The sequence below is a fragment of the Schistocerca nitens genome, chromosome 4, assembly GCF_023898315.1.
Source record: "Schistocerca nitens isolate TAMUIC-IGC-003100 chromosome 4, iqSchNite1.1, whole genome shotgun sequence".
NCBI classification, from domain to species: Eukaryota; Metazoa; Arthropoda; class Insecta; order Orthoptera; family Acrididae; genus Schistocerca; species Schistocerca nitens.
In genome coordinates, this window is record NC_064617.1 from 247760058 (window position 1) to 247832146 (window position 72089).

Genomic DNA, 72089 nt, shown 5'->3' on the forward strand with positions numbered 1-72089 from the left:
GCCTCCCGTCTCCGTCCGCTGCACTATCACCCAACGTGCAGATATTCTGTTACAAATTAAGATCCCTAGATGTCAGTATCGTTAATGGCTTCCTGTCTCGATGTTTATACTATTAAAGGGTCTTCCCGGAGTGGTAGTTGTAATGTGGCTCAAAATGATGCCACCTACAATATATCAGCTGGACTACCTCCTCAGTTGGAATGATCGGTGACTCCTTCAAACACATTTTTTACTTCTGAATATGCCCAGGGTATTATTGGCTGTAAACAGCACTTTATGGTAGTGGATGTATGGTCCACCAGATGTGTTAGAGTCTGTCTCAGCTACATGCGCCCCCTGAGGTGACGCCGCCACTTACGTGGCTGCCTCCGCGATTCGTCAGCGAGACGAGCGGCCGGGGCCCTAGCCGCCTCCACCTGCGGCTCCACCTCCGCCTCCGCCTCCGCAGCCTCCTCGACCGCCCCGGAGGTGTACAGTAGATGTAGGTGGGCGGCGCAGCGGCCGTATTTTTAGCGCCACTCGCGGCGGAGTGCAGGCGGCGCTGCAGGCGGCTTACGTAACGTGACCCAGTTGCGGCCCACCTGCCTCTGCGTCCGCCGCCTCCCTCCACCTCCTACCTCTGCCGGCCGGCCGTCGCGACAGCCGCGCCGGGGTTGTTGACACGGATCGCGACGCCGCGCCGCGCCGCGCCTCGCCTCGCCTCGCCGTCACCACACCGTCCCGTCCCGTCTCGTCCGTCTGGTCCCGTTTCCGCCGATCAATGCCGCGCCGCCCACGGGAAGCCGTACCCTGATTTATGCATTACGTCGCCGGCCCCCAGGGACGGCCGTGTACTATGCATCGCACTCATCTCACCCCATCTGCCGCGCATATCGCACCCAAATACTGGCGGCGACCGGCCCCAAACGCTCGACGTGCAACCCAATTCCTGTTGCCACCGGTCTTCAAAGCGACAACGCTCTTTGTCGTCTCGATACTGAGTTACAAGTAGGGACAAGCGAAATTCACTCACTTCTTGATGAAGACATACTTGTAAGGGCCTAACATCTATGGCCAAGCACACGCAAACACAACGGTACAGGTGAGCCCCTGATAATCAGACGCCATTACTGGATATCCAGCTAAAACACACTGCCGAATAACTGGCACCACGCAGGGAAGCCGTACCGTACACTACGTGCAGACAAGCTCCATCCCCCCCCCCCACCCCCGCCGGCCGCGGTGGTCTAGCGGTTCTAGGCGCTCAGTCCGGAACCGCGCGACTGCTACGGTCGCAGGTTCGAATCCTGCCTAGGGCATGGATGTGTGTGATATCCTTGGGTTAGTTCGGTTTAAGTAGTTGTAAGTTCTAGGGGACTGATGACCACAGCAGTTAAGTCCCATAGTGCTCAGAGCCATTTTTGAACCCCCCCCCCCCCCCCCCCGCACACACACACACACACAAAGTGAGATGATCTATGGCCGATCTCCCACTACTATATAACGATCTTGATTGTTCCAGGAATGTAGCGACTGCAGCAACTGGGATACATCTACATCTACATCTACATGATTACTCTGCAATTCACATTTAAGTGCTTGGCAGAGGGTTCATCGAACCACAATCATACTATCTCTCTACCATTCCACTCCCGAACAGCGCGCTGGAAAAACGAACACCTAAACCTTTCTGTTCGAGCTCTGATTTGTCTTATTTTATATTGATGATCATTCCTACCTATGTAGGTTGAGCTCAACAAAATATTTTCGCATTTGAAAGAGAAAGTTGGTGACTGAAATTTCGTAAATCGAACTCGCCGCGACGAAAAACGTCTTTGCTTTAATGACTTCCATCCCAACTCGCATATCGTATCTGCCACACTCTCTCCCCTTTTACATGATAATTCAAAACATCGCCATCGCTTGCCACGGTAATGATGCATGATATCCATACTAACAAATCCTACCTTGGATGAACTATCGCAGCTAGTAAGCTACTGCTCTTACTACCCATCCCACTTTTGCAGGTTCGAATCCTGCCTCGGGCATGGAAGTGTGTGATGTCCTTACGTTAGTTAGGTTTAAGTAGTTCTAAGTTCTAGAGGACTGACGACCACAGATGTTAAGTCCCATAGTGCTCAGAGCCATTTGAACCATTTTTGCACCACTGTCGCAGAGGTTTTTTTTTCCACGGCACGACCCTTGGCACTTTTCCCCTGTGCTCTTCAAATTGCTACCCTCACTCGCGTTACGTCCACTATCTATCACCTGATGGACCGTGTTAATGCATAGTCCTACCCAGACGTACGGATAACATCATAGCCCAGCATCCTGTGATCCAGTTACTAGATAACTAACATGTTGACGCAGGTGACAATAGAACTTTTGGTGTGGTCACCACGTTGGTGCGGGCGTGGAGGGGCCCCATCTCTAAAAAAACTTCTTGATGAATATCGTCTTCTTTCTTACAGGTTTCCATTATCGTCTCGTAAAAAAACTACGCAGCACGAAAGAACTGTCAAAATGGAACGAAAATCTTTAGATGTCATGTACATATACAGACGAAGAAATGATTACAGTTTCAAAAAAATTGAATAATTTATTCAAGCGAAAGAGCTTCAAAACCTGAGAAAGTCAGGAATGCATTGGTCAAAAAAAAAAAAAAAAAAAAATCAAATGGCTCTGAGCACTATGGGACTTAACAGCTGAGGTCATCAGTCCCCTAGAACTTAGAACTACTTAAACGTAAGTAAGCTAAGGACATCACACACATCCATGCCCGAGGCAGAATTCGAACCTGCGACCGTAGCGGTCGCGCGGTTCCAGACTGAAGCGCCTAGAACCGCTCGGCCACAGTGGCCGGCGCATTGGTCCACCTCGAGCCTTTACGCAAGCAGTTATTCGGCTTGGCATGATTGATAGATTTGCTGGATGTCCTCCTGAGCGATACGGTGCCAAATTCTGTGTGACTGGTATGTGCGTTAGATCTTCAAAATACCGAGATGTCGGAGTGCCTTGCCTGTAATGCTCTCAAAATTCTCAATTTAGAAGAGATCCGGCGACCTTGCTGACCACGGCAGGGTTTTGCAAACATGAACACCAGTAGACTCTATCGCCGTGTGCGGGCGGTCGTTATCTTGCTGAAATGTAAACCCAAGATGGCTTGTCATCTATGGCAACAAAACGGGGCATAGAATATCGTCGATATACTGCTGTGTTGTAAGGCTGCCGCAGATGACAACCAAAGGGGTCCTGATATGGAAAGGAACGGCACCCCACACTGTCACTCGTCCTCCACGGTTACAAAACCGAGGGAACATTCTCGTTTGCGTATCTGGACGCTATCAGCAGAAAGCTAACACTTGTTCAGTTCTTAATCATTTTCTTGGCGTAACAAGATGCTATGTAAGCCTGTTTTGAGTTGCTGCTGGATTACAAAAGTTTGTGTGTGTGTGTGTGTGTGTGTGTGTGTGTGTGTGTGTATGTGTATGTGTGTAGGTGGGTGTGCCTGAACGTTTGGCGTCATTGGTCGGGAGGCTCCTTATGAGGCAGGTCCAGCCACCTTGGTGCATGTCTTATTACATTCGACGCCACATTGGGCGACCTGCACGCTGGATAGCTACACGCAGCAGCAGATGGGGCGCCAGCATTCCAGTACACAGTGGGTCGCTGGTTCGACCCTCTGAGGCCGACGCGGGGTCCATAGCCAGTCAGCAGTGAGCCACGCCACAGCTCGCTACTGCAGGCAGTCGTCCTGGCTTCCAACACACGCTGGAGGCATCCTGAGGTGAGGGCCACTGCTTTGGACTCCAGACCATGGGCACTTGTTCTCACCGCGATCTCAGCTATGCCGGCGAGAACCACGCAGGTGGCCCCCTGACAAGGATGCCGACACACAGTGTGTGCACAGGTCGCTGATGCAGTCGTTCTGCGCCAAGCCATTTTGCAGACTGTGAAGTGGTGTCCTAAGCATTGCGGGACCTGGTGACGCAGCCCGAGGGGAACACAGCACTGTAGTTGGAAACAATAAATGACTTAGAAAGCTGGAACGAGTCTTATTATGGTGCTTTCTACCTCTTCCACTACATTTGGCCATCCTGATACATTTTGTGGCAGAAGTTGCCACTACAATACTTCTTTCACCTGCAATCTCATAGGTTGAAGTACATTTGTCTTCACTGATAAAGCCCCCCTTCGAACTGAACCGTGATGACCAGCAGAGACGTGTCTGGAGACGCCCTGGACATGATACCAACCTGACTGCCGGCTCACATAGGGCCCAAGAACCAGGAGTGATGGTCTGCGGTGCCATTTCTGTTCATAGCAGGACCTGTTTGTTTGTCATTCGAAATACCCTTACAGTACAGCGGTACGTCGATGACGTTCGAGGCCCCGTTTTGTTGCCCTTAATGACGAGCTGTCATGGACTTACTTTTCACCAATATAATGCCCACCTGCACCCAAGGAGAGTTCTGCTGTTTGTCTTCATGCTTGGAAAACCCTTCTTGTCCAGCAAGGTCTTCAGGCCTCTCCCCAATTTGGAGCATCCAAACATATCGAGATTTCTACGGTCTAGCGCTCCAATTGGGCAGAATTTTGTAAGACATCTCTCAGGAGGGCGTCCAACAACTGTCAATCAATGCCAAGCCGAGTAACTGCTTGAATAAGAGCCAGAGGTGGACGAATGTGTTATTGCCTTTCCAGTTTGTGAAGCCCTTTCTCTTGAATAAATCATTCAATTTTTCCGAGATTGTAATTATTTGTTTGTCTGTACACATACATTGGATCTACCGATTTACGTCCCATTCAAATAATTGCCCCGATTCCCTCCTAAGGTCGTCAACCCCCATCTGGAGCGTCCCCAGGTGGCGGATATGGCAATACCTGGCAGATATGCATGGTAGGTGGGAATAAAATACCACGCGCGGATGAAAATGACAACCAAAAATCCATGCTGCGTCTGACCTGGGGCAAGCGGCAGTATGGTTAGCGTCTGTTCACCAAGACGTGCGGCTGCAACATGTGCTCCACGAACTGACAATCCCTGGTTCTAACAAGCCTAGTGGGCTGGACACCATTGCTTACAAGCAACCATGAGTCGTGCAGGTGATAACAGCAATATCCCATGTGGTAACCAATCCATCCGCCAAAAGACGGCAACCAGGCATTCGGATTCTGGGGGACCCGGGGATCCACGAATATAGAGAAAATCGGAGTTCTCTGGCAAATTCCCACTCAAGACAACAACATACTTAGAGACTCTCAACATTAACACTTTCATATAGCCTGGTAAGCTGCACAACCTAGTGACAGAACTCGATAGACAGAAGATTCTAATCCTTGCGCTCCAGGAAACGCGTATCACAGATGAAGACACCACGAACTACGGCAAATTACGCATCTTCGAAAGCAAAACTTACAGGCGCATTTGCCAAAGGCGGTCCCCTACTGGGGATGGCCTTTATGGTTTACAAGATCATAGTCGAATCCTTAAAAGAAGTTACACCAGTATACAACCGATGGATCACTATGCGGGTTCGCCGCGCGGGATTAGCCGAGCGGTCTAAGGCGCTGCAGTCCTGGACTATGTGGCTGGTCCCGGCGGAGGTTCGAGTCCTCCCTCGGGCATGGGTGTAATTAGTGTGTAAGCTTCGGGACTGATGACCTTAGCAGTTAAGTCCCATAAGATTTCACACACATTTTTATGCGGGTTCAGTGCGCCACTGATCAACGCACACGCCCCCATTTAGCAGAGTAACAAGAAAGAGCCACAGGCCGTAGAAAAATTCTGGTCGACCCTCGAGAAAGTGATGTCCGAATTCCCCAGAGATGAAGTCAAACTCCTCTTGGGCGACTTTAATACACAGATCGACAGAGAAAAACACCGGAAAACAGTCTAAAATTATCCATCGCATAAATTTACCAACATAACTTGCACACGGCTCACAGATCTCTAACAGAACAACCTCAAGCTCATGACGACATCCATCAGAAAAGACCTCAGAAAAAAGAAATCCTGGAGCTCACCAGTCCAGCAGTTAGGCGAGTCCAAAACGACCATGTGGCAATCACGTACCCAGTACAGAAAGAGATCCACAATGCGCAGGCACGCAGGGGAGCCAATATCGACTCGGATCGTTACCTCACACGTGTAAAAATCAAACTCACCACAAGAAGAACTTTCTGTAGGAAAACTCCCTTACCAAAATTTGACACGATAAGATCACAGAATCTATAGCGAAAGAAGCCTGGGAAAAATAACATATAAATTACTGGCAAAATTTCCACCGAAGATTCACAGAAAAAGCACAAGCCCTCAGTCCTCTGAAGAAAAACACCAAACACCCTTCGTGGGACACTGACTGCGGGAACGCACTCGTCACCAGGAAAGTGGCATACCAGACATACAAAGACAAAAAATCCCCAGATAATTTACAGGCTTTCAACGAAACACGGAAAACATCCGCAAAAATTATAAGACAAGCCACTAGAAAATTCATGAAAGAACAACTGGACTCCATTGAGGACAACTTCCGTAACTAGAACACAAGAGATTTCTACAGGACGTTTGCAGGGCAAATCCGAGAATACACACCACCGAACCTCTGCTTCAGGAAAAGTGATGGAAAATTGGCATTGACAAATAACTTAAAGGTGCTGGCACAGTATTTCTCATAACTTCTGAATCGCCCAGAACCCACAGAGAGATTCGTAGAGCAAGAACCGACAGTCAAGCACAGAGAATCACTACCTCCGACACAAGAGGAAGTCCACAAACACATCCTCAAACTCAAAAACAACACAACATCTGGTGAAGACGGTATAGTGGCCGAACTACTGAAAAACCTCGGACCAAACACAGATTATCACAGACATCTGGTCATCAGAAAACCTGCCATGTGACTGGAAATGTGCATTGGTTCATCCATTACATAAGAAAGGCGACTGGACAGACGTAAACAATTACAGGGACATTTCCCTACTACAAGATCCTTTCAGCATGCCTACTCAAAAAGACATAGCACCAGCTGGAACACAAGATAGGAGATTATCAGGCAGGCTTCCGACCTGGTAGCTCCTGTGCAGAACAAGTCTTCAATCTGAAGCCTACGTTGAAAATCAAAGCATTCAGAAATACGTCAGTCATAAGCACTGACTTTAAGAATGTCTATGACTCCGTTGACCACCAGTCATTGTTCAACATCCTATATGAATAAGGTTTGGACAACAAGACATTGCGACTGATCAGACACTGACAAACACGACATCAAAAGTGAAATTTAGAGATCTCTGAACCCTTTGAGATTAGGACAGGCGTGCGTCAAGATGATGGTCTCCCACCACTCCTCTTCAACCTAGTGTTGGACAAAGTCATTAAGGAATGGGAGAAAAAGCTGAAATTACAAGGATACTGGAAGCCAGTGCGACTATGACGACCCAAGGATGAACTGGAAGTTGGCTTTTAGCCTTCGCGGACGACCTGGCACTACTTGCAGACAACGAAACCACAGCAATCAGGCAGGTATAAGTACTCGAAGAGTGCGCAGAAAGAGTACGGCTTCAAATCTCCTTCCTAAAAACACAGTTCTTTTGCACGAAATTCAACACACTGAGTTTAAACACAAAATATGGCAAGATCAACAGAGTAACAAATTTTAAATATCTAAGAGAAGTGCTCGAACCGACAGGTTAGGAGAAAATCACGCAGAACACCAGGGTTCCTGAAGATGAAGTGAGCCTTATGCAAAACATAGGATCTCTACAACAAAAAATGTCTGTCCACCTCCATCAAAATTCGTCACTACAATACTGTAATCAATCGTGAGGTGCTACACGCCGGCAAGACACTGACGTTACACGCAAACGGCGACCTAGAGAAGATTCTCACAGAGGAAAGAAAAATTATCAGGAAAATTATTGGACCAAAACTCGCAGACGAAGTATACGGCCCTCACCCCAGAGACACCACAAAGAAGTTGACCAACCTCGCAGCGGACATCAGAAAAAGGCGACTAAAATTTTACCGCCACATCAGCAGACTCCCACAGACCAGACCCACCAACGGAATATTCAGGTACATACAGAGGCTCAGAACCACTACACCTAGGATGGCACAAGTAAAAATTGATCTGGAAAAAGCACAGGTAGATTCAGCGGACATCACAGACAGCGTCGACAGACACAAAATACACAAGTGGGAAGTAATGTCAGAGAAGACAGATCCAAAAGCCCAAAGGTCAAAGTGGACCGAAGAAAGGAAGTGGGCCTTTAGCAAATGAATAAAAGAGTACTGGAAGAACAAGTACCCATAAATGCTTCGCGTGGTTTGATAAGGGCCTGTAACGTGTGTAATATTATACATATAAGTTATTTGTCATACGTTGTGGATATGTGTGCGGCTTCAAACACTAGTTCAAGATGTAGAGCAAAACCTTACTTGCGCTGAACATGAAATAGTTCGAGCACTATCGTAATGGGTAATTATGCACTCTTTAAGACAAAAAACAGACACACTACGAAAGAATTATCCGAATGGTACGGAAATCCGTAGATGAGATGTACATGCACATAAAAGCAAATAATTATAAGTTCGGAAAAATTGGATAATTTATTCAACAGAAAGAGCGTCACAAACTGAATTAGTCAGTAATGCCTCTGACCTGATGCAAGCAGTTATGCAGCTTGGCTTTGAATAATATCGTGCCAAATTCTGTCCAACAGACGCGTTAGATCTTCAAAATCCCGAGATGTTTGAGGGCAATGACCGTAATGCTCCAAACTTTCATAAATGGGGTGAGGTCTGGGTAGTTGCTGGCCAAGTCAGGGTTTTCCAAGCACAAAGACAAGCAATAGAAGCTCTCATCGTGTTCTGGAGGGCGTTATCTTGTTGAAATGTAAGCTGAGGATAGCATTCCCTGAAGGTAAACAATACGGAATGTATCCAGCACGAGATTTTCACTCTGCAGCGTAGTGTACGCTGTTACGAAACTTCCTGGCAGATTAAAATTGTGTGCCGGACCGAGACTCGAACTCGGGACCTTTGCCTTTCACGGGCAGGTGCTCTACCATCTGAGCTACCCAAGCACGACTCACGACCCGTCCTCACAGCTTCAATTCTGCCAGTACCTCGTCTCCTACCTTCCAAACTACACAGAAGCTCTTCTGCGAACCTGGGGAACTAGCACTCCTGGAAGAAGGACATTGCGAAGACATGGCTTACCTACAGCCTAAGGGATGTTCATGAAGTTGACCGAAAATGTCCATTTTCAGTTTATTTTTTATTTATTAGTAGAACCCATGAGTTCCGAAGTTTCAACTATGAAATCGCATCCGAAGTCCCCGAAAAACACTTAAGTGTGCGATGGGACCTTCCTGTGACTCCCACTTTTTGAAGCAACACTTCAATACTAGCTTGGTTAAGAAATATTCTCTGTATTACTTTCAAGAAAACTTGCAGAGGATATGTTTAGAATTCTGTGATTTATACTCTTTGCTTTTATAGATCATCTGCGATTATTTTACGTATCTTAGAAACAATAACAAGCGAGTTGTAAAAAGATGAAAAATTGAAAGGGCACTGGGAAACATAACAGAGTCGCAAAGTAGATGATAGAGACCCTTCAAGTGTATTATGGCAAGGCTATCAGACAGAACCCATCCAGCGTAAGCGATATTGAAAGTACAGTATCGGTTACATATTTCCACACAATTTCAACATATGAACATCCCATTCATCATCTGTGCCACATTAACTGGTGTAAATATCTATAGGCGCAGAGTGATAGCAACCCTGGCATTCACAAGGAGAGGCTTCCAAATTGTATTCTGGATATTGTCAAGCCCTCAATTGAGACCAGTATCTAATCCACTTATATGAAAACAATGCCATAATACCACACTTTCATCTGCTGCAGCTGTTAGAATTGCAACTTATGATCCAGTTCTTGTATATAATGATGGGAAAGTAGGAATGATGAAGGTATTAGAGTGAATGGACTTTGAGATAGGAAATTTGACTCAAAACGTCTTGAGAAAAATAGATGTACAGCGCCTCTCTGCAAATGAAAAGTTAGTGGAATATCTGGTAAAGGAAAGAAGGCAGAAAAAATAAACCAGGGGAGGAGCCTTGAAAGGAAAGAGGACCCTGAGTACAAATCTGGGGCCCTCTGAAGAGATGACGTAAGAAAAAACGTTCGGTTGAGCTTTAAATTGCATTTCCTGAAAATTATGTTTGTTATATCTTGTATACCTTTTTCTTTTTAAATTTAATTTAAGGAGATGGGACCTGGATAAACTGACTAAACCAGAGATTGTAGAGAGTTTCAGGGAGAGCATAAGGGAACAATTGACAGGAATGGGGGAAAGAAATACAGTAGAAGAAGAATGGGTAGCTCTGAGGGATGAAGTAGTGAAGGCAGCAGACAATCAAGTAGGTAAAAAGACGAGGGCTAATAGAAATCCTTGGGTAGCAGAAGAAATATTGAATTTAATTGATGAAAGGAGAAAATATAAAAATGCAGTAAATGAAGCAGGCAAAAAGGAATACAAACGTCTCAAAAATGAGATCGACAGGAAGTGCAAAATGGCTAAGCAGGGATGGCTAGAGGACAAAATTAAGGATGTAGAGGCTTATCTCAGTACGGGTAAGATAGATACTGCCTACGGGAAAATTAAAGAGACCTTTGGAGAAAAGAGAACCACTTGTATGAATATCAAGAGCTCAGACGGAAACCCAGTTCTAAGCAAAGAAGGAAAGGCGGAAAGGTGGAAGGAGTATATAGAGGGTTTATACAAGGGCGATGTACTTGAGGACAATATTATGGAAGTGGAAGAGGATGTAGATGAAGGCGAAATGGGAGATAAGATACTGCGTGAAGAGTTTGACAGAGCACTGAAAGACCTGAGTCGAAACAAGGCCCCGGGAGTAGACAACATTCCATTAGAACTACTGACGGCCTTGGGAGAGCCAGTCATGACAAAACTCTACTATCTGGTGAGCAAGATGTATGAGATAGGCGAAATACCCTCAGACTTCAAGAAGAATATAATAATTCCAATCCCAAATAAAGCAGGTGTTGACAGATGTGAAGATTACCGAACTATCAGTTTAATAAGTCACAGCTGCAAAATACTAACGCGAATTCTTTACAGACGAATGGAAAAACTGGTAGAAGCGGACCTCGGGGAAGATCAGTTTGGATTCCGTAGAAATGTTGGAACACGTGAGGCAATACTAACCTTACGACTTTCCTTAGATGAAAGATTAAGAAAAGGCAAACCTACGTTTCTCGCATTTGTACACTTAGAGAAAGCTTTTGACAATGTTAACTGGAATACTCTCTTTCAAATTCTGAAGGTGGCAGGGGTAAAATACAGGGAGCCTAATGCTATTTACAATTTGTACAGAAAGCAGATGGCAGTTATAAGAGTCGAGGGGCATGAAAGGGAAGCAGTGATTGGGAAGGGAGTGAGACAGGGTTGAAGCCTCTCCCCGATGTTATTCCATCTGTATATTGAGCAAGCAGTAAAGGAAACAAAAGAAAAATTCGGAGTATGTATTAAAATCCATGGAGAAGAAATAAAAACTTTGAGGTTCGCCGATGACATTGTAATTCTGTCAGAGACAGCAAAGGACTCGGAAGAGCAGTTGAACGGAATGGACAGTATCTTGAAAGGAGGATATAAGATGAACATCAACAAAAGCAAAACGAGGATAATGGAATGTAGTCAAATTAAATCGGGTGATGCTGAGGGAATTAGATTAGGAAATGAGACACTTAAAGTAGTAAAGGAGTTTTGCTATTTAGGAAGTAAAATAACTGATGATGGTCGAAGTAAAGAGGATATAAAATGTAGACTGGCAATGGCAAGGAAATCGTTTCTGAAGAAGAGAAATTTGTTAACATCGAGTATAGATTTAAGTGTCAGGAAGTCGTTTCTGAAAGTATTTGTATGGAGTGTAGCCATGTATGGAAGTGAAACAAGGACGATAAATAGTTTGGACAAGAAGAGAATAGAAGCTTTCGAAATGTGGTGCTACAGAAGAATGCTGAAGATTAGATGGGTAGATCACATAACTAATGAGGAGGTGTTGAATAGGATTGGGGAGAAGAGAAGTTTGTGGCACAACTTGACTAGAAGAAGGGATCGGTTGGTAGGACATGTTTTGAGGCATCAAGGGATCCCAAATTTAACATTGAAGGGCAGCGTGGAGGGTAAAAATCGTAGAGGGAGACCAAGAGATGAATACACTAAGCAGATTCAGAAGGGTGTAGGTTGCAGTAAGTACTGGGAGATGAAGAAGCTTGCACAGGATAGAGTGGCATAGAGAGCTGCATCAAACCAGTCTCAGGACTGAAGACCACAACAACAACAACCTTTTTCTTAGAATCTATGACGGCTACAATCATGAAGCTTTATACAGTATCTTATAAATGTTGTCTTAAAAGTAAATTCTGAAATTCTGTGTGTAAGGTGAGACAAGGGGCAAAATTCTTGAAGTTTTGCCCGAATTTTATACTATACTTACAGAATTATAAGTAAAAAATATTTAAATTCACCTATTCAAAATATTCAAAACAACTCATGAGTAAAGCTTACCATATGCAAAGAGATTAATCAGAGAAAATTTTGTAGAAATCTCTCTAATAATTTCTGAGAAAAAGTACCTCTCTAATAATTTCTGAGAAAAAGTACGTATTTATTTTGTTAAAATAAAATTTCCTATATTCCATATAAAAGGTGTGTTAATTTCATAGAAAGCACGTTACAAAATGTCATTGCCTTATATTCAAAATTGTGAATTTGGTACATCTTTTAAATAGTGTTTGTTTTTCATGAATGTCCCCCTTAAGTTCAAAGGAATAACATACAATTTATAGACACAGTTGCTACTTAATATCACAGTAATATGCGAGATAACCTCGCAGCACATTTAGCATTCAGCGACCGACCTATCAGCTTTGGTCGACCTATCTTGTCTGCATGTGTAATCTGAGCGTATGCAAAGAGGCGCTCTTATGACTAATGTTGTGACTGCAACTCAGTATGTGGTTTCCGATACATTAGAATATTCATGGACTGTAAGTCTAATCCACGATGGATAACGAGATACATACGTAACAGAGTCTGTCCCGGTTTGGCTCGAGATAATTCATAAAGGAGTTGATTAATACGTGTGTATATACACTGTTTGACAACTGCTAAGGAACAGAGACATTGTTGGACAGGAATTATCACAGGCAATGAAACACAGTACATACATAATAGAGGTGGGGTGGTATACTCATAACGAAAAATGGTACAGATTTCACCACATTGGAGAGTAGGCTAACAGACATAAATAACGTAACATAAATGTTTGACACAGGCCATGTTCTCAATATTAAGATGGATATCAGATTCGCAGTAATGAATATGTTCACCTAGGGCGCTAATGTGCAAGAAAAATGGCTGAAATGGCTCTGAGCACCATGGGACTTAACATCTGAGGTCAACAGTCCAGTATAACTACTTAAACCGAGCTAATCTAAGGACATCACATACATCCATGCCCTAGACAGGATTCAAACCTGCGACCATAGCGGTCGCGCGGTTCCAGACTGAAGCGCCTAGAACTGCTCGGCCACAATGGCCGGCCATTAATGTACATTTTGCATCTATTATTCGTGCTGGCTACCAAACTGTTGCGGAGTCCTTGGGGAGTACTGTCCCATTCCTCTCTCAAGGCGTTCTTCAGTTTTTGCGTGGGGCCAGACCATCCTAGGCATGCTCTTCAGGTTTTGGCCATTCCACACGTTCAGTATCTTCACTTTCCAGTGTTTCTGACACTTCAGCGCTCCTGCATGGGCGGTTACTGTCATCCGTAAACAGGAAGTCGGGACCTGCCTCACCCCTGAACAGACGGACATCTCCTCGCAATATCGCTGTGCTGTAACGATACCTCGCGAGAAGACTTGCAGCGGTGTTCGGCCACTGTGCATGATGCCTGCCTGCTCACACCATGAAGCCTAGGCCACAGCGATGGCATTCATGAACATTCCGCGTCGTGTAAAGTGTTCTCCCTCTCTTTCCACACTAACTGGAGAGTAGAACCACTTGACAGCGCGAAATGAGATTCGTGGGAGGACATCATTCTAGACCACCATTGCTGACTCCATACAACATGTTCCCTACACCAATGAAACCTTCCTCCCTAGTTGAAGTGGGATGCATTTAACAGGCTTCCAAGCATACAAACCAGCCTAATTTAATCACGGCGAAATGGTTCTGTCAGAGACTCGCATAGTGGTAGGTGTTGCAAGGGCTGCAGCAGCCTGCGTAGTAGTGAGATGTCTTTTCCTTTTCGCAATTAGGGATACGTATCTATCCTCTTACGGTGCGGTCGTCCGTCTGTGACCACCGTCATTCTTTCGCATAGCATTTCCACCTTCTATGGCCCTTTTTAATTGAGAGATGACACTTTCGGTGACTCCCATTACTATGGCCACAGTTGCGACACTCTGACCGGCTTCGATCTTAAGGCCTCGTACACGATCTTAAGCACTCAAATGATGCCTCGCAGACATATTGCCGTACCATACGTAATGTCACACAAGTCTGTTCCATAAGAACATTCGTCAAACACGGTACTGGATGAACTGTCGAACGCATACATAGCGTTCGTGCACAGGCTTCGCTGCAATTAACACGTCCCGTCCTCTTCATTTTCTTTTACTGTCATTGGACGGTTGTTCGTAGCCCTAGTCAGTTGCTCCGTAGGAACAGACAATTATTCTTGAGCAGGTGTCAATTGTAGCTCAGCATCTGTCAAGCAGTGTAGGTACCAAACTAAAAGAATTGGTTTACAACCTCACATTGGTTCTCGAAGTAGCAGATATAAAATTCAGTTTCACAATGAGTAATCGGTATACTGCGTTCCCAACACACGACGTTAAACAAAGCAGTAATTCTTACGTAATTTCGGTGAGGATGATAACTTTGAATCTACAGCACGTCTACATAATCAGCTTCGATTCAGCCAAATTAGAGTGACCTATGAGTTTCCACTTTATCGGGCGGATGGATACTGTCGCGGGCCTAAACGCGTAGTAATCGTGAGCAGGTGAAGCGGAAATTCTGCCAGCAATTTGGTAAACAACCTAACCAATTCCTCTTACCTTCGCCACAGTAAAACATTGCAATGATCCCCTAAGCATTGTAGAGCTCCACACCAGGTCGTCTCCAGGCGAAACTCATCTTCCTCCCAAGACGCAAACACAGAACATAACACCTTCAAACGCAGCTCCAGAAAAAACGGTGGCGAATACTGTTTGAAACAAAGACGAACCTGTGCCACTTAAACCGCGGAGGATTCTCATTGTTTGGTCCCAAAGATACGAAATGGCCTGAGATGATGCAACGAGGTTGCTCAAAGAATTTGTATCGAACAATCGAAGCTGGATACAGCAGCTGCGCGTAAAGCATTTCAAAGGGCCTTTACATAAAATTTATACATTTACCCCCTTTCATCATCCCTGAAAGTTTGCGACATCATCACGGAATCACCCTGTACTGTGAGAAGAAATGACATTGCCGGGTGAACAGGCAACGTTCATGCTACCCATCTTCAATGCCCGGAACGACATGGTAACTGATCAGTATCTGACCTGCCTAGTGTGGTCTGACGAGTCACGATTTTGCCTCTTTTAATGTTATGCAGCGTGCCGAGTGCACTGACAGTCCAACCCCCCTTCCCCCCACCACCTCATCCTGGATGTATTCGGTTGGTGCGCAAGTTCGTAGCTACATTGTAAAGTGTGTAGTACACGATACATACTGATTTTCAATAAATATGACGTGAATTAGGAAGAGTATTTACTCTTGGCAAAAGTTAATAACTGTTTGACTTTTGAATATTACAATATTTGTGAAAATCGTCCTTTATTGGTTGATAATTCTACATAATACGATTCAACGCAAAGAATAAAATGATTATGCAATACTCAACACGTTTACTCCATTCTTCCATACCGAAATATATTTGCAATACAATACAATAAATGCGAAGTTTACTCCGTCTTTTTCTTCACGTCTAAACCACTGAACCGAATTTGATGAAATTTGGTATGGCGATAGCTTGAACAACGAGGAAAAGCACGAGCTATTTTAGAAGGTTAAAAAAAAGCGCCCTCTAAGAAGATGAATTACTCAGTGGAACATATTTTTTTACGTCAGTGAAGATAAACCACGATAAAAAAAGATGCATAGTTACTTCAGTAGCACGAAGCATAGATGTGAGTTTCTGCCCACACCCTTTCGCACGCACAACTCGGCAGTTCCGCTGCGTGTGCCACGTCGTTGCCGGCCGCGGTGGCCGAGCGGTTCTAGGCGCTTCAGTCTGGAACCGCGCTACTGCTACGGTCGCAGGTTCGAATCCTGCCTCGGGCATGGGTGATGTCCTCAGGTTAGTTAGGTTTGAAGTAGTTCTAAGTTCTAGGGGACTGATGACCTCAGATGTCGATTCCCACAGTGCTCAGAGCCATTTCAACCATTTTTTGCCACGTAGTTGTTGCGTTTGAGCAGTTGGTTGGGCGTTGGGGGGACGCATTATCATGAGTTATCCTTACCTGAACAGGGACACGTCTAAGGTCAGCTTACTGTATTACATGTACCATTACTCACCAGTTTTCAACATGACTAAAGTACAGAAATGTGAGCGCAGACACAGACAACAGCTATTGTTAAACAATTTCGTAGATCCAACTTGAGCTCGCGAAGTCTGTGAGTTGGCCGGACAGTAAGGGTCAAGTAGTAAGTCGTGTGTCCTCTGGGCTATGATCGTTTTACTGTTGTTCTTATTTCAGACGTCGGGAGTTACTGAACATTTTGTGATCACCAACGCCACATTCGCTATACAGAAAACCTACACTGCATTCTAAAGTTTTTTCTCGTGCGCGGCCGTGGAAATCTGCTTCGGGACTTTCCTGTTTTACTTGGTGAGTGTTGCGGTATAAGCAGTTTGGAGTTGTTCGGTAGGATAAGAACTAATGTTAGAGAGTAGTCTACTAGAGTTAATCAATGTCAATGAATTTACTTCCATTACTGCCGTCGAACTGTACTCCTGTTTTATTAGGAGGAGATTATTGGCGGACACTGTTAAGAGTCAGCTGGAGGGGGTATAGGAACTGTAAGCGGTATACGTATTGAAACTTCCTGGCAGATTAAAACTGTGTGCCGGACCGAGATCGAACTCGGGACCTTTGCCTTTCGGGGGCAAGTGCTCTACCAACTGAGCTACCCAAGCACGACTCACGCCCCGTCCTCACAGCTTTACTTCTCCCAGTACCTCTTCTCCTACCTTCCAAACTTTACAGAAGCTCTCCTGCGAAACTTGCAGAAATAGCACTCCTGAAAGAAAGGACATTGCGGAGACATGGCTGCAGAGTGAAAATCTCATTCGGGTATACGTATTGCAGTCCAGGGGTCGGACCTCGGAATCTTTCTGAAAATACTTGGATTGCTGTAGAGTTTTAGTAATTGAGATACGTGTGGCAAGAAGCTTAAAAGCATGTCAAAGATCAAAGCAAAGCCCGCACCCTTATGTACACTGAATTTACAATTGCAACAACGCAGATAATTGATCCGAGCCCGTCAATAAACGTTTCCGAGTAAATCAGCCGAACAATACACTACTGGCCATTAAAATTGCTACACCACGAAGATGACGTGCTACAAACGCGAAATTTAACCGACAGGAAGAAGATGTTGTGATATGCAAATGATTAGCTTTTCAGAGCATTCACATAAGGTTAGCGCCTGTGGCGACACCTAAAACGTGTTGACATGAGGAAAGTTTCCAACCGATTTCTCATACACAAACAGCAGTTGACCGGCGTTGCCTGGTGAAACGTGGTTATGATGCCTCGTGTAAGGAGGAGAAATGCGTACCATCACGTTTCCGACTTTGATAAAGGTCGGATTGTAGCCTATCGCGATTGCGGTTTATCGTATCGCAACATTGCTGCTCGCGTTGGTCGAGATCCAATGACTGTTAGCAGAATATGGAATCAGTGGGTTAAGGAGGGTAATCCGGAACGCCGTGCTGGATCTCAACGGCCTCGTATCACTAGCAGTCGAGACGACAGGATTCTTATCCGCATGGCTGTGTAAGTAGGCTGTTTATGTTTTCTGTATGAAAATCACTGGCTGTGCTGTGTGCAGTCTGTGTCTAGTTTGCATTGTTGTCTGCCATTGTAATGTTGGGCAGCGGCAGCTGGCTGTGAACAGCGCGTAGTAGCGTTGCGCAGTTGGAGGTGAGCCGCCAGCAGTGGTGGATGTGGGGAGAGAAATGGCGGAGTTTTGATATTTGTAAGAATTGATGTCATGAACTGCTATGTATATTATGATTTTTCAACACTATTAAGGTAAATACATTGTTTGTTCTCCATCAAAATCTTTCATTTGCTAACTATGCCTATCAGTAGTTAGTGCCTTCCGTAGTTTGAATCTTTTATTTAGCTGGTAGTAGTGGCGCTTGCTGTATTGCAGTAGTTCGAGTAACCAAGATTTTTGTGAGGTAAGTGATTTGTGAAACGTATAGGTTAATGTTAGTCAGGGCCATTCTTTTGTAGGGATTTTTGAAAGTCAGATTGCGTTGCGCTAAAAGTATTGTGTGTCAGTTTAAGCACAGTCTTGTATTATTGTTCAAAGGGGACGTTTCAGCTGTAACGGATCGTGCAGCCACGTCTCGATCCCTGAGTCAACAGATGGGGACGTTTGCAAGACAACAACCATCTGCACGAACAGATGGACGACGTTTGCAGCAGCGTGGACTATCAGCTCGGAGACCATGGCTGCGGTTACCCTTGACGCTGCATCACAGACAGGAGCGCCTGCGATGGTGTACTCAACGACGAACCTGGTTGCACGAACGGCAAAACGTCATTTTTTCGGATGAATCCAGGTTCTGTTTACAGCATCGTGATGGTCACATCCGTGTTTGGCGACATCGTTGTGAACGCACATTGGAAGCATGTATTCGTCTTCGCCATACTGGCGTATCACCCGGCGTGATTGTATGGCGTGCCATTGGTTACGCGTCTCGGTCACCTCTTGTTCGCGTTGACGGCACTTTGAACAGTGGAAGTTACATTTAAGATGTGTTACGACCCGTGGCCCTACCCTTCATTGGATCCCTGCGAAACCCTACATTTCAGCATGATAAAGCAGGACCGCATGTTGCAGGTCCTGTACGGGCCTTTCTGGATACAGAAAATGTTCGACTGCTGCCCTGGCCAGCACATTCTCCAGATCTCTCACAAATTGAAAACGTCTGGTCAATGGTGGCCGAGCAACTGACTCGTCACAATACGCCAGTCACTACTCTTGATGAACTGTGGTATCGTGTTGAAGCTGCATGGGCAGCTGTACCTGTCCACGCTATCCAAACTCTGACTCAATGCCCAGGCGTATCGCGGCCGTTATTACTGCCAGAGGTGGTTGTTCTGGGTACTGATTTCTCAGGATCTATGCACCCAAATTGTGTGAAAATGTAATCACATGTCGGTTCTAGTATAATATATTTGTCCAACGAATGCCCGTTTATCATCTGCATTTCTTTTTGGAGTAGCAGTTTTAATGGCCAGTAGTCGCGTTAATTTGTCACACATGCCGCTCACAGCTGTGTGATTTCTGTCAGCGGCCGAGAATTTGCTTCCTCGCGACACCGCAGAAGCTGCGAAGCGCGTAGGAAAGCTACGTTTGAATCTCTGTAACGCTCTCCAAAGAGTCGAACAAGCCTGTAGCCAACCATGCTGCGCTTCTCTGCGTACGTTCAGTATCCACTGACAGTTCTACGTATTTGGTACGGCTCCCACTCAAATGATCAATATTGAAAAGTACCTCTCATTACATTTACCTAGCATTTTAACAATGAAGAAGTCTGCCACAAGCTTTAACTAAGAGTGAAACTATCTGGTCGTTCCATTTCCTATTCGTATAAATAGACTCAAGTATTTGTGTGAGTTACCTCACTAATATTGTAGAATGCTACGTTTTTTCGTTCTGTAAAGTGACCCCTTTTACATTTTTGAACATTTAAAGCTTGTTGCTCATTTTTGCACAACTTTGAAATCTTATCAAGATGTAACCGAATATTAGTGCGGCTTTTTCCGTCAGTACGTCATTATAAGTAACTGCATCATCTACGAAAAATTTGTGGTTGTAATGTCTCGAACATTTCGGTGGACTACGTTCCTGGAGAGCCAAGTGAGATCCAGTATCAGTAATTTTATGTTACGCCTTCAGTAGTAAGCAACTACACAGCTGTGTTTATTTTACCAGTTGCACGTCACCGAGCAAGAGCGTCGTATACCCCATTTGTAACGAGTCTACTGCTGGTTGTGAAATATTTACCAACCGGCGGCCAGCCCGCAAAATAAAATGCTGCCGGACCGGTCAGCATCGATGCTCATCAATTATTATACACTGAAGCGCCAAAGAAACTGGTATAGACATGACTAGTCAAATACAGATATCTGTAAACAGGCTTAAAACGGCGCTGCTGTCGGCAACGCCTATATGAGGCAAGAAGCGTCTGGCGCTATTGTTAGACCGGGTACTGCTGCTACAATGGCAGGTTACCAAGATTTAAATGAGTTTCAACGTGATGTTATAGTTGCCGCACGAGCAATGGGATACAGCATCTTCGAGGCATCGATGAAGTGGGGATTTCCCTGCAAGACCATTTCTCGAGTGTACCGTGAATATCAGGAATCCAGGAAAACATCAAATCTACGACATCGTTGCAGTCGGAAAAGGTCCTGCAAGAACTGGACCAACGACGACTGAAGAGAATAGTTCGACGTGGCAGAAGTGCAATCCTTTCCCAAATTGCTCCAGGTTTCAATTCTTGGCCATCAACAAGTGCCAGCGTGTATACTATTCATCGAAACATCATCGGTATGGGCTTTCGGAGCCGAAGGCCCACTTGGATGTACCGTTGATGAGTGCACGACAAAGCGTTACGACTCGCCTGGGCCCATCGACATCGACATTGGACTGTTGTTGACTGGAAACATGTTGCGTGGTCGGACGAGTCTCGCTTCAAATTGTATCGAGCGGATGGACGTGTACGGGTATGCAGACAACGCCATGAATCCATGGACCCTGCATGTCAACAGGAGACTGTTCAAGCTAGTGGAGGCTCTGTAATGGTGTGGGGATAGTGCATTTGGAGTGATATGGGACACCTGATAAGTCTAGATACGACTCTGAGAGGTGACACGTACATAAGCATCCTGTCTGTTCAGCTGCATCCACTCATGCCCATTATGAATTCCGACGGACTTGGGAAATTGCAGCAGAACAATACGACAGCCCACACGTCCAGAATTGCTGCAGAGTGGCTCCAGGAACAATCTTCTAAGCTTAAAAACTTTCGATGGCCAATAAACTCCCCACAAATAAACATTATTGAGGGTATCTGTGATGTCTTGCAACATAATGTTCAGAGAAGATCTCCATCCCTCGTACTCTTACGGTTTTAAGGACAGCCCTGCAGGATTCATGGTGTCAGTTCCCTCCAGAACTACTTCAGACATCAGTTGAGTCCATGTCACGTCGTGTTGTGGCACTTCTGCGTGCTTGTGGGGGGGCCCTACACTGATTTCTTTGGCTCTTCAGTCCGTATTGTTAAATTAAAAAAGGAATGTATTTTCTGTCTTTTTCTGTGGAACTGTTAACTTTGTTGAAAGCACACATTTTATTACAGGAGAAAGTTTTTGTACATTGTGCAAAATTTCTTGTGAAAAGTGTAATAAATGTGACTTTTAAGGACTTTATCATGCACAATGAATGAAAGAACTGTTTGGCCAATTAAATATTGCAAGCAAGTTCTCTTTTTTGTTTAACATCTGAAAACATGCAAATACTTCTTCAGAAACATTCCCTTAATAAAATTACATAAAGTTTAGACCCATGAAATGATTTATGACGCAATCTGGTAACATATTTAAGATTAGTTATGTTTGATTTATGCAACGGAGAGAACAGCGGGCATGAATGAGTATTTAAGGGAATTTCAAGACCACCCTCACTTCTAACAAACCCTAATCTGATTTCAGGAATTTCTAAGTGACCCACCTCACAGGATATTTCTGTATAATGAATATACGTGGCTCTATCTGTTAAACTAACACACCTAGAAGCCTGTAGCATAAAGATGCATAGCAGTCACGTTGAACGTGATATGCAGATTACAATCTGCGCACAAGAACACGAAAGTAATAAGATTCTCAAACAGGAATTTAAGAGCGACGCAGGATTGTGATTAAATATTAGAAGCTTCAATCCAAATGATAATTACGAGTGCTATTCGGAAAGTAAGCTCCAGTCGGTCGAGAAATGAATATCAGTGTTGAAATCAAAAATGTTTTATGTGCAACAGTTAGCTACTCGTTCCAGCCACTTGTCTTAGTAAAGCTCCAACTTCGACATTTGTCGTAGCGTTGTACCAACTTTCCAGTAGCCTCGTGATAGAAGGCAACCACATTTGCTTCCTTGCAATTCTCTACTCTGATCTGCAGCTAGTTGTTTGTGTCAAAATGTTGTCTTCATAGCCAGCGGTTCTTGTGAGTAGAGATGAAATTCAGTAAGAGTCGGTTATGGGCGGTGTTGCTAGTAATCAATGACTTACCATCGAAAACGCTGCAAGAGCATCTTCATTACCCCTGGAGACTGCGGCCGAGAAATGTCACGAAGAAGGAACCGTATGACAGTTACACTACTGGCCATTAAAATTGCTACACCAAGAAGAAATACAGATGATAAACTGGTATTCTCTGGACAACTAGAACTGACATATTACATTTTCACGCAATTTGGGTGCATAGATCCTGAGAAATCAGTACCCAGAACAACCACCTCTGGCCGTAATAACGGCCTTGACACGCCTGGGCATTGAGTCAAACAGACCTTGGATGGCGTGTACAGGTACAGCTGCCCATGCAGCTTCAACACGAAACCTCAGTTCATCTAGAGCAGTGACTGGCGTATTGTGACGAGCCAGTTGCTCGGCCACTATTGACCAGACGTTTTCAACAGGTGAGAGATCTGGAGAATGTGCTGGCCAAGGCAGCAGTCGAACATTTTCTGTATCCGGAAAGGCACGTACAGTACCTTCAACATGCGGTCGAGCATTATCCTGCTGAAATGTAGGGTTTCCCAGGGATCGAATGAAGGGTAGAGCCACGGGACGCAACACATCTGAAATATAACGTCTACTGTTCAAAGTGCCGTCTATGCGAACAAGAGGTGACGTGTAATCAATGGCATCCCATACCATCACGCCGGGTGATACGCCAGTATGGCGATGACGAGTACACGCTTCCAATGTGCGTTCACCGCGATGTCGCCAAACACGAATGCGACCATCATGATGCTGTAAACAGAACCTGCATTCATCCGAAAAAATGCCGTTTTGCCATTCGTGCACCAAGGTTCGTCGTTGAGTACACAATCGCAGGCGCTCCTGTCTGTGATGCAGCGTCAAGGGTAACCGCAGCCATGGTCTCCGAGCTGATAGTCCATGCTGCTGCAAACGTCGTCGAACTGTTCGTGCAGATGGTTGTTGTCTTGCAAACGTCCCCATCTGTTGACTCAGGTATCGAGACATGGCTGCACGATCCGATACAGCCATGCGTATAAGATGCCTGTCATCTCGATTGCTAGTGATACGAGGCCGTTGGGATCCAGCACGGCGTTCCGCAATTCCCTCCTGAACTCACCGACTCCATATTCTGCTAACAGTCATTGGATCTCGACCAACGCGAGCAGCAATGTCGCGATACGATAAACCGCAATCGCGATATGTTACAATCCGACCTTTATCAAAGTCGGAAACGTGATTGTGCGCATTTCTCCTCCTTACAGGAGGCATCACAACAACGTTTCACCGAGCGAGGTGGCGCAGTGGTTAGCACACTGGACTCGCATTCGGGAGGACGACGGTTCAATCCCGTCTCCAGCCATCCTGATTTAGGTTTTCCGTGATTTCCCTAAATCGTTTCAGGCAAATGCCGGGATGGTTCCTTTGAAAGGGCACGGCCGATTTCCTTCCCAATCCTTCCCTAACCCGAGCTTGCGCTCCATCTCTAATGACCTCGTTGACGACGGGACGTTAAACACTAACAACCACCACCACAACGTTTCACCAGGCAACACCTGTCAACTGCTCTTTGTGTATGAGAAATCGGTTGGAAACTTTCCTCATGTCAGTACGTTGTAGGTGTCGCCACAGGCGCCAACCTTGTGTGAATGCTCTGAAAAGCTAATCATTTGCATATCACAGCATCTTCTTCCTCTCGGTTGAATTTCGTGTCTGTAGCACGTCATCTTCGTGATGTAGCAATTTTAATGGCCAGTGGTGTATATAATGTGGGCTCCATGACATCAGGCGAAATCTCTCAATAGGCCCACATACTCGGCGGGAGACGGTGTTTTCTAGGCATCTTTACGTTCTCAACTTTCGCTCAGAACTGAAATGAGTGACGTGGAGGGATCGAAGGGCATACTAGAGATGCTGTCCAACACATATGTGCAAAGCTTCATCGTATTCTCACAGCGGTTTCCATTTCGTGGTCAATCAGAACTTACTTTCCGAACAGCCCTCGTATTTCGTGTAAGACGTAATCATTGCTACGACAAGTATGCGTGCAATTGTCGCACATGAAACACGTTGCACACTGGACCACCACAAAAGAACAGAACCGAACAACTCAAATTTTATTTGTATTCGAAAATGATGGTAACATCTAACTAAAGGAGTGTGTGGTACTTCAACAAGTCGATTATGCGAATGGACCAAAGAAAATCCTGTTCTATACCATGTGTCTCGAAACTAATCGCCCCAAGGAACGACAAACGTTGAACCTAAGGAAGTGCAAGTTAAAAAGTTCAAAATGCTGCAAAATAATAGTATTCCAAGCTGCGCAATGGTTCAAAAACGGTTCAAATGGCTCTGAGCACTATGGGACTTACCATCTGAGTTCATCAGTCCACCAAAACGTATCGCCCGCTTCCGGACTGAAGTGCGTAGAACCGCTCGGCCACCGCGGCCGGCGCTGCGCAATGCTAGCTTGCGTCTCATCATACATTTTTAACTCGTGACTTGAGAAAAAAGCACCATGAAAGCAAGATAGTAAATCACTCGTCCATAGCAGAGTTGCAGTACCCAGTAGCTGCCGACAAGAAAGGCCAGACCAGAGTAGACGTATTGTGTGGTTCAAACGACCAGCCGCGCGGTGTAGCCGTGCGGTCTCAGGCGTCTTGTCACGGTTCGCGCGGATCCTTCTCTCCCCCTCCCTCCCCCCCCCTTCCCCCCTGTCAGGCGTGGGTGTATGTGTTGTGTTTAGGATAAGTTAGTTTAAGTTAGATTAAGTAGTGCGTAAGCCTAGGGACCGATGACTTAAGCAGTTTGGTCCCATAGTCCTTACCACAAACTTCCAAATTTTCAAACGGCCAGATTACAGATGGACACGCGGCCACGCTAGCTCCCGTCTGCTTACCGCTACCACTCGCCAAAGTGCCTCACATTAGCTATCTCTACTCTGTTTGGCATATACTGTGATACTTTCTGTAATCGATCGCTTGCCACAGAACATCTTTGCAGTATGCTTGCAATTTATAATACACGAAAAAATAGTATTGGAAGTTTTCTTTGTACAAGGAACTTTCAATTTTTATCAGAACAAAGTTTGGAAGACTATTAACGAACATATCTCCATGATTTTACACAAACCCAAATTACTAGTGCAATAATCTTGGAACGATAAACCAATGATAAGAAATGAATAATCCAGGATGTACATTCTCACTTATTTATTATTATGAAAATAGAGGGAAAGTGTGTAATCAGTAATAAAAGGTGTATGGGCCAAAATATAATAATGCCTCATCGGCTGCAACGTCATACGATCAGTGAAATGTATACCTTCTGGATGTAGATGTCTGATCTCAGAACGTGGAACATCGACGTTTCTGCTGATTCTTGTCATCTGCATGGTCCGCTATTTCGTAATAAGGCGAAGATATTTTCACCGGCCTGTAAGGGATCAATAATTCCTTAGTTACTTCCTGCTTTGAACTTTGTATCACTATGCGATAAATAGGCTGATGTGCGTCCTTGTGACATTCCGTAGCAGCCATGTTGTAATTAGGTAAGAAACAAAATTAAGCATCTTTGACCGGCTCGTTCAGACAGCTACAGTTCGACATACAGGTAGTATAGAAATCACTCGATATAATCTATAGAATATCTTTTGAGATGAGAATTTAGATAATTGCTGTACCTCTTCATAGCTACAAAAAATTCAATACGACGACTCGAAAATTTTTAACGAAAGAGAATTACTTCATTAATTCTACGAGAGCCTAAGAGGAACCTTTCGTATCCCGCCTGGAAGGCGGCGCGTGGGTTTGCTCCCGTAAACTGAAAGGTACGCCGAATGTAGGAAGTGAGTAGGAGCAGGAAAAGGTGAAATGCTTGGTACTGCAATTAGGTTATAACTCTTTTGTACTTAACTTTTTGTACAGATGAGCACGTAGGTGCGAAGCCGCTCACCCATCAAATCTAACAGCTACTAGTAGTTGGACAAACTATAATTGAGGTAACTGAAGTTACACAGTCCTGTATTTGATAGCCCCCTATGAAGTAGAAACAACGTTGCTTGGTCATCTCCTCGGAATCAAATGGGCTGAATCTGGAGCGGCGCTCGTAGAGCAGCACAGCGCCGGATAGAGGGCGCTGTCGTCGGTGTCGATGTAGTACCAACCTACGAACTTGCACCTACGCCGTGGCATCATAGCTATCCGTACCACAGAACCTGTGATGATGGAAGAATAGAATAAGTCACACATATAGCTATACAGAAATGCCAGGGACAATATATCTAAATAGCGACCAATTAAATCAAAGTACTGAATATGATAATGAGAGTTTACACCCACCCTCACTGCACACTCCTGTTTACTGCTGCTGCACTGCGGTCGTACCTCGTAACACAGTTCCTACTGACACTGTCTGGCAGGTAATTAATTTACAACATGGACAACAACGGTCTCTCAATACACTTTCTTGGGGCACATCAGAGGTTAATTCTACATTTGTCAATGACCCTCCATCCAAGATAATGTGATGTGTTCTTCCTGCTAAGAAATGATATAAGCTGTGGCGATGAAATCATTGATGCTGAGGAATTCGAATCTGCGGCATACAGTTGTTCAAATACACTGCTGGCCACCCAGACTGCAACGTACTGAAGGAAACATCCAAATCAGGTGAAATTTGCAACACCCGTTTACAGCGACTAGAGGTGCACGTGGTCAGCATTTCGTTGCAGGCGCACATCACCGGTGCCATACAAAGAGGTAACAAAGGGCCCTTTGGACGTACTGGACGTTCTTTCGTACCGTTGTTTAGCGTAAGCGTCTTCAGTATGCCTGCTAGGAGACAGCGAGCATCTTTCGAGCACGCTTCGTAGTTCGACCGTGGAAGAATAGCCTACAGGGATTGCGGATTAGCCTTCAGAGAAATCGGACAGAACCAAGCAACTGTGATGCATATCAGTAATCATTGGATACAGAAGGGAACGATGCAACGACGGGACTAATATTGCAGCTATCTCGTTGCAACTCTACACGTGATGACAGGCATATTGCGCCCATGACAGTGATGGATCGCCCTGCCACATCACGAACCATATCACAACAAATTCGGTCTGTTGCGCAACAAGCAGTGTCCGCGCGCACCATTCGACGTCGTTCGCAACCGAGTGCACTATGGGCAATGGGTGCATTGCTGCGTTTACCACTGAGTCACTGTCACGCACGTTTGCGCCGCCGAATGGAACGATATTGTTTTTACCGACAAATCCCGAATCTGCCAGCACTGCCACGATGGTCCGATTAGTCTGAAGACACAGTGGAGAGAGACTGTCGAACTGTTTCCAGAATGAGATTTTCACTCTGCAGCGGAGTGTGCGCTGATATGAAACTTTCTGGCTGATTAAAACTGTGTGCCGCACCGAGACTCGAACTCGGGACCTTTGCCTTTTGCGGGCAAGTGCTCTACCAACTGAGCTACCCAAGCACGACTCACGCCCCGTCCTCACAGCTTTGAACTGTTGCCTTACACTTCGCCATGCTGGTCCTGCACCCGGTAATATGGTTTGCAGTGCTAATGGGCTCTAGTACCCCAGCCCCCCTTCCCCTCCTCCTCCCCCTCCCCCTCCCCCGCCCCCTCCCTGTCCTCAGTACGCATTGCCGGTACACCAGCTGGCCAGCGCTACATCTCTGAAATGGTGGAGTCTGTTGTCCTCCCATACCTTCGCAGTTTGCCGATGGCAACATTCCAACAGGATAACGCACGACCACACTTGGCAAGCTGTGTTCAAGACTTCGTTGCCCACCGGACTGTACTGATGCCTTGGCAACCCTGTTCTCTTGATCTCTCACCTACTGAAAACGTCTAGTCGATGACTGCGTAATAACTGGCCCGGCTTACACCACCCACTGCTGCACCTGATCAACTTTCGCAATATGTGGAAGCAGTATGGCCTGCTCCACTACAACAACGCATTCAAAGCCTTGTAACCTCCCCCTCACTTATCGACCTTAATGACAGTGAAAAATTAAACCGCGTGTGCCTAATAGAAATTTGGGAAAAAGCAATCGTCACCGAAGATAATCTGTCTTTAAAGAGGGAGGAAGGGTTGCATCTAAATGAAAGGAAAAATGCAAATGGAATTGGTGGAAATTAATTTTGAAAAAGATAAAGTTAATAAAGAAAGTAAATGTGCGGTCGTTACGTTAACAATTAACTGGCGTTAATTAGATATTTGAGATTTGGGGAAAATTATGGTCGCCAGTCCTATGGACAACTACTATGATAACTGAAAAAGAAAGGTTAATACACATATAATTAGCACTAAAAGCGTGGCAACTGAGGGTTGACACGTGTTGTGTGAAAACTGAATGTTTGTCAGAACTAATAAATTTCACTACAATCTGACTTAATTTAGAAAAAGAATTAATAAAACTGGAAAATTGAAAGTTAATTTAGTGACCGAAATTAGTAATGAACTTTGTTTCTGATGCACTACAAAATTAAATAAAATAAGGTTAGTCTTGGGCTACCTCGACAATCATCTCAAAAGCAACTTGAATCTACGCAATTTAGAAATAAGAGATTTAACTTTAAACTTGAATTAAATCATTTTGAACAATTAACAATAGTAAAATTTAGTGCATACCAAGCTGAGCTGTAGTCACAGGTAAGCTAAAATATGGTAACAAAACTCGCACTCTTAATTTGTGCTTGTGTAATCTAAATTAGCTCTGTTTGCTTATTGTAGCCAGCTATGAATACTTTAACTGAACTTTGAAATTAAAGCAGTGAGATGGAATGATAGTACTCTAATGCTGGCGTTTAAATTTCAACGACACTCGGGTTCAATTTGGAAAAGGCAGGGACCCTGCTTGGTAATGCAATTGGGACAATGAGCAACAAAGGTTCATGTTAAGTTGCTGCATTTTAGTGATGCAAATGGAACAGTTTGAAAAGTTGAGGTCTGCCATACAGTTCTAAACCTTTACGTGCTTTCAGTCTTCCCTGTTGGTTGATTGAAGGTTTGAAGTCGTCAATCGAGGAAGTGGCGACAGTCACTTATTGTCGGTCGTCGCTGTTGCAGGATCTGGATGTTGGCGCGCCTTCTTCTCGACACGGTCGCCAGGCGAAACGGGCTCTTGATGTGCGCTAGCTAATGTTTCTCGTCCGCGACACCGTGCCAGAAACTATCATAGCAAGTCGAGCGCAATTACATGCTGCCAAACCCCGAAAGCGCGGCAACTCGCGGGAGCGTCACTCAACACACCTGCTCCACCGCCCTACTCCAGCCAGACTCTGCTCTGCTCGCGCTTCACGCGGCAGAGTTAACATTACCCGAGATCCTAAACACTTTGGTTCTCCACACGACATATCGATGTAATCGTTCGATAGCATAGTTTTCCCTAGGCAAGACCCAGCGTAAAAATACAAATAATATTTACAAAAAAAAAAAAAAAAAACAATTGTAAATCGACATAAATGCATAAATATATATATATACAAATTGTAAAACAATTACAATATATAAAGACACAGATATATCATATCTTCGGGTAACAAAATACGGAAAAAAATTATAGTACAATAGATGGAAATAGGAGGATATGCATTTCCGGCGTTACAGCCTCTTTGATTGGATGCCGAGGCGCGCAGTAGCTGTTACAGCTAGCATTGACGGCAACCGGCAACATTTAATACTGATTTCATCATCTTCCGCATTTCACATGGGGTCGTATTTTCATTTGTGTTATGTTTTGACAACTTATTATCTCCCAAATCAATTTGGCCGTGATATCTCCGGTCCTTGTTGGTGATGGATTTTGTATGGCCAGCAGTGTACGACTGCAGAACGGACAGCATTTTCCGTGCCAGTTCTGGCGCCTGCAGCCGGTTGTGATACTAGGTTGAGAGGTTTATGTCTCATATCCGCGAGCTGGAACTAGTGCAGCGTTTTACGCCCGCCAGACAGCGCACTTCCGGTGGCGTGAATGCAGCCCGCATTGCTTCCGCGTGAGGGCTTCGCTGCTCTTCCGGGACTGCCGAAGCGCGAGTTTCCTGCCGCTGGGAGTCCGGCGCAGCTGCTCAGAGTAGTCTCTGCCGCTCCGTTCCGTTATGCAGCCATACACGACTGCGTAATCAGTTTCGTCGGTGATCAGGCGTCGTTTTATACTTGGCAAAAACAATTGAGATGCAACTGAACATCGAAAGATACAGTTATGTACATTTTGTCGGATGCTCTCCGAAGAGAGGAGACAGAACAAACGGAGACACACGTTCAAGTATGCGTACACGAAGCAAAAAAAGAGCGTGTAGAAGAAGCTGTCAGAAAAAATTGTGGATGTAATTGCTCCTGTCCATTCTGTGGTTGAAAATAATCAGAACAAACACGAAAGTACTGCACAATAATGTTTCACAATTCATGTAACACAACTCTGGAGATTGTATACGGGACTTACTAGATCATGTTTTACACAGGAACTCATGTCCGGAAATGGTTCGTTTCCATGTTACATGGAAAACAATATGTACAGATGTCACTCCTACTTATTATGATATAACAACTGTTCGACATGACGATCGCTAAGTTCGGTGCACACGTTGTGTCTGCGCGGTATGTTGGCAGAAACTCTGTCCAACATGGGTGGTGCAAATGCAACGTTGTGACAAAATTAGAAAGCAATCGGTGAAGAACTTATGGAGATTTGAGATTTTAAACAAACGAAGATCTACATCTGTCAAAATAAAAATGTAAATATTCGTTTGCTCAAAATCTCAAATATCCGGAAGTTCTTCACCGACTGCTTCGAAATTTTGAAACAACGTTGCATTAGAATTCGCACATATTTTAAATACCTATTTTAATAGATATAATATATAAATAATTATCTCATACATATCATTGAAAAGTTATTACTAAAATTTCGGAAACTTAGTGACAGATTTACTTCATATTTTTACACAGTTCTCTGATGAATGTAGGAGGTAGGAGGAGAAGGTGGACAGAGACAGGGAGAATGGATGAGAGAAGGAGATTAGAATGTATATTCAGTTCCCATTCATATCAGAAACGTCTGTTTACTCTTTCCTTTCTTTTCCATCTCACCAGACTGAGCCACAGCAATGGGTGGCTGGGAACAGCATCTGAATAATAAAAAGGAATGCCATTAATTGATGTTTGTCTGAGGCAGCCAAATGTACTATCCCCTTGCAGTGAACGATTTGTACAAATCTTTTATGACTTCGCTTCCATCACTCCTGATAATCATTTTCTACAAAAATAACTTGTGGTGTCACATAATGTCAAGATCCCCATAATGATGACAAAATCAGAATGTAATAACAGCTTCATCTCAAATGAAATCTAATTTTTCCCAGACGTAATTCAAGCCAAACCTGACTTCCACCAACACTAAATATCACCATTAGAATTTCGACAACTTTCGCGCTTTCTTCGGCCACTTCTAGCACGGCAATACTTTGACAGTTTTTTCGTAAAGCTCTTATCTCTCAATTAATTAATAATAGAACTGATAAGGGACACATACAAAAAGTTTTATCCTTTAGTCCGTATACACTATGTGATCGAAAGTATCCGGACACCCCCAAAAACATACGTTTTTCATATTAGGTGCATTGTGCTGCCACCTACTGCCAGGTACTCCATATCAGCGATCACAATACTCATTATATATAGTGAGAGAGCAGAATGGGGCGCTCGGCGTAACTCACGGACTTCATACGTGGTCAGGTGATTGGGTGTCACTTTTGTCATACGACTGTACGCGAGATTTCCGTTCCCCTATGTCCACTGTTTCCGATGTGATAGTGAAGTGGAAATGTGAAGGGACACGTACAGCAAAAAAACGCACAGGCCGACCTCGTCTGCTGACTGACAGACCGCCGACAGTTGAAGAGGGTCGTAATGTGTAATAGGCAGACATCTATCCAGACCATCACACAGGAAGTTCAAAATGCATCAGGATCCACTGCAAGTAGTATGACCGTAAGGCGGGAGGTGAGAAAACTTGGAATTCATGGTCGAGCGGCTGCTCATAAGCCACACATCACGCCGGTAAAAGCCAAACGACGCCTCGCTTGGTGTTTGAAGCGTATACATCGGACCATTGAACAGTGGAGAAACGTTGTGTGGAGTGACGAATCATGGTACACAATGTGGCAAGGTGTGGGTATGGCGAATGCTGGTGAACGTCGTCTGCCAACATGTGTAGTGCCAGCACTAAAATTCGAAGGCCGTGGTGTTATGGTGTGGTTGTGTTTTTCATGGAGGGGGCTTACACCCATTGTTGATTTGCGTGGCACTATCACAGCACAGGCCTACACTGGTGTTTTAAGCACCTTCTTATTCCTACTGTTGAAGAGCAATTCGGGGATGGCGATTGCATCCTTCAACACGATCGAGCCCCTTTTCATAATGCACGGCCTGTGGCGGAGTGGTTACACGACAATAACATCCCTGTAATGGACTGGGCTCCACAGAGTCCTGACCTGAATCCTATAGAACACCTTTGGGATGTTTTGGAACGCCGAATTCGTGCCAGGCCTCACCGACCGACGTCGATACCTCTTCTCGGTGCAGCACTCCACGAAGAATGGGCCGGCATTCCCCAAGAAACCTCCCAGCATTTGATTGAAAGTATATCTGCGAGAGTGGAAGCTGTCATCAAGGCCAAAGGTGGGCCAACAGCATACTGAATTCCAGAAATACCGATGGAGGGTGCCACGAAGTTGGGAGTTATTTTCAGCCAGGTGTCCGGGTGCTTTTGATCACATAGTGTATGTCAGCGTTTAATTTTTACTATAGAAATATTCTGCTGTGGTGCACAAACAGCAAGTATTTTCCACCATCTCGTAACTCAAAGCGGTCGTCTACTGAGGACCAGGACTTCCATCGGGCACAGCCAGTTGCAGCTGCCCAGCTGCAGCCAGGCTCACGTCCCTTACTCTTTAAGGTTTTATTTAACATCGCTTGTAATAAAAGATGAAAAATGCACCGAATGTCCGGTGGTTTGCGACCACAACCGCTTCAAGCATGTTATTGGTGGAACATTAGTTCCCCATGTTCCCCCCCCCCCCCCCCCCCCCGCACCCCATCCATTACCACCTCCCCTCCTCTTCCTTCTTCTGTTCGTGTTACTACCACAATCTAATGTTGTATGCCTTTTACGCTGCATCAGGTGCGAATGAGTCTGTCATATCCAATTGACATATTATTTCAGTGGTGTTGTTGTGTCAAGACATGTTTCTGATTGCCGCCTATGTTATCTCTTACAACAGAATATTCCATATGTGTAATACGGTGGAATTTAAGCTAATGATGTTGATTACAGCTACATCTACATACAGGGTGAGTCACCTAACATTACCGCTGGATATATTTCGTAAACCACATCAAATACAGACGAATCGATTCCACAGACCGAACGTGAGGAGAGGGGCTAGTGTAATTGGTTAATACAAACCGTACAAAAATGCACGGAAGTATGTTTTTTAACACAAACCTACGTTTTTTTAAATGGAACCTCGTTAGTTTTGTTAGCACATCTGAACATATAAACAAATACGTAATCAGTGTCGTTTGTTGCATTGTAAAATGTTAATTACATCCGGAGATATTGTAACCTAAAGTTGACGCTTGAGTACCACTCCTCCGCTGTTCGATCTTGTGTATCGGAGGGCACCGAATTACGTAGGGATCCAAAGGGAACGGTGATGGACCTTAGGTACAGAAGAGACTGGAACAGCACATTACGTCCACATGCTAACACCTTTTTATTGCTCTTTTTCACTGACGCACATGTACATTACCATGAGGGGTGAGGTACACGTACACACGTGGTTTCCGTTTTCAATTACGGAGTGGAATAGAGTGTGTCCCGCCATGTCAGGCCAATAGATGTTCAATGTGGTGGCCATCATTTGCTGCACACAATTTCAATCTCTGGCGTAATGGATGTCGTACACGCCGCAGTACATCTTGGTGTAATGTCGCCGCAGGCTGCCACAATACGTTGTTTCATATGCTCTGGGGTTGTAGGCACATCACGGTACACATTCTCCTTTAACGTACCCCACAGAAAGAAGTCCAGAGGTGTAAGATAAGGAGAACGGGCTGGCCAATTTATGCGTCCTCCACGTCCTATGAAACGCCCGTCGAACATCCTGTCAAGGATCAGCCTAGTGTTAATTGCGGAATGTGCAGGTGCACCATCATGCTGATATCACATACGTCGACGCGTTTCCAGTGGGACATTTTCGAGCAACGTTGGCAGATCATTCTGTAGAAACGCGATGTATGTTGCAGCTGTTTGGGCCCCTGCAATGAAGTGAGGACCAATAAGGTGGTCGCCAATGATTCCGCACCATACATTTACAGTCCACGGTCGCTGTCGCTCTACCTGTCTGAGCCAGCGAGGATTGTCCACGGACCAGTAATGCATGTTCTGTAGATTCACTGCCCCGTGGTTTGTGAAACCCGCTTCATCGGTAAACAGGTAGAACTGCAACGCATTCTCTGTTAATGCCCATTGACAGAATTGCACTCGATGATTAAAGTCATCACCATGTAATTGCTGATGTAGCGACATATGAAACGGGTGAAAGCGGTGACGATGCAGTATGCGCATGACACTACTTTGACTCAGTCCACCGGCTCTCGCAATGTCCCGTGTACTCATGTGTGGGTTCATGGCAACAGCAGCTAACACACCAACTGCACCCGCTTTTCCTGTGACGGGCCTGCTACGGACCCGTTTGCGTGCTACGACCATACCTGTTGCATACAGTTGGCGGTAGATGTTTTGCAATGTGCGGCACGTTGGATGCTCTCTGTCCGGGTACCGTTCTGCATACACCCTGCAGGCTTCAGCTGCATTTCGTCGACACTCGCCATAGATGAGTATCATCTCCGCCTTTTTAGAGTTCGAATACACCATGGTCACATTTCTTACAACACTACACTATCACAGACGTCTGGTAACACGGTGTACTACAGTTGGTCTGCGTGCGGAGACGAATGCAGAATAACAATAGCAGCAAGCACTAAATGCGGTCACTGCGACAGCTAGACCAAACCAACAGTGCACTACAGCCACACTCGTAAACACGGTCGTCATCGTAAACATGTCCCTGCAGATGCTGCTCGCCGACCGTGGCCCGTGTTTGTTACAACACGCAAGTCGGAGGATTCAAGCGTCAACTTTGGGTTACATTATCTCGGGATGTAATTAACATTTTACAATGCAACAAACGGCACTGATTACGTATTTGTTTATATGTTCAGATGTGCTAACAAAACTAACGTGGTTCCATTTAAAAAAACGTAGGTTTATGTTAAAAAACATACTTCCGTGCATTTTTGTATGGTTTGTATTGAACAATTACACTAGCCCCTCTCCTCACGTTCGGTCTGTGGAATCGGTTCGTTAGTATTTGATGTGGTTTACGAAATATATCCAGCGGTAACGTTAGGTAACTCACCCTGTATATACTCCGCAGACGAAAGGAACTTTGTGTAGTAGTGAAATTTCAATGAAATCCAGGCCTTTAGCTACTTACAGGCGTTGATAAATATCAACGGGGATAGTTGAAAATGTGTGCCTCGGCGGGGACTTGAACCCAGTATCTCCTGCTTACATGGCAGACGCTGTATCCGTCTGAGCCACCGAGGATACATAGTGCGTCTGCAGGGACTTGTCTCTGGTACTCTCCCCGTGAGACCCACAGGTCCATCTTACTGCCTACACACTACATTTGTAATGCCCCTGCCCACTATACTCATCGCGGCAATCAATCGACAGGTTCCCGTAAGAGTTCGGGCAATGTGAGTGCATCCGCACTGAAGAAGATCATTGGCAATGTGAGTGCATCCGCACTGAAGAAGATCATTGGCCGGTAAGCCTTATCTATATGAAGATGATATCTGTTCTTTAGGACATGTCAGGATAGACAGATACCATCTTCATATTCGTGTACTAGTGCCAATTCCCCCTTTTCCTACACCAGTCGCGAACGGTTCGCCCGAAAAACGATTGCTTGTTAGCCTCCGTGTGGGCTCGAATCCCTCTGACTTTTTCTTGAAGGTCTTCTCGCGAGTTATACGTGGGAGGAAGCAATATATTGGTTGACTCTTCTAGGGATGTACGTTCTCGAAACTTTAGCAGTAGACGACAACGAGATGCAGAGCGCATTTCTTGCAGCGTCTGCCAATGGAGTTGACTGAGAATTTCTGTGACACTGTCAAGTGTACTAAATGAAACTGTAACGAATCGTACCGCTCATCTTTGGATCTTCTCTGTTTCCTCTATCAGGCATATCTGGTACAGATACCACATTGACGAGCAATAATCACGTATTTGCCGAGCGAATGTTTCGTAAGCTACTTCCGTTGCTGATGGACTACATTTTCTCAGGATTTTTCCAATGAATCTGTCTGGCGCCTGCCTTATTTGTGATCAGTTTCATGTGGTCATTCCACTTCATACCGTTCCTCACACATATTCCTAGACAATTCGTGGAAGAACCTGCTTCCAGTGATTGTTCTACAATTTATTAATCATTCAAAAAGGGTCATTCTATCTCTGTATTCCCAGGACGTTACACCAGTTTATGTTGAGGGTCAACTGACACTTCTGCACCAAGCGTCGATCGTCTACAGGTCTTTCTGTAGTTCGCTACAATTTCTGATACCACGGCATCTCTGTACAGAACATCATCAACCGCGAGAAGCTTCAGGAAAATTCTAACGTTATCTACTTGGTCATTTGTTGAAAGTAATGGTTTTCTAAGGATCCCTGAGGCGCGCCCGAAGTTACTTTTACGTCTGAAGCCTTTTCTCCATTCAGAATGACATACAGTGTCCTGTTTGGTGGAGACTTTACAGCCCAGTCGCACAGCTGGTCTGATATTCCATATGCTCTTATTGTGTTCATTAGGCGGCCGAGCAGAAGTATATCGAACGTCTTTCGGAAATCAAGGAACACGGCATCTGTGTGTCTGCGTCTACTGCTTTCTGGGTCTTGTGGACGAAGAGAGTGGGCTGGATTAGACACAACAGCTGTTTTTGGAACTCATGTTGGTTGCTACAGAGGAGAATTTCGGTCTCCAGAAATGTCCCCGTAACCGAGATCGTTAACGTTTGTTGAACTGACAGCATTTCATCCACGGGAAAGGTGGGAGAGTGGGGAGGGAAGGCCGAAGTTACGAAGATTTTACGTGTAATGTTGCCGCTCCATGTCGTCCACCTTACGTAATATCTGTAGATCCACACTGAAGCGCCGAAGAAACTGTTATAGGCATGCGTATTCAAATACAATGTAGACGGGCAGAGTACAGCGGTGCCGTCGGCAACGCCTGTATAAGTCAACAGGTGTCTGGTGCAGTTGTTACATCGGTTACTGCTGCTACAATTGCAGCTTACCAAGATTTAAGTGAGTTTCAGAGTGGTACTATAGTTGGCGAATGAGTGATGGGACACAGCACCTCCGAGGTAGCGATGAAGTGGAGATTTCCCGTACGACCATTTCACGAGTGTACTGTCAATATCAGGAAACCGATAAAACATCAAATCTCCGACATCGCTGCAGCCGGAAAAAGATAATGCAACAACGGGATCAAGAGATTCGTTCATCGTGACACAAGTGCAACCTTTCAGCAAATTGCTGCAGATTTCAATGCTGGACCATCAATAAGTGTCAGCGTTCGAACCATTCAACAAACATCATCAATATGGACTTTCGGAACCAAAGGCCCACCCGTGTACCCTTGATCGCTCGACACAAAGCTTTAAGCCTCGACTGCGCCCATCAGCACCGACACTGTACTGTTTCTGGCTGGAATCATCAGACGAGTCTCGTTTCAAATTGTATCGAGTGGTTGGACGTGTACGGGCATGGAGACAGCCTCATCAATCCATAGACACTGTATGCCAGCAGGGGGCTGTTCAAGCTGGTGGAGGCTCTGTAATGGTGTGGGACATGTGCAGTTGGAGTGATATGGAAGCCCTAATAGTGTAGAGACTGTTCAAGCTGGTGGAGGCTCTGTAATGGTGTGGGACGTGTGCAGTTGGAGTGATATGGAAGCCCTAATAGTGTAGAGACTGTTCAAGCTGGTGGAGGCTCTGTAATGGTGTGGGACGTGTGCAGTTGGAGTGATATGGAAGCCCTAATAGTGTAGAGACTGTTCAAGCTGGTGGAGGCTCTGTAGTGGTGTGGGACGTGTGCAGTTGGAGTGATATGGAAGCCCTAATAGTGTAGAGACTGTTCAAGCTGGTGGAGGCTCTGTAATGGTGTGGGACGTGTGCAGTTGGAGTGATATGGAAGCCCTAATAGTGTAGAGACTGTTCAAGCTGGTGGAGGCTCTGTAATGGTGTGGGACGTGTGCAGTTGGAGTGATATGGAATCCCTAATAGTGTAGAGACTGTTCAAGCTGGTGGAGGCTCTGTAATGGTGTGGGACGTGTGCAGTTGGAGTGATATGGAAGCCCTAATAGTGTAGAGACTGTTCAAGCTGGTGGAGGCTCTGTAATGGTGTGGGACGTGTGCAGTTGGAGTGATATGGAAGCCCTAATAGTGTAGAGACTGTTCAAGCTGGTGGAGGCTCTGTAATGGTGTGGGACGTGTGCAGTTGGAGTGATATGGAAGCCCTAATAGTGTAGAGACTGTTCAAGCTGGTGGAGGCTCTGTAATGGTGTGGGACGTGTGCAGTTGGAGTGATATGGAAGCCCTAATAGTGTAGAGACTGTTCAAGCTGGTGGAGGCTCTGTAATGGTGTGGGACGTGTGCAGTTGGAGTGATATGGAAGCCCTAATAGTGTAGAGACTGTTCAAGCTGGTGGAGGCTCTGTAATGGTGTGGGACGTGTGCAGTTGGAGTGATATGGAAGCCCTAATAGTGTAGAGACTTTTCAAGCTGGTGGAGGCTCTGTAATGGTGTGGGACGTGTGCAGTTGGAGTGATATGGAAGCCCTAATAGTGTAGAGACTGTTCAAGCTGGTGGAGGCTCTGTAATGGTGTGGGACGCGTACGGTTGGAGTGATATGGAAGCCCTAATACTGTAGAGACTGTTCAAGCTGGTGGAGGCTCTGTAATGGTGTGGGACGTGTGCAGTTGGAGTGATATGGAAGCCCTAATAGTGTAGAGACTGTTCAAGCTGGTGGAGGCTCTGTAATGGTGTGGGACGTGTGCAGTTGGAGTGATATGGAAGCCCTAATAGTGTAGAGACTGTTCAAGCTGGTGGAGGCTCTGTAATGGTGTGGGACGTGTACGGTTGGAGTGATATGGAACCCCTAATAGTGTAGATACGACTCTGACATGTGACACGTACATACGTTTCCTGCATCCTTTCATGTCCATTGGTATTTCGACGCACTTGCGCAATTACAGCAGGACAATGCGACACCCCACACGTCCAGAATTGCTGCAGATTGTTTCCAGGAACACTCTTCTGAGTTTAAACACTTCCGCTGGCCACCAAACTCCCCAGGCATGAACATTATTGAGCATATCTTGGGCGCCTTGATAGGTGCTCTTCAGAAGAGATCTACACTCCCTCGAACCCTTACGGATTCATGGCACTACTTGAGACATTAGTCGAGTCCATGCCACGTCGTGTTGCGGCACTTCTGCATCCTCACTGGGTCCCTACACGATATTAGGCAGGTGTATCAGTTTCTTTGGCTTTTCATTGCATATTTGAACATGGGACCCCTGATACGTCGAGATATGACTCTGACAGGTGACACGCACGTAGGCATCCTTTGTGAACACCAGCATCCATCCTTGTCCATTGTGCGTTCCGACGGACTTGGGCAATTCCAGCAAGACAAAGCGACACCCCACGCGTCCACAATTACTACAGAGTGGTTCCACGATAACTCTTCTGAATTTAAACATTCTCACTGGCGACCAAACTCCCCAGACATGAACATTATTGAGCATATCTGGGATTCCTCGCAACGTGCTGTTCAGAAGAGATCTCCACCCTCTCGTACTCTTACGTATTTATGGACAGCTCTGCAGGATTCGTGGTGTCAGTTCCCTCCAGCGCTACTTCAGACGTTAGTCGAGTCAGCCGGCCGCGGTGGTCTCGCGGTTCTAGGCGCGCAGTCCGGAACCGTGGGACTGCTACGGTCGCAGGTTCGAATCCTGCCTCGGGCATGGATGTGTGTGATGTCCTTAGGTTAGTTAGGTTTAAGTAGTTCTAAGTTCTAGGGGACTGATAACCACAGCAGTTGAGTCCCATAGTGCTCAGAGCCATTTGAACCATTTTGTTAGTCGAGTCCATGCTACTTTGTGTTGCGGCACTTCTGCGTGCTCTCGGGGCCCCTACTTGATGTTAGACAGATGTACCAGTTTCTTTGGCTCTTTAGTGTATTTTGGCGTTTGCGACGTAACGGACTGGGACAGAAGTAAGTTTCTGGAAACGACACACGTTAACACTAGTCTTATCACCTTTCCACGCAGTGTGAAAAGACGGAAGTACCTTAAAGCTGGTAAGCTGGGACACAAGGTCCTGTAGTGAATGCCACTGCACTTTAAGAACAACAATTTATTAATAAATGAAGTTACAGGCAGTTTGACACTGGGCAACAGTTATTTTAAAAACTTTCCACGAAGTGAAATTTTTCGGCGACTACCCCACAGCAGCAATTACTTTTCGTTAAACAACATACACTGCATATTAAACACTCTAAAATACTAAAATATAAAAAATGTTAAAATATTAAGACTTTCCTCGAGATACAATTTACGGGCACTAGCCCACAGCGGCAGTTACTCGTTTTGAAAAGAATGTAGTGAACTTTCAACGATCACACAGGCAGCATTTCACTGGAACAGCTACCTTAAAAGAGCGAACTGGGGTATACACTCCACGCGATCTGTCCGACCATTAACGGTGTATGACATATATTGAGAAGAAGCAAAACTGAACTCCATTTACGAATGATACAGCCTGGGTCAGTTACTACAAAAGTAGTAACAGTTTTGTACAGTCCGTAAAAGTTGAGTTAACGAATACTAACAGACAGTGGCTCGTATTCTCTAGCTAGAGACACAGATTCAAATGCATTTACGAGCGCTAACATCGGCGACAACTACTGCCCAATAGAAACGGTTTGTTCTAGCCGCCCCAATGAACTTTCCCGCCATTAACACACTGAGATTTATACTTTATCCTGAAACAAATGTTCAGATGCATTCATGTGGGCTAACACACTGTGGCAGTTACTCTCAGAACAGACAAAGATTTGTACTGCATATTCAAGTGATGTTTTCGGCAGCTAACACACTGTGACATCTATTGTTTAACTTGCAAGAAATGTTCAAATATGCAATGAAAAGCCAAAGAAACTGATACACCTGCCTAATATCGTGTAGGGACCCAGTGAGGATGCAGAAGTGCCGCAACACGACGTGGCATGGACTCGACTAATGTCTCAAGTAGTGCCATGAATCCGTAAGGGTTCGAGGGAGTGTAGATCTCTTCTGAAGAGCACCTATCAAGGCGCCCCAGATATGCTCAATAATGTTCATGCCTGGGGAGTTTGGTGGCCAGCGGAAGTGTTTAAACTCAGAAGAGTGTTCCTGGAAACAATCTGCAGCAATTCTGGACGTGTGGGGTGTCGCATTGTCCTGCTGTAATTGCGCAAGTGCGTCGAAATACCAATGGACATGAAAGGATGCAGGAAACGTATGTACGTGTCACATGTCAGAGTCGTATCTACACTATTAGGGGTTCCATATCACTCCAACCGTACACGTCCCACACCATTACAGAGGCTTCACCAGCTTGAACAGTCCCCTGCTGACATACAGGGTCCATGGATTGATGAGGCTGTCTCCATATCCGTATCCGTCCATCCGCTCGATACAATTTGAAACGAGATCCGTCCGACCAGGCAATCCAGTCATCAACAGTCCAGTTTCGTTGCTGACGGGCCCAGATGAGGGGTAAAGCTTTGTGTCGTGCAGTCATCAGGGGACACAGGTGGGCCTTCGGCTCCGAAGGGCCATTTCGATGATGTTTCGTTGAATGGGTCGCACGCTGATAATTGTTGTTGGCCCAGCATCGAAATCGGCAGAAATTTTCAGAAGGGTTGCACTTCTGTCACATTGGTCGTCGTTGGTCCCATTTTTGTAGGGTGTCTTTCCCGCCGCAGCGATGTCGGAGATTTGACGTTTTATCGGATTCCTCATATTCACGGTAAACTCGCGAAAGGATGGTGCGGAAATAATCCCACTTCACCGCTACCTCGGAGATGCTGTGTCCCATCGCTCGTTCGCTGACTATAACACCACGTTCAAACTGACTTAAAAACTGCGCCAGACACTTGTCTTATATACACTCCTGGAAATTGAAATAAGAACACCGTGAATTCATTGTCCCAGGAAGGGGAAACTTTATTGACACATTCCTGGGGTCAGATATATCACATGATCACACTGACAGAACCACAGGCACATAGACACAGGCAACAGAGCATGCACAATGTCGGCACTAGTACAGTGTATATCCACCTTTCGCAGCAATGCAGGCTGCTATTCTCCCATGGAGACGATCGTAGAGATGCTGGATGTAGTCCTGTGGAACGGCTTGCCACGCCATTTCCACCTGGCGTCTCAGTTGGACCAGCGTTCGTGCTGGACGTGCAGACCGCGTGAGACGACGCTTCATCCAGTCCCAAACATGCTCAATGGGGGACAGATCCGGAGATCTTGCTGGCCAGGGTAGTTGACTTACACCTTCTAGAGCACGTTGGGTGGCACGGGATACATGCGGACGTGCATTGTCCTGTTGGAACAGCAAGTTCCCTTGCCGGTCTAGGAATGGTAGAACGATGGGTTCGATGACGGTTTGGATGTACCGTGCACTATTCAGTGTCCCCTCGACGATCACCAGTGGTGTACGGCTAGTGTAGGAGATCGCTCCCCACACCATGATGCCGGGTGTTGGCCCTGTGTGCCTCGGTCGTATGCAGTCCTGATTGTGGCGCTCACCTGCACGGCGCCAAACACGCATACGACCATCATTGGCACCAAGGCAGAAGCGACTCTCATCGCTGAAGACGACACGTCTCCATTCGTCCCTCCATTCACGCCTGTCGCGACACCACTGGAGGCGGGCTGCACGATGTTGGGGCGTGAGCGGAAGACGGCCTAACGGTGTGCGGGACCGTAGCCCAGCTTCATGGAGACGGTTGCGAATGGTCCTCGCCGATACCCCAGGAGCAACAGTGTCCCTAATTTGCTGGGAAGTGGCGGTGCGGTCCCCTACGGCACTGCGTAGGATCCTATGGTCTTGGCGTGCATCCGTGCGTCGCTGCGGTCCGGTCCCAGGTCGACGGGCACGTGCACCTTCCGCCGACCACTGGCGACAACATCGAAGTACTGTGGAGACCTCACGCCCCACGTGTTGAGCAATTCGGCGGTACGTCCACCCGGCCTCCCGCATGCCCACTATACGCCCTCGCTCAAAGTCCGTCAACGGCACATACGGTTCACGTCCACGCTGTCGCGGCATGCTACCAGTGTTAAAGACTGCGATGGAGCTCCGTATGCCACGGCAAACTGGCTGACACTGACGGCAGCGGTGCACAAATGCTGCGCAGCTAGCGCCATTCGACGGCCAACACCGCGGTTCCTGGTGTGTCCGCTGTGCCGTGCGTGTGATCATTGCTTGTACAGCCCTCTCGCAGTGTCCGGAGCAAGTATGGTGGGTCTGACACACCGGTGTCAATGTGTTCTTTTTTCCATTTCCAGGAGTGTATGTGTTGCCCACCGCAGCACCGTTTTCCGTCTTTTTAGGTATCTCTCTATTTGAATACGCATGGCTATACCCGTTTCTTTGCCACTTCAGAGCATTTACGTACGCTAACACACTGTGGCCGTTACTCTCAAAACAGATACAGCCTTATAATGGCTATTCAAATTAAAGTTTTGGACGCTAAATACTGTGGCAGGTGCTAAACCAAAATCTAGGAGACAAGCCAACGAAGGACGATGGGAAACCTCCGAACCTTGTAATCATCTCTCTCTGGATGGTGAAAAATACATAATTTAGAATATCATCCGGTGCCCTCGGCTCGTAGCAGGTTGTTGACGATGATGATGTTTGGTTTGTGGGGCGCTCAACTGCACGGTTATCAGCGCCCGTAAAACTTCCCAGTCTTTAGTCAGTCCAATCTCATCACTTTCATTAATGATGATGATATTATGAGGACAACACAAACATCCAGCCTCGGGCTGAAAAATACCTAATCCGGCCGGTAATCTAACCCGGGACCCCGTGATCCAGAGGCAGCAACGCTAGCCACTATATCGTAGCAGGTTGTACCAGGGCCCTGCCGCGTCAATCATAATGCATTTCCCGACTGTGTAGATCACCGCCGATTCGTCTCTGTTGCTCCGCACACCAGATCGCAGTCAGCAACGTGTTGTATTTCAAACCGGTGGGTCCTTCAGTTCGTCTCTCGCACTCGCGACTGCTTCCGCTGCCCAACGCCAACCAACTACTGCTCGCGCCACTCTCGGATGATACTTTCACGGCCCGTTTCGTAGCCATCGCGGGCAAATCTCACTGATGCGCGTCGATACTAGGGACGTGTCGATAGACATGCATCAACCAGCCAACTTTAGGTAGTCGCACCAGGTAAAGCCTGGAGGTATTATTAACCTATGTTCACAATGTGACAGACTCACGAAAAAAGTAGATGTCAACGGCGTGGTTGTAACTGTTGGTTTATTCCTTCTGCATGAGTGGTCGTCTTGCTTCACTCAAGCATACAACACAAAGGCTAGAAATCAAGCTTAATTAGCTTAATATGTGATGTATTAATTTAGTCATTATCGCTGCCTCGTCGTAGGCGGCAAGCTACAGTCAGTTACATCATGTAGCGATCCTCACGCACAGCTTACCAGCAACATAGCTCACTATACGCAACCATCTCCCTCCTTGGACGCTTCTTCACGAAGTGAGCGAGCCTAGGGTGGTGTGAACTTATCCTCTCCCTTGTAGAAGTTAAAGTTGTCCTAGAAAATGCCTAGTTCCGTGGCAGTCGTGGAAATTTCGATAATGATGGACGCTGATTCGCACACAATTCACCCGCTTGGGTCGTTCGATCGCAGAGCAGAGGTGAGCTGAGATCCCATTATGCCATGATCTGTCTTGTCTCGGTGGCGTGTGGATGTGATTGTTATGCAAGCCAAACTCGGCGTGGGTTTTCGCACCCACCCTGTGGCGTGTGAAGACCGTGTTCCTTTTCTTATCGCAGTGTGCTGCCTTACTACTGCAGTACAATTAAAAATAATTTGTACTTTCATAGCCGTGGTGCAGCCCTCGACAGCAACACCGACAACGATAGTCCAAGTATACGTGCCGATGTCGCAAGCAAAAGAGGAAGAGATAGAGGAAGCGTATGAAGATACTGAACTGGGTAGTTCAGTACCTAAAAGGAGATGCAAATTTAATAGTCATGGGGATTGGAATGCGGTTGTAGAGGGGAGTAGAATAAAGGATTACGGGAGAATATGGGCTTGCTGATGTGTGAGAGAGAAGAAACACTAACTAAGCTCTGCAATAAATATCAGCTGTTAACACCAAATACTCTATTCAAGAACCACAAGAGAAGGAGATATACTTGGAAAAGCCCGGAGATACGCGAATATTTCAGTTAGGTTACGTCTTGGTCAAGCAGAGATTCCGAAATCAAATACTGGGTTGTAAGGTGTACCCACGGGCAGATGTAGACTCAAATTATAATTTAGTAATGACGGAGAGTAGGCTGAAGTTTAAGAGACTAGTCAGGAAGAATCACTGCACAAAGAAGTGGAATACGAAAGCACTAAGGAACGACGAGTTCTCTGAGGCTAGGCACTACGATAATTAAAAGTTAAGTTGGCAGTTCAGCTGAAGAGGAACGGACATCTGTAAAAAGGCAGTCACAGGCGTTGGAAAGAAAAACTTAGGGACAAAGAAAATAACTGCATAGAAACCAGGGGTAACAGAAGAAATACTTCAGTTGATCGGTGAAGGAGAAAGTACAAAAATGTTCAGGGACATTTAAGAATACAGAAATACAAGTCACTTAGAAATGAAATAATCAGGAAGTGCAGGGAAGATAAGGCCAAGTGGGTGCATGAAAACAGTGAAGAAATCGAAAAAGAAATGATCGTCAGAAGGACTGACTCAGCATATAACAAATTCAAAAAACCTTCTGCGAAATTAAAGGCAAGAGCCTTAACATTAAGAGTGCAATGGGAATTCCACTGCTAAATGCAAAGGAGAGGGTGGATGCGTAGAAAGATCATATTGAAGGCCTGTATGAGGAGGAGGACTTCTCTGAAAACACGAAGTGGAAACGGAGAGGATGCAGAAGAGACAAGGGATCAAGTGCTAGAATCAGAGTTTAAAAGTGAACCGTTCCGCGATCGATAGCTCGCTCCACGTTCCTGGAACACCATCTTTGGCGTGAAGGGGGCGCGGCACGTTTGCCGTGAGTCATTTGGAGACCATTTTCCGGGTAGAGGCAGCAAGTGAAGCAACACAGACAGCGCAGGTCTGCGAGACAACGGGCCGAATGCTTGTTCTACCGCCCGTGTGACTTGCCAAGTTGGTATGGAGGAACATCTTCAGGGCTCGAGCGACCTGCACCGGAAACGGGAGTGGAACCATTATTCCTTTGCCCGACCAGGTCTGGAGGCGTCGGGGAGTCGTCGTCATCCACACGTATGGCGGTTCCAAGTTTTGCACTGTTTATCTTCACACAGCGGTCTTGTATGCTCTATGAGCTGCTTTTAGTTCGTTGCTTCGGAACCGAGACATAGAGCATTCGTAAAGACTGATCTTGGTCTCCGCTGTGAGCGAAATAATTGTGACTAGTTTGTTTTCTGCGCTTGTTTGTGGCCTGCTGCTTCTTTATCGGATTCAGTTCAGCCTTCTGTTGTTGTTCTTCTGTGTTCCTGCGTCTGGCCAGGTAAAGTGCGGAGAGTATCGCTCGCATCAAACCGTAATAGCTTCCATTTGGTAACTGCCATAGAGTTGTTGTTTGATAGTGTATTTTAAATTACTGCGGTTTTGTAAATTGCTTTAATGTTTGATGCGTCATTATGTAGGACTCAAAGTATTGTTTTGGTTTGGTACCATGTGCTCTAAATCGCCAAGTCGCTTTCTTTAGTTACGTGGAGCCCGCAAGCTTATGCGACTAAGCAGGGCAATCTTTTGTTGCATGAATTTTGGTGGCTTGTAAGCCAAGCTTCTGTTTACATAGGTGAAGTTCATCAGCCAACAGTTCATGTCTTCCTTTCACATCTGTTTTCCGTTCCTCGCGACGCTGAAGTTTTTACTGTTTCCACTTCTTGGCGTGATTTGAAACTGAATGTCGGTTGGCCGCTCAACTTCACTATCCGATGTAAGTGGGGGGGGGGGGGGGGGGGGATGGAGGGGGTTGCCGTGGTCAGTTGTTACCTTAATATCCTTTACCAAATTTTCACAACTGTTTTGTACGCAGTGCCAGCGTAGAAACCGACCAGTTATGTTTTTACTCGTTTTACTTAAAAAATACTTCACTGTTCATCAGTATGTTTGAGCCATGGGACGTGTTCCCACTCGTTGCTTAAAAAAGAAGTGTGTGAGAAACGTGTCGCGCCTACCCTACGTAATTTCGGGTCCGTTCGTCCGGAATACATTATACAACGTGTGGTGGTTTCATAGCAAGGAACTTTAAACGTTTTTGTTCCCCTTTTAATGAACCCCTTTTCAGGTAAATGTCAAATTATTTGTTGTGTTTTAGTCAACCACATTCAAGAATTATTTGTTGACTATTTGAAAACAGTTTTCGCAGAATCTTTTAGGAGATAGTTATGTAACTTCAGTTCCTGAAATATTATGTTGCTTCTCTTACTAAAATTTGCTGTACATATTTTACCAGTAGTAACCAGTGGCACACAAGATTTGGGTATTTTTGGAGAGAGAATAACATTTGTTGTAAATTTTAATTTTCATACTTCATGTTCCCATCTGACTGACATCTGGAGAGTTGAGAGCAAATATTTCAATTAACTTTTTGTTATTTGATCTCACTGAAATAGTTCGTAAATTGTTAATCAATTATCAGTAATTTTTTTAAATAATTTTATTTGAATTGGCCGTTTTGTCTTAATATGTAAAGGTATTTTTCTGACAACTGTTAACAAAAATCTTCATACGAAAGATGTTCAACCCTTATTTGGCCCTGTCCTTCCACTTCCAGGCAACGTTACACCAGTAGTGCGAAGCAAAAAGAACTTTGGAGGACATAAGATGAATAAAGGCGGAAGAGAAGGATAATATACCGCCAGAATTTCTAATATTATTGGGTAAAATTGCAACAAAACAACTATTCACGTTGGTGTGCAGAATGTATGTGACTGGCGATAAACCAACAGATTTGAGGAAAAACGTCAGACACAGTGTGAAAATTATCGAACAATCAGCTTAACAGGTCATGCGACTACAATACTGATAGGAATAATGTAGAGAAGAAAGGAAAATAAAATTGAGATTCTGTTAAATGACGATCAGTTTGGCATTAGGAAAGGTAAAGGCACGAGGGAGGCAGTTCTGACGTTGCGGTTGATAATGGAAGCAAGGACAAAGCAAACTCAAGAGACGTTCATAGGGTTTGTCGACCTGGAGAAAGCGTTCGACAATGTCAAATGGTGAAAGATGTTCGAAATTCTGAGACAAAAGGGATAAGTTGTTGGGAAAGACGGGTAATAGACAGTATATACAAGAACAAAGAAGGAACAATAAAAACGGAAGACGAAGAACGAAGTGCTCTGATTAAAAAGGGTTGTAAGACAAGGATGTAGTTTTTAGCTCCTACTGTTCAATCTATACGTCGAAGAAGCAATGCCGGATATAAAAAAAGTTTCAATTGTGGAACTGAAACTGAAGATGAAAGGATACCAATGACAAGGTTATCTGAAGACATTTCTATCCTCAGTAGAAGTGAAAAAGAATTACGAGATCTGTTGAATGGAATGAACGGCCTAATGAATACAGAATACGGATTGAGACCAAAAAGAAGAAAGACGAAAATAATGAGAAGTAGCGGAAATGAGAACCACGAGAAACTTAACATCAGGATTGGTGATCACGAAGTGGATGAAGGAGTGAAGAGATTGGAATACGTGTAGGATATAATTGAGAATGTAGGATGCAACTGCTAGTTTGAGATGAAGAGTTTGGCACAGGAGAGAAATTCGTGGTGAGCCGAAACAAACCAGTCGGAAGGCTGCTTGTTAGAAGAGCGCTGGCGCGTTTTATGATTAATCCTCGCCACACCATCTCATCTGTTCAGCCCACCCTTTAAGTTTGCCAATTAATTTACTTTATAAGCGTTCCCTTTCAGGATGTAATAGAAATTTGCTCCACCGTTATTTTACCAGCCAGGGCAAGAGTGAAACTAGGGTAACGTTTATTACCTCTAGATCATGCGCCGTTCTCCTGAATTACACTCCAAGTCTCTGCACGGTGAGGCATAGGGCATACGATACCGTTGATAGTGATCCGCCTGTCAGGTAATGACGTGTACCTCCGTGGCGCCCTTTGTGTTACCGGAGAGGAGGACACTATGAGCCGACATTAGGTTTCACTCTTCCACATCTCGTGGGTGGATGCAAAGTGCTGGACACTATCTTAGGAAGTAACGACATACTATACTATAATTATTTTCATCTTTGATCGCATATGCACTGTAGTATGCACAGTGGTTTCTGCATTAGGCATCTTCAAATATGTTACAGCAAATAAGGAATTACAGTTATTAAATGCATTAAAACAAACACAAACAGCTAAAATTCAAATTTGTGTAGCCTCCATGAGTAATGAGGTTTAGATGTTCAATTCTTCTCACTGGTCAATACAAAATGGAAACTGTCGTATGTCTCTTGCACAACATGAGAGAGACAGTTTATAAGTGCTGCAGATGGGTGCCGTAGTTATCAGTATACAATGAGAATACAAAAGGCATGGGATACGTCCTAATATCGTGTCGACCTCCTTCGTGCGACGTGGCATGGATTCAACAAGTCGTTGGAGGTCCCCTGCAGAAATACTGAGCGATACTACCCCTATAGGCCTCCATAATTGCGACAGTGTTGTCGGTGCAGGATTTTGTGCACAATCTCACCTCTCGATTACGACGCATAAATGCTCGATGACGTCCATGTCGGGTGATCTGGAAGGCCAAATCATTTGCTCGAATAGTTCAGAATGTTCTTCTGTGCGGTCTGAGGCGCCTTGCCACAGTTCGCACGGCTCCTCCCGTCAGGTGGCTTGCGGAGTATGGATGTAGATGTAGATGTAGAGGTTCGAGTCCTCCATTAGGCATGGGTGTGTGTGTTGTCATTGTAAGTTAGTTTAAGTTAGATTAAGTAGTGTGTAAGCCTTGGGTCCGATGACTTCAAGAGTTTGGTCCCATAGGCACTTACTACAAATTTCCAAATTTCCAATGTTCTTCAAACCAATCATGAACAATTACGGCTCGGTGACATGGTACACTGTCATCCATAAAAATCCCATCGTTCTTTGGGAACACGAAGTCTACGAATGGCTAAAAATTGTCTCCAACTAGCCGAACACAACCATTTTTAGTCAATGATCGGTTCAGTCGGAGCAGGACATACAGTCCATTCCATGTAGACACAGCCCACACCATTATGGAGCCACCAGCAGCTTGCACAGTGCCTTGTTGACAACTTGAATCAATGCCTTCGTGGGGTCTGCACCACACTCAAACCCTACCATCAGTCTTACTAGCTAAAATTGGAACTAGTCTGAACAGGCCACTGTTTTCAGTTTTCCAGTCGTCTAGGGTCCAACCGATATGGTTACGAGCCCAGGAGAAGGGCTGCAGGCAATGTCGTGATGTTAGCAAAGGCACTTACGTTTGTCGTCTGCTGCCATAGCGCATTAACGCCAAATTTTGCCGCTCTTTCATAGGGGATACGTTCGTCGTACCTCCTATATCGATTTCTGCGGCTGTTTCACGCAGTGCTACTTACCTGTTAGCACTGACAACACTGTCCAAACACCGTTGCTGTCGGTCTTTAAGCGAAGGCCGTCGGCCACTGCATTGTCCGCGGTGAGAGGCAATGCGTGAAATTTAGTGTTCTCGGCACGTTTTCGACGCTGTGGATCTTCGAAGACTAAATTCCGTAACGATTTCCGCGTTCAAAGTATGTCAACTCCCATCGTGCGGCCATAATCACTTCAGAAACCTTTCCACATGAATCACCCGAGTCCAAATGACAGCTCCGTCAGTGCACTGCCCTTTTATACCTTGTGTACGCGACACTACCACCATGTGTATGCCCAGATCGCTATCCCATGACTTTGGTCACCTCAGTTTGACTCCCTATTACGCTGTCTGTCAGACAAAAAGAAGAAATTATTAATCTGTGGTGATTTCAATGTAAACTTTCTAAGTAATTCTGATAGGAAAAGTGAACTAGAAGTGTTATTAACAACACATAACTTAGAATTAGTGATCAATTTCCCTACACGTATAGCTCAGGACAATAGCACGCTAATAGATAATGTATTTGTACAGAAAGAGGATGTAAAACAAACACGTGCTTTCGCTGTGGTAAATGGATTGTCAGACCATGATGCAGAACTGATTAACTTACAAAACCTAACAGGGTGTACAGTTCAGAAACCATTAAGTAAAAGTGTGAGGTCGCTCAACCCGGTATCTACATAACACTTCAGAGAAAGCTTAAGAAATGTTAATTTGGGAGATGTATATAATGAGCCAAATGATAATGATAAGTGCAACATATTTCTTGATAAATTTATATCCCTCTTTGAACATTGTTCCCCAAAGAAAGTTACTAAGGGTAACACCACACACTTTTCAAAGAAACCTTTCATTACTACAGGTATTAAAGTGTCTTCAGAAAGAAAAAGAAAACTGCATGAGACAGCAAGAGCTATTAAAGATCCAGAAGTATTTTTACACTATCAAAATTATTGTAACATACTGAGAAAAGTTGTAAGGAAATCAATAAATATGTATGTCAGAGAAGAAATTAACAACTCCAGCAATAAAATAAAATCAATATGGAATGCTGTTAGAAGGGATACAGGAAAAGTAACCACTGGGGTAGGTAGTATTACTGTTAAAGAGAACGAGACCATCCTAATCAAGAGTACACAAGTAGCTAATGTATTTTACAAACGAAACGGCTCTAAGCACTATGGGACTTAACATCTGAGGTCATCAGTCCCCTAAACTTAGAACTACTTAAACCTAACTAACCTAAGGACATCACATACGTCCATGCCCAAGGCAGGATTCGAACCTGCGACCGTAGCAGTCACGTGGTTCCGGACTGAAGCGCCTAGAACCGCTCGGCCACAGCGGCCGGCTGTATTTAACAACCATTTCTTAAGTGTAGGAGAAAAAATTGGTGAAAACAGTTCGAAAGAAACCGGCTGTACATGGAAGAGTCTGTTTTGAAAACATTTAGTCAGATTAAGTTTCACCTAACAACCTCTTGTGAAATAAGTAAAATTATTAAATCTCTGAAAAATAAATGTTCTGTTGGAGTAGATGACATCTCCAATAAGATATTAAAGCAATGTGGAGCAATTACAGCTGATGTTCTGAGTCACATACATAATGCATCACTAACTCAAGGTATTTTCCCAGACAGGGTAACATATGCCATTGTCAGGCCTCTTTACAAAAAGGGGGACACCACAGATGTCAATAATTACCGGCGCCAGTATCCTTGCTTACAGCATTCTCAAAACTCTTCGAGAAAGTAATGTACTCAAAAGTGGTTAGCCATCTCATCAGTAATGGGATACTTCGTAAATCACAGTTCGGGTTCAAAAATGCTGTTCCACTGAGACAGGAACATACAATTTCACTGTCCACATAATAGAGTCTTTAAATAGTAAAATGTCACCAATAGGGGTCTTCTGTGACTTGTCCAAAGCATTTCATTGTGTGAACCATGACAATTTTATGGTATAAATGGAATAGCATATGTGTGGTTTAAGTCATAATTACAGAACAGGCAGCAAAAAGTTTCCTTATATGGGTCTATGGATTTAATTAGTTTTGCCACTTCATCTAACTGGGGTGAAATTACATTAGGTGTTCCGCAGGGTTCAATCACAGGTCCCCTTCTGTTCTTGATATATGTGAATGACCTCCCGTCCTATCTGAAACGGGAAGCGGAACTGATACTGTTTGCTGACGATGCAAGTATCATTATTAATCCAGTAAAAGAAAGTCCAACTGAAAATGACACAAATATGGTCTTTGGGAAAGCTATTAATTGGTTTTCTGCAAATGGGCTTGCTCTAAACTTTGAAAACACGCAGTATATCCAATTTTCTGCTGCAAAAAGTACAGTTCCATCAATAAATATATCAACAGATGTCAGTAGACAGGGTAGAGTATACTAAGTTTTTGGGTGTACATATAGATGAGAATCTTAATTGGAAAATTCATATTTTGGATCTCCTAAAGCGACTAGGTTCAGCAACTTGCCAGAATAATTGCCAATTTTGAGGATATAGAAATTAATAAGCTAACATACTTTGCTTACTTTCACTCTCTGATGTCATACAGAATAATATTTTGGGGTAACTCAACATTTAGACAAAAAGTATTCACTGCACAAAAGAAAGTGGTTAGAATAATGTGTGGGGTTCATAGTAGCACATCTTGTAGGCATCTTTTTAAAAGATTGGGAATTCTTACAACAGCCTCACAATACATCTACTCACTAATGAAATTTGTTCTCAACAACATGTACCGGTTTAAAAACAACAGTGACATCCATTATTATGATACCAAAAGAAAGAAAGACTTACACTATCCTTTGCTCAACCTATTTTTGGGACAGAAAAGGGTAAAATATGCTGCTATAAAAATTTTCGACAAATTACCAGATGAAATAAGGTGTCAGATAGCAGTAATAGCTTCAAAAATAAATTGAAATCGTATCTCCTTGACAACTCCTTCTATACCATAGAAGAATTCTTGAATAGGAATAAACAAATCTATAAATATAGTATATGCATTTTGTGCCATTTAAGGCAATGGGGTAAATAATAGAAATATTAATCTTTAACTCTGTATTGTAATATATATATACATTAAAAAATTTTGTTTCATATGTGCATTTCTTGTGCACTTGACACGTTCCACATCATAACGGTTACCGTACCGTGCGATTGATCAATGGAACACGGAACCAACTAACTAGCTAACTAACTCAGTGTATAATCAATCAAAGACAGGTAGGTGGCGTGGTTGACGAAGTCTAAAATGTAGTTTGCCAAATAATGTACTTTTAAAATAAGGAGTTGTATAAGAACACAAGAGTTTGCAATAAAAATTGACCTAATGCTCTTTTACTTGTAGATTTTAGAACTATGAAAGTAATAATACCAAAAGGACAGTAAAATAGTAGTAAGTATGGAATCATCTAGCTTATCCTCATTGAAATAAAATGTCTAGTACATGGAACAATCTCTGTGGCCCAAAATTAACTTACGCACAATCAGTCATATAAAATTTGTTTTTATGTGTTGTTAACTGTTTAGTTTTGCTTTATCGTCCACGATGTAGTCGTAGCGCCATCTTATGTTGCTTGAAAGGCTTGTTTTCCTCAAAGTCCATCCACGCCGTCCTCTTCGGTTCCACGTAGTATGCGAGTGACACTGCATTCCCACAGCACGCCATCAGCCACACGCGTCTGCCTGCCATATGTACACGCTTCGCCTGTCATCCTTGTACGAGCAAGTCTTCCAAAATATCAGGGTAAGACTGAGTTCACTCTGCTCATGCGCATCGTTCCGGGATCTGATTTCCTACAACAAAGATACTCAATAATGTTCACGTCTGGGGATTTGGTGACAAGCGTGTTTAAATTCAGAAGAGTTTTCCTCGAGCCACTCTGTAGCAGTTCTGAACATGTGGGATGTTGCACTGTCCAGTTGGAATTCCCCACGTCCGTCGGAATACCAATGGACATGAATGGATGCAGGTGAGCAGACAGGATGCTTATGTACGTGTCACCAGTCAGAGTCGTATCTAGACGTATCTTCGGGCCCATATTATTCCAACTGCACATGCCCCACACCATTACAGAGCCACCACCAGCTTTATCAGTCCCGGGCTGACATGCAGGGTCCATGGGTAGATGATATTGTCTCCATACCCGTACACGTCCATCCGCTCCATTCAATTTGAAACGAGATTCGTCCGACCAGGCAACATGTTTCCAGTCATCAACAGTACATTGTCGGTGTTGACGGGGCCAGGAGAAGTGCAAAACTTTGTATCGTGCAGTCATCAAGGGTACACGAGTGGGCCTACGCCTCCGAAAGCCCGTATCGATGGTGTTTCGTTGAATGGTTTGCACGCTGACACTTGTTGATGGCCCAGTACTGAAATGTGTAGCAATTTGCGCAAGGATTACACTTCTGTCACACTGAATGATTCTCTTCAGCCGTTGTTGGTCCCGTTCTTGCAAGATATTTTTTTCCGGCCGCAGCGATGTTGGGGGTCTGATGTTTTACCGGATTCCTGATATTCACGGTACAATCGTGAAACGGTTGCACGGGAAAATCTCCACTTCATCGCTATCTCGGAGATGCTGCGTTCCATCGCCCATGCACCGACTGTAGCACCACTCGACTCACTTGAATCTTGCTAACCTCCCACTGTAACAACATTAACTGATCTAACAACTGGGCCAGACTTAGACCAATTTCTTTGCCGTTTCAGTGTATGTAACAGCAATGTACCGACTGACTGACTCACTCAGTGATTTACCATCGCCCATTCCAAACCACTACAAATGAAATTTGCAGACGATGTTGATGTTATTCAGAAGGCGTCATTTAAGAAGGTATTTTTCGAAGTTGCAGACCAAGCGATTGAAATAGGAGACGCAGGCTGGTGGGAGCAATATTATGTTATGGAAGACATTCTCCCACACTTGCGCGGGACCTGTGATAGTAATCGAAGACACGATGATTGCTGCGAAGCACCTGCATCCCTTTATGGCTGATGTCTTCCCGGACGGTGGTGTCATCTTCCATCAGTATAATTGTCCGTGTCTCGGAGCCAGAACCGTGATACAGTGGTTTGAGGAGCGTCGTAGTGAACTCTTGCTGATGTCTCGGCGACCAAATTCGCCTCATGTATATCCTATGGAACCCATTGCGTAGACATCTAATGTCACATACCCTCACAAACCTACCAACAACATGTAGATTCCCTGACACACACAATCAGTGATATATTTGTTCCAAATATGGACAAACAAGATATTAAGCAGGTGGTCATACTGTTTTTGGTCATCAATGTGCCTTCACATTATTTGCGAATGTCAGTAAAAAGATGCATACAGCAAAATACCGTGGTATGTGGTTCATTCTGTCTATACAAGAATAGTATGAAGACACTATAAAACATATGACCGCGGCAAATTGCTGTATGCATCTTATTATTGACACTCGCAAATAACCCAACAGGTTTAAGCCTGTGAAGAAGCGCACTATGTGTCCTAAACTGGTAAGGATATATAAAGGCGCTGCAGTCTGGAACCGCAAGACCGCTACGGTCGCAGGTTCGAATCCTGCCTCGGGCATGGATGTTTGTGATGTCCTTAGGTTAGTTAGGTTTAGCTAGTTCTAAGTTCTAGGGGACTAATGACCTCAGCAGTTGTCCCCCATAGTGCTCAGAGCCATTTTGGTAAGGATATTAAACTTGTTTTATGCAAGTAGTTGCTTATTATTTCGCTATATACAACTACAGTTGCTGAGGACACATAAGGTACTAAACCAAAGATTTTCTTCGAATAAGTTTGGATTTTATCTTAGTGAATTGACATTTTTTTTATCTGCTCCACACTTCATGTTAACAGTTATTCAAGGCACGGGGATACAACAGCTACAGCGACGGGAAAGTTCACTAAAAAGCGAAACAACACGACTGGCTGTCTGGTAAAACGTTGAACAGCCGCTGCGAGCAATCAACGTTGATTCGCACTTCAGTGAGATTATTGTCGCTTTTCTCAGTCGAGCTGTAATATGCAGCAATAGCAGAGACAACTCTAGCTCTGCAACAGTTGTGGTAGGTGCTGGTACTGTTAAAACCCACGATGCAGGCCATTTGTAAACATGTTCAGGAATGAAACTTCCCGGCAGATTAAAACTCTGTGCCGGACCGAGACTCGAAATCGAGACCTTCGCCTTTCGCTGGCAAGTGCTCTATCATCCGAGCTACCCTAGCACGACTCACGCCCCGTCCTCACAGCCTTACTTCTGCCAGTACCTCCTCTCCTTCCTTTCCAAACTTATCAGCTCTGCTGCGAACCGGAGTTGGAAGGCAGGACACGGGGTACTGGTAGAAGTGCGGCTGTGAGGACGAAACGTGAAGCTCAGATGGTAGAGAACTTGCCCGCGAAAGACAAAGTCCCGAGTTCGAGTTTCGGTCCGGCACACAGTTTAAATCTGCCAGTAAGTTTCATATCAGCGCACACTCCGCTGCAGAGTGAAAATCTCATTCTGGAATGTTCGGGAATGTTTTTTGTTTATTTAGGGTTCTCAACAACGTGTGTGTTAAAGCCCTAACAATTGACATAGGATTTGAAGAAGGTTATGTATTCAAAATTAAAATAATTTTTTCATAAAGGATTACGTAAAGCAAATCTAACGGAAATGGAAACTCTTATACCATGATTCACCAGACTGATAATAATAAAGCTTTGTGGTGATTTGATAAGGTAAGGGTTATTAACTGTTTAAGCTTTCGTCAATTATGCACTGGCATCCATGGCAGTATAAGGTGTGACTCCCACAGGTGCAAATACGCTGTTCTGTTCGCTGTGACACGGAATCAAATAGCCTCCGAATATCGTCCTCAAAAATTTCTTGCCATGCTTGAAACACATGTAGTGTTATCTCTTGAAGACTGCAGGATGGAGGCTGTTATGAAAGTGTGCGTCTTCGCATCACATGTCAGACACGGCTACGGACAAAAATATCATATGACAGGGCGAGCCAGTATTGGGTCGGTGCGTTCGTCAAGATGTTTGTGGTGTGAACCCCAGTGCCGGTTCTCGCATTTTTATGATGGAATGTGCCGTTTAGTACTCTAGCTGTGAAGGTTATAAGATGGTTTACCATCCACGGCACATACTGACGACCAGTCTGTCCCCTTCATCATTACCGTATCAGTTCTTTTGTCATATGCAATAGATCCCGACAACCCGATTCCAGTAGTAGCAAAGAGTTCGAGAGTCGCTGTTACCTGTGACCTACCACCAGCTCATTTGCGAAGACGTTGGTGTGGTATAATTGCCACAAACAGAAGCGAGACTCATCACTGAACATCACAGAATAACATTCAACGTCCCAGTTGACTCTAGCTCTACATCATGCTAGTCTGAATTGCCTTGTCTGCAGTATGTTGTCAGCGATAAACGACACACGACAACTCGAGATCGTGGGGGACATAGTCCATTACTAGTTACTCAAACCCCTGATGGGAAGTGAAAATGTAAGTGGATAAGCCAGCTCAAGATCTATACCTCTTCTTTAACAAACACTGAAAGGCACAGTCTTGCCAACGGCTCCTTGTTGTGCAGAGTGAAGTGTTGTAATTGTAGCCGATGCGTGTCTATTACGACTTCCTGTCCCAGTGTTTACCTTTAGCGCAGAAAAACGCCCTTCAGGAACCTAATGAGATACACACAAGGATAACGCTAACTATAGATGGTCCTCACAGTAAGTAATTGTACACTCGTACCAGTAGTGATAATCAGCGCGAAAAATAATAAACCCTTCCAGAATAATGAATGAAATGTTTCACATTACTGAAGCCAAACATTAGCTACTGAGTAACAGACGTCTTTGTTTCCCCAAAGATCGCAATGAACAAAAAAAAAAGTACAATGCAAAATTGTTAAGGCTTTCGTGGCCACTTGTTGACAAACTGCTTGTTGGCTTCCGTCTCGGGTTATTCTGCCGACGTTCGTCTGTTGATTTTTTTGACGTTTCGCCAGCACGAGTGGCTGGCATTGTCAAGGTTTCACACTCCATTGCTGGAGATTGACTGGTTCGAGCTCGCGGCAACAGAATATATGTAACTGGGGCGCCAGTGTCCAAGGGCTTCTCCGCGATCATTTCCGGTGCTATTCTCTTGCTACCTGCGATGGTCTTTCCCTGCAGCACGGGAAGCCAGGATACGTTTACCACGAGGCTTTCTTCTTTTTGGTTGAATCAGTTCTCGTGTTTGAGTATTTCTATAGCTTCTCTGAACAAGTGGGTGTGATAGTTCTTCTATACAGCCAGAACTTCCGTGTCCCGAATTGCGCAAACACGGCGTAAAGACATTTACAAATCGACAAAGATCAAAGAGTGTCTCAGATCGGCAAAGGACAAAAGGGACCCACGTGCAATGTCGGGAATATACCGCATACCATGCACATGCGAAAAAGTTTATGTTGGAATGACTGGACGATCAGTGAGCATCAGGATCACAGAATGTAAGCAGGTTGGGGCAGGCTGAGAAATCGGCGGTAGTAGAGCACGCGCTGTGTGTGACCGACCACGTACTAAAGTGCGCCAACATGGAAGATCTGTCTCTAGAGAAGAACTCTCACACCCACTTGTTCAAGGAAGCTATAGAAATATAGAGAAACGAAAATAGCTTCAACAAGAATGAAGAAAGCATCAAGGTAAACGGATCCTGGCTTCCCGTGCTGCAGCGAAAGACCATCGCAGGTAGCTAGAAAACCGCACCGGATATGACAGCGGAGAAGCCCTCGGACGTTGGTGCGCCAGTTACATATAGTCTGCGCCCGCGAGCTCGGCTCCAGTCCATCACCAGCAATTGAGGGTGAAACTTTGGCAATGCCAGCCACTCGTGCTGGCGAAACGTCAGAAAAATGGCTCTGAGCACTATGGGACTCAACTGCTGTGGTCATAAGTCCCCTAGAACTTAGAACTACTTAAACCTAACTAACCTAAGGACAGCACACAACACCCAGCCATCACGAGGCAGAGAAAATCCCTGACCCCGCCGAGAATCGAACCCGGGAACCCGGGCGTGGGAAGCGAGAACGCTACCGCACGACCACGAGATGCGGGCAAACGTCAGAAAAATCATAGTGGAGTCGGTGAGAACAAATTATGCACGAATAAATACAGTATGTGATCAAAAATATCGAGACACCTGACAAAATTACATACAAGTTCGTGGTGCCGCCAACGGTAATGCTGGAATTTAATACGGCGTTGGCCTTGATGACAGCTTCCACTCTCGCAGGCATACGTTCAGTCAGGTGCTGGAAGGTTTCTTAGGGAACGCCAGGCCCTTCTTCACGGAGTGCTGCACTGAAGAGAGGTATCGATGTCGGTCGGTGAGGCCTGGTACAAAGTCGGCGTTTCAAAACATCGCAAAGGTGTTCTATAGGATTCAGGACTCCGTGTAGGCCAGTCCATTACAGGGATGTTATTGTCGTGTAACCACTCCGCCAAAGGCCATGCATTATGAACAGCTGCTCGATCGTGTTGAAAGATGCAATCGCCATCCTCGAATTGCTCTTCAACAGTGGGAAGCAAGCAGGTGCTTAACACATCAATGTAGGCCTGTGCTATGGTAGTACCATTCAAAACACCAAGTGGTGCAATATCCCTCCATGAAAAACACAACCGCACCATAATACCTCCGCCTACCTCCTCCAAAGTTTACTGTTGGCACTACAAACGCTAGCAGATGACGTTCACCGGGCATTCGCCATATCCACACCCTACCATCGGATCGCCACATTGTGTACTGTGATTCGTCACTCCACACAAGGTTTTTCCACTGTTCAATCGTCCAATGTTTACGCTCGTTACCCAAAGTGAGGCGTCGTTTGGCATTTACCGGCGTGATGTGCGGCTTATGAGCAGCCACTCGACCATGAAATCCAAGTTTCTCATCTCCCGCATAACTGTCATAGTACTTCCAGTGGATCCTGGTGCAGTCTGGAATTCCTGTGTGATGGTCTGGATAGATGTCTGCCTATTACACATTACGACTTTCTTCAACTGTCGGCGGTCTGTCAGTCAACAGACGAGGTCGGCCTGTACGCTTTTGTGCTATACGTGTCGCCTCACGTTTCCACTTCACCATCACATGGGAAACAGTGGACGTAGGGATGTTTAGGAGTGTGGAAATGTCGCGTACAGACGTATGATAGGCGTGACACCGAATCACCTGATCACGTTCGAAGTCCGTGAGTTCCGCGGAGCGCCCCATTCTGCTCTCTCACGATGTCTAACGACTACTGAGGTCACTGATATGGAGTACTTGGCAGTAGGTGGCAGCACAATGCACCAATATGAAAAACGTATGTTTTGCACGACAGGAATGGAAATGAATCCCCTTACTTTCCAATTTGGATGTTGCAGCCTGAGTCTAAATAGCACTCAGAAGTTTTGTCACTTCTTCTTCCGTGTGTTTTTGCTTTTAGGAAGCTTTAATTGTCGAGTGCTAGTAATAGAGTTCCATAGATTTCGTATTTGTTTAGAATACAGTCAGAGAGAGTCCCTTTAGTCAGCCACAGTGCCAGTAGTGCTAGTGTTTGTTTTGAATACAGTCCAGAGACAGGTAGTGCTATTTTCATTGTTTTCTACAAGAAATATCTAGTAACCACAGTTTAGTCAACAATCAGCCGCCTATAGTGAATTAGCAATCTAGTTAAAAGTTGATTAACTCTCTACAGTAAATTGATTTCTTAGGATGGATAGGATGTGTGACTGCTGTGTACGGACGCAGGAGTAGCTGGCCACTGTTCGCGAACAGCTGAACGTGTTGATGGCTGCGGTCAGCCGTCTTCAGGCTGCTTCCTCGGAGTGTAGCGGCAGTGGGGACTCTGGTGCGTCGCATGGTACACCCCAGGTGTTACATGCTTCACCCACTGTCCCTGCTGTCGATACATCTTCGCGGGTACCGGGCGCGGTTGGGCCACCCTCTCCCCAAGGGGAGTGGCGGGTTCAGCGGCGTTCGCGGCGCACGAGGCGGAGGGTAAATGAGGGTAAATGTGGAGGTTGGCCGTGTGGCATCGCCCGCTCTGACTGTGAGTGGACATGTGGCCGAGCTGGAACGCGGGGGGAGGGGTTTATTAGTGATTGGGAGCTCCAACGTTCGGCTGGTGATGGAGCCCCTTAGGGAAACAGCGGGAAGGTTGGGGAAGAAGGCCAGTGCTCACTCTGTCTGCTTGGCGGGGGGGTCTCATCCGAGATGTGGAGGAGGCCCCGCCGGCGGCGATAGAGAGCACTGGGTGCACCCAACTGCAAATTGTTGCTCATGTCGGCACCAATGAGTCCTGCCGTCTGGGTTCAGAGGTCATCCTCGGTTCATACAGGCGGTTGGCGGAGTTGGTGAAGGCGGAAAGCCTCGCTCGCGGGGTGGAATCTGAGCTAACTATTTGTAGTATCGTTCCCAGAACCGATCGCGGTCCTCTGGTTTGGAGCCGAGTGGAAGGCTTAAACCAGAGGCTCAGACGATTCTGCGGAGATCTGGGGTGCAAATTTCTCGACCTCCGTTATCGGGTGGAGAAATGTAGGGTCCCCCCGAATAGGTCAGGTGTGCACTACAAGCAGGAAGCGGCTACAAGGGTGGCGGAGTACGTGTGGAGTGCACATGTGGGTTTTTTAAGTTAGAGAATTCCCTCGCTAGGCCCGACAAGACGCCTCCTGAGACGCGGCAAGGTAGGAGTAGGCAAAATACAACAGGTAATAACAGTATTAATCTGCTAATAGTAAACTGCAGGAGCGTCTATAGGAAAGTCCCAGAACTGCTATCATTAATAAACGGTCACAATGCCCACATAGTACTAGGTACAGAAAGTTGCCTGAAACCAGATGTAAACAGTAATGAAATTCTGAACTCAGATTACCGCAGAGACAGGCTGGACAGTGAAGGGAGAGGCGTGTTTATAACGATAAGTGCAACAGTATCGAAGGAAATTGACGGAGAACCGAAATGTGAAATAATTTGGGTGAAGGTCACGGTTAAAGCAGGCTCAGACATGATAATTGGGTGTCTCTATAGGCCCCCTGGCTCAGGAGCTGTTGTGGCTGAGCACCTGAAGGATAATTTGGAAAATATTTCGAGTAGATTTCCCCACCATGTTATAGTTCTGGGTGGAGATTTTAATTTGTCGGATATAGACTGGGAGACTCAAACGTTCATAACGGGTGGGAGAGACAAAGAATCCAGTGAAATTTTTGTAAGTGCTTTATCTGAAAAATACCTTGAGCAGTTAAACAGAGAACCGACTCCTGGCGATAACATATTAGACCTTCTGGTGACAAACAGACCCGAACTATTCGAAACAGTTAACGCAGAACAGGGAAGCAGCGATCTTAAAGCCGTTACTGCATCGATGATTTCAGCCGTAAATAGAAATATTTAAAAAGGTAGGAAGATTTTTCTGTTTAGCAAAAGTGACAAAAAGCAGATTTCAGAGTACGTGATGGCTAAACACAAATGTTTTGTCTCAAATACAGATAGTGTTGAGGATCAGTGGACAAAGTTCAAAAACATCGTACAATATATGTTAGATGATTATGTGCCAAGCAAGGTCGTAAGAGATGGAAAAGAGCCACCGTGGTACAACAACCGAGTCAGAAAACTGCTGCGGAAGCAAAGGGAACTTCACAGCAAACATAAACATAGCCAAAGCCTTGCAGACAATCAAAATTACGCCAGCGAAATGTAGTGTGAGGAGGGCTATGCGAGAGGCGTTCAATGAATTCGAAAGTAAAGTTCTATGTACTGACTTGGCAGAAAATCCTAAGAAATTTTGGTCTCATGTCAAAGCGGTAGGTGGATCAAAACAAAATGTCCAGACACTCTGTGAGCAAAATGGTACTGAAACAGATAATGAGAGACTAAAGTCCGAAATACTAAATGTCTTTTTCCAAAGTTGTTTCACAGAGGAAGACTGCACTGTAGTTCCTTCTCTAGAGTGTCGCACAGATGAAAAAATGGTAGATATCGAATCAGACGACAGAGGGATAGAGAAACAATTAAAATCGCTCAAAACAGGAAAGGCCGCTGGACCTGATGGGATACCAGTTCGATTTTACACAGAGTACACTAAGGAACTTGCTCCCCTTCTCGCAGCGGTGTAGCGTAGGTCTCCAGAAGAGCGTAGCGTTCCAAAGGATTGGAAAAGGGCACAGCTCATCCCTGTTTTCAAGAACGGACGTCGAACAGATGTGCAGAACTAGAGACCTATATCTCTAACGTCGATCAGTCGTAGAATTTTGGAACACGTATTATGTTCGAGCATAATGACTTTTCTGGAGACTAGAAATCTACTCTGTAGGAATCAGCATGGGTTTCGAAAAAGATGATCGTGTGAAACCCAGCTAGCGCTATTCGTCCACGAGACTAAGAGGCCCATAGACACGGGTTCCCAGGTAGATGCCGTGTTTCTTGATTTCCGCAAGGCGTTCGATACAGTTCCACACAGTCGTTTAATGAACAAAGTAAGAGCATATGGACTATCAGACCAATTGTGTGATTGGATTGAAGAGTTCCTAGATAACAGAACGCAGCATGTCATTCTCAATGGAGAGAAGCCTTCCGAAGTAAGAGTGATTTCAGGTGTGCTGCAGGGGAGTGTCGTAGGACCGTTGCTATTCACAATATACATAAATGACCTTGTGGATGACATAGGAAGTTCACTGAGGTTTTTTTGCGGATGATGCTGTGGTATATCGAGAGGTTGTAACAATGGAAAATTGTACTGAAATGCAGGAGGATCTGCAGCGAATTGACGCATGGTGCAGGGAATGGCAATTGAATCTCAATGCAGACAAGTGTAATGTGCTGCGAATACATAGAAAGAAAGATCCCTTATCATTTAGCTACAATATAGCAGGTCAGCAACTGGAAGCAGTTAATTCCATAAATTATCTGAGAGTACGCATTAGTAGTGATTTAAAGTGGAATGATCATATAAAGTTGATTGGAGGTAAAGCAGATGCCAGACTGAGATTCATTGGAAGAATCCTAAGAAAATGCAATCCGAAAACAAAGGAAGTAGGTTACAGTACGCTTGTTCGCCCACTGCTTGAATACTGCTCAGCAGTGTGGGATCCGTACCAGATAGGGTTGATAGAAGAGATAGAGAAGATCCAACGGAGAGCAGCGCGCTTCGTTACAGAATCATTTAGTAATCGCCAAAGCGTTACGGAGATGATAGATAAACTCCAGTGGAAGACTCTGCAGGAGAGACGCTCAGTAGCTCGGTACGGGCTTTTGTTGAAGTTCATACCTTCACTGAAGAGGCAAGCAGTATATTGCTCCCTCCTACGTATATCTCGCGAAGAGACCATGAGGATAAAATCAGAGAGATTAGAGCCCACACAGAGGCATACCGACAATCCTTTCCACGAACAATACGAGACTGGAATAGAAGGGAGAACCGATAGAGGTACTCAAGGTACCCTCCACCACACACCGTCAGGTGGCTTGCGGAGTATGGATGTAGATGTAGATGTACGATTATGAGCCGACAAAATGACCTAGTAGTAACAGTCTGTTCAACTCAAATAAACTCTTCAGATACAGTGAACTAATACTGGAGTTTCCCCAACAGCAAAGCTGCAGTTACTCGTACCAAAAGACACAGCGATATGCCAGAAATTCTACTACAGCAAATACCTGCTGTTTGCCCGTCTTCACAGTGCCGGTAGCCACCCTCGTTCGTCCATGTCTCTAACTTCCTCCTCGGCTCCGCTGTGCACATATGTCTGAAGTCCTCTATCTGCCTCCGCAAAACGCACCTTGGCTGTGCGTGTCTATCAGAATCGTGCCAAAAAAGTCCTTCAGCAAATCAGAGTGAGAGGCGTTTTTGTAACACCAATTGTATCATCTTACACCAACGCATACACTCCTATCATCTATGCAACAGAGTGTCAGCCAGTCGGAGCTTTACCCAAAAAGAAACGAGGCAGCTCTACGATTGCTTCTGAACAGCCATTCAAACTGAGCTCACTCTTTTCTGCGGGAAACACATCTTTGCTACCATGTGTGGCGTGTCTCTGTCGTGGGAGCTAGCGTTGTGACTACGTCACTGTAGTGTCTGGTGGCAACAGCGGCACCATTTTCTCTCCGGTCGCCGCCTTGCACTGGCTCAGGGGAAAATAAGCTCTGGCTTGAAGAATGCATACTTTCACAGGCTCACCACCCCATTCAGGGGGGAGGGGGGGGGCGGCGCCTTGCGAGATGTGAGTTTTGTGTGTGACGTGCCCTTTGGCACAGCCGATTCTCCGAAAATCCACCTATCCCTCTGCCTTTTGTGGTGGACCGCCAACCGTCAGCGAACTTAACAGCCAGCTACTGCTCTGAGCAGACAGTATTATTCCCGACAGGAAAATTAACTAATGCAGATATGCTGCTTTACCGTACACAAAGTACAGTCAACCCCTTATTAAAATGCATTGTTATTAACCTTCCGTGAGAACATACTGATTACTTAATAATTGCACAGAAATAGCACAAATACAATCTGAGAAATGAAATGGGGGCTGTCGGGAACAACGCTGCCTTTCAATATCAATCCAGCTTCTAGTAATCTGTTTGGTTCTTGGTAACACACTGCCTGAAATATCTGTCCACATGTCAACTGTTGTGATCCATCTGTTCCTCAGAGACAGATAAACACTCTTAAGAGGCCTGCCGGGGTGGCCGAGCGGTTCTAGGCGCTACAGTCTGGAACCGCGCGACCGCTACGGTCGCAAGTTCGAATCCTGCCTAGGGCATGGACGTGTGTGATGTCCTTAGGTTTAATTAGTTCTCAGTTCTAGGCGACTGATGACGTCAGAAGTTAAGTCGCATAGTGCTCAGAGCCATTTGAACCAAACACTCCTAAGAACTTCTTTTACTGTACTCCATTAGGAAGGACTCGTGCCTTCTGTTCTTGGCCCTATGTTATCCTATCGCCACTATTCGTTCTGCAGCCACTGCAGCACAACGAACTGTCTGTTGCGATCTGTCGGTTATGCTGCTCGTATGTATGCAGTAACGTTGGGTGCGCCCAATACCATGATGTACTAATTCAATTCTTTTTGTCTAGAAATGACTTTTTCTGTAGCGAAAATAAGCTTACAAAACGAGGAATCTTAAAGCAACACATTCCGCAGGCATCGAAATACTGGAGTATCAGTCTAGTAGCTCAAATGGCTCTGAGCACTATGGGACTTAACATCTGAGGTCATCAGTCCCCTAGAACTTCTTAAACCTAACTAACCTAAGGACATCACACACATCCATGCCCGAGGCAGGATTCGAACCTGCGACCAGAGCGGTCGCGCGGTTCCAGACTGAAGCGCCTAGAACCGCTCGGCCACGCCGGCCGGCCAGTCTAGTAGCGTCCAGTCGACGTGCTCACGGCGATAGTTTTTTCGCTTTCGCTCACGTTCATACAGATAATTGCGCTTAAGCACTGCAGTCCTAAAATCGATGTCATACTTTTACTGTGAGACTCTAGTAGCAAAATAGGAATACAAAAAACACAACAAACTACGAGGGTTCCCAGAAAGTAACACACCGCATTTTTTCTTCAACAATTCTTTATTGATTACTTTTGAATACATTATGGGAGTGGCAGTGATCAATGTGTTACAAATATTTACTATTAAAAACAGTCTTGATCACGATTTGTTTATCAAGGTGACCGGTTTCGACCACTACTGTGGTCATCTTCAGACGATTGAGTAGAAACCTCTTTCTGTTGGGGAATTCTCCAACAGAATGAGGTTCCTACTCAATGGTCTGAAGATGACCACAGTAGTGGTAAACCGGTCACCTTGATAAATAAATCGTGATCAAGACTGTTTTTAATAGTAAATTCTTTATTGAACATAACGAGAATTACACACACTAAAGAATGGTGTTTTATCTACACACGCTATTTTTCCACGTAATCTCCATCCCATTCTATGGCCTTCCTCCAGCGCGAAACAAGGGCTTGTATGTCCTGTCGGTATCAGACCATGTCCTGCTGGCGGAGCCAGCGCTTCACTGTGTGAACTTTCTTTGCTGATTGACAGATGCAGCGCCAACTTTCGAGTCGTAATGCGTCTGTCCTCGCGAATGACATCAGCTCTCTGCAACATGTCAGGTGTGACAGCCGTTGATGGTCTGCCGGCCTGGGTGGCCGAGCGGTTCTAGGCGCTACAGTCCGGAACCGCGCGACCGTTACGGTCACAGGTTCGAATCCTGTCTCGGGCATGGATGTGTGTGATGTCCTTCGGTTAGTTAGGTTTAAGTAGTTCTAAGTTCTAGGGGACTCATGACCTCAGAAGTTAAGTTCCATAGTGCTCAGAGCCATTTGAACCAATCGTTGATGGTCTCCCCAACCGCTGTAAATGTGGAGCTCCGCCTAACCGCCTTCTGATGACCTCACCCTCCGTGCCCAGCGATTGTCCTTCTGTCGGCAGCAGAGGCTCCATAGACTTCGCACAAGCGTATTGCTTATAACACCTACAAACGCCATTTTGAAACTGTCCTGCAGCTACGCTATCTGTCGGAAGTGATGGAAACTTGGCGCTCTCACTCAGGAGACTTCAAATAATACATACGTAACGTTCCGCATTCGTAGCATTGTTTTCGGCCGAGAAAAAAAAAAATGCCGTGCGTTACTTTATGGGTAACCCTCGCAGTGAAACATCCAAACAGAACAGCCCACGTCCGATATAGTAAATAAATGACCCACCATTTCTGAGTATGCATTAAAATCATCTATTTAGTACCTTGTAACTCTGGCGATATACTTACAAGGAATCTCCATCAAGGCTCTAGTTCGTATGTCGGTTAAGGTCAGATTCTCATTCAAATGAGCAAAAAAAGCCAAACTTTCGAAATTTTTTCCAGACAATGAAAAGACATACAAATAATCTATTTGTAAGTTTGATTGATCATACACTGAAGTTAAGATTTTCAATACAAAAAGAGCAGAATGTCGCCCGTAATTACGGTTTGATCAAGGATCTGCGAGTCTGAAATACGCAGACTGTGTGAAGTGTAAATACTCAGGAGTTATCTGAAACAAAAAATGGATGGCATCAGTCGATACTACATTAAATTTATGGGAGCTTGTAAGTAACCTTAATGAAATTATCTTACAGTAAATCGGTCATAGTTCGAAGTCAATAGGTTGAACCGATTTTATGTCATGCTGCACGCAGTTTTGAAAAATTGTTTCTCAAGGAAAACCTGTATAAAGTTTAGGGAAAGCTTTTATATGTACTATTAAATCTGCATAAAAATTACATGTCACTGAACACAAGTTATATTTTCAAAATTCGAAATGGCTGACCAGAAATTATGTTTTCACTAACTTGGACCAAAAACAGAAGTATTTTCATTACTTACGTTTAGTCTGCAATTCCAGAACCGTATATCAACCCTTCCGCTAACTCGAATTTTTCCTGGACAACAATTCCCTCGTTCTTCTTGGCGAGAAAAGCCAATATGGCTGAGCTACATGTGCTGCATTCAGCAGCCTGCACACGTTGTGCGTCCGCTTTTTCGGCGAATATTCTGGCATGCATAGTACAATGTAAATCAGTTTGTGAGCGTGCGTCACAACGCGACAAGTTTTCTACCTGAGACGGGCATCTCTGGCTGAGAGCTTTCCACGGCGGCCGTGATACTGCTGTAGAAAGTTTTGTAACGCACGTATTAAAAAACGGTTTCGTCCAAACATTCTAGATATATTAACCTTAAAAATAATAAAAAACAATATAAATAGAATTTTCGGTCATTTTGAATGAGAATCTAGCCTTAATACTTGAAGTAGTAGTACGATTTGGGGTGGAGCCTAATCCTGATGGAAAACAACTGATTCTTTAACCCAACCTTGTACCGACTACTGTTTGCCGGCATACTGACGTATACAGGGTGTTACAAAATGGTACGGCCAAACTTTCAGGAAACAATCCTCACACAGAAAGAAAGAAAATATGTTGTGTGGACATGTGTCCGGAAACGCTTACTTTCCATGTTAGAGCTAATTTTATTACTTCTCTTCAAATCACATTAATCATGGAATGGAAACACACAGCAACAGAACGTACCAGCGTGACTTCAAACACTTTGTTACAGGAAATGTTCAAAATGTCCTCCGTTAGCGAGGATACATGCATCTACCCTCCGTCGCATGGAATCCCTGATGCGCTGATGCAGGCCTGGAGAATGGCGTATTGTATCACAGCCGTCCACAATACGAGCACGAAGAGTCTCTACATTTGGTACCGAGGTTGCGTAGACAAGAGCTTTAAACTGCCCCCATAAATGAAAGTCAAGAGGGTTGAGGTCAGGAGAGCGTGGAGGCCATGGAATTGGTCCGCCTCTACCAATCCATCGGTCACCGAATCTGTTGTTGAGAAGCGTACGAACACTTCGACTGAAATGTGCAGGAGCTCCATCGTGCATGAACCACATGTTGTGTCGTACTTGTAAAGGCACATGTTTTAGCAGCACAGGTAGAGTATCCCGTATGAAATCACGATAACGTGCTCCATTGAGCGTATGTGGAAGAACATGGGGCCCAATCAAGACATCACCAACAATGCATGCCCAAACGTTCACAGAAAATCTGTGTTGATGACGTGATTGCACAATTGCGTGCGGATTCTCGTCAGCCCACACATGTTGATTGTGAAAATTTACAATTTGATCACGTTGGAATGAAGCCTGATCCATAAAGAGAACATTTGCACTGAAATGAGGATTGACACATTGTTGGATGAACCATTCGCAGAAGTGTACCCGTGGAGGCCAATCAGCTGCTGATAGTGCCTGCACACGCTGTACATGGTACGGAAGCAACTGGTTCTCCCGTAGCACTCTCCATACAGTGACGTGGTCAACGTTACCTTGTACAGCAGTAACTTCTCTGACGTTGACATTAGGGTTATCGTCAACTGCACGAAGAGTTGCCTCGTCCATTGCAGGCGTCCTCGTCGTTCTAGGTCTTCCCCAGTCGCGAGTCATAGGCTGGAATGTTCCGTGCTCCCTAAGACACCGATCAATTGCTTCGAACGTCTTCCTGTCAGGACACCTTCGTTCTGGAAATCTGTCTCGATACAAACGTACCGCGCCACGGCTATTGCCCCGTGCTAATCCATACATCAAATGGGCATCTGCCAACTCCGCATTTGTAAACGTTGCACTGACTGCAAAACCACGGTCGTGACGAACACTAACCTGTTGATGCTACGTACTGATGTGCTTGATGCTAGTACTGTAGAGCAATGAGTCGCATGTCAACACAAGCACGGAAATTAAGCGTTTCCGGAAACATGTCCACATAACATCTTTTCTTTATTTGTGTGTGAGGAATGTTTCCTGAAAGTTTGGCCGTAC